At 31.9% G+C, this 72,089-nt stretch overlaps 1 protein-coding gene across 1 annotated transcript; it reads right to left on the bottom strand.

Moving 5' to 3' along the window:
- Positions 1-6,564: 6,564 nt before the first annotated feature.
- Positions 6,565-31,335, bottom strand: LOC148620776 (uncharacterized). Its single transcript, XM_088573932.1, has 3 exons — positions 30,810-31,335; positions 7,416-7,729; positions 6,565-7,040 (listed from the first exon to the last, which is right to left on the bottom strand). The coding sequence occupies exons 2-3, from the start codon at positions 7,443-7,445 to the stop codon at positions 6,633-6,635; spliced, it is 438 nt and encodes a 145-aa protein (XP_088430058.1). The 5' UTR covers positions 7,446-7,729; positions 30,810-31,335; the 3' UTR covers positions 6,565-6,632.
- Positions 31,336-72,089: the final 40,754 nt, after the last annotated feature.

Genomic DNA, 72,089 nt, shown 5'->3' on the forward strand with positions numbered 1-72,089 from the left:
GTAAGCGTCCTCTGTTTTTCTAGAAACACCTAAGAATTATTGGTAAAGTATAATGAAACTGTACAAGTAAGATAACCAAAGTCTGAAGTAAACACCAAGAAAGATGATTTTTTTTTTAAATCGAAATCTATTTCACCATTTGCATCGTACAAACCTATCTATCTATTTGTTTATGTATCACATGTATGCTTTTTAATATTTATCTTAAATTTTGCTTTTACGGTTTTTACACGTTTAAAATTTGTGAAATACTTTGTAAAAATTTCCAGACCATTGTTTCCTTATATAATCACAGAAGACTTGTTTCAGTGCACTATTCGCAGCACTTGTATTTTAGGTATGCTGAATGCATTTTAGTAATAAGAAAATATACCAAAAAATTTCAGTGTTAACTTGCCGATTTTATCATGAAAATGTACTCGATTATGTTAAATTATTTGAGGCAGGTGATTTGGGTAATGTTTCCAAAAGGTTTTTTTGTTGGAGTTTGTTGATCCAAAAAACTATAATAGCAGTCTTCCACTTCAGTGGCGCCAGGTCATTGTCGGTTTTTTACGAGGCGGAAATAGGTTTTATCAAACATTTTACAGATTTCCTTTTGGTCTATAGTTAACCAGAGCATTAGTATACAATTTTTTTTATCATTTTTGGGTTTCTCTTTTTGAGTAATTTGGAACATAGGAAAGAAGATCTGAAATAATTTCTAATTAAAAACAAAGATATACATACACATTTTACAATCATCATATAAATGTGTTTGTTGAGTCATTAACCCTCAAATAGGTTTTATAATACTGTATAATAAACAAATTACCGATCTGACAAGAAGGCAAACTCTGTACAATAGTCAAAAGGGATAGTAAAAAGAAGTAATATATCACAAATGGCAATATCAAGGCATTATACTTACTGCAGGCTTAATTGCAATACAAAAATATCAATAATGACATACACCTAGTATAATATACAGTATAAGCCTGTCAAAACAGTTTTTCCAGACTCCACATCATCCAATCATAAGCCATCAAGTTATTTTAGGTAGGTGGAAAATCACCATTAATTATTTAATGAGTTATCAAATGTATAAATATACACATTGATAATCCTTGTGCAGTTTGACTTGGTGACGGGAGGCCATATATAGTTACATTAAGTGAAATTTGATAATGATATGAAACGAGCGTATTTTTTTATCCAAACTTTCACCTTTCAGTTTCAAGAGAACGTCAAACACAGTAGAAATGTATGATCGTAATTATCAATTACGTACTTATTCTATTACCTTAAAGATTACGAGCATCTGTACTCAACAATGCATAACAACTTTATGCGCGACATCACGTCTGTGACTGTAAACACGCACTACCTTAAAATTTAGGGACGATTATAAAGATTAAATCCTTACAATTCTACTTACAACATATTATCGGATATGTATGCTTTGTTTTTTTTTAAATTTTAATTACTAAACTGATAATGTAACTGGAGCATACATTTTCAAACTCATCATTTCAATGGAAATTACAGCATCGCTAAACCTTTTCAGTAAATCATATGAAGAAAAATACCATTGATCTCAATAGACTAAGGCATACGTGCCTCAAAGTTTATCTTGGGAATATCTGGGTATTCATTTAAGCCCTTCTTTAATGATTTCGGTAGGGGGGAATCTTTTATTATACGACAAAGTTATTTTTTTTTAGGTATGATAAAATCGTTTTTCAAAATATTTTTGAACACCTGGTCCATGCTCCCAGTTTTTAGTGTAGTCCTCTATATATTCAGATTACTAAATGTTTTTGAGTATGCTTGAACCTGGATGTTCAATTACCCTTTCCAATATTTAAACATACAAACAAGCATTATAATATATGAAATGAATTACATATGTTGCAGAGGACGCTTACCCTACCGGTGCATCTGCAAAAATCAAAAGATTGTAATCCAGGGACAGGACCAGACTGTGAAAATAGACATACACAACAAAGAACATAAAATAATCAAAATAATACATACAAAGTAACAAAAGTAAATGTTCAACTCGAACTCTACTAGACATTCCCCAATATTTTAATTACAGCCCTCGTAAATTAGATATCTGTTTGACCCAGCTACGATATTCTGCGTCTTTCCTTAACTACGATTTACACAGAGTCCATATTGTAGCTGATCCTGCGTGTAGTTGCGGTGCGCCAATTGAAAGTGTCTACCATTTTTTTCCGAATGCAAAAAATATACAGAAAACCGTATTACATTATTCGAGAGTTTACGCGTAATTAATAATTTTTTCTTTGTATTGGTGTTTTTTAAATTATTTTTATTTTTCATTGTACTGTTGTTTTTCCTTTTTCTTTTCTTTTTTCTTCATTGTCTTGTAAAATCTAATTCAGAATTGTCTTTATTAATATTCATAATGATTTTAGGTGTGCCCTCAATGTTCTAATGTTCTTGTATATGCATTGTATATTATTGATGGGAGAAGACTTCATAAGTTGGTAAAACTTGTGTCCTATCCCTTTTGTAGAGTTAAAAATAAAATTGTTGTAAACTAAACTATACTAAAAACTTGCATCATGGACCAGGTGCACTGGTAGGATAAGCATCCTCTGCTTTTCTAGAAACACCCATCGAGTTCCTCATAAAAGTAAAGTCTAGGGTAGACGAAAGAAGAAAGGAAAGTCGTTGCACGCGCTATTCATACTTTACTGAATAATGGACGTATATGGCTAGAACCAATTATCTCAATTTTCATGCGAAAGAACCACTTTTTTCTGTATTAATTTCGGAATATAAGGACATTTAAGAAAAAGAACAAAAATGTCAGTAAAAAATATTCGTTTTTAATTCAACTTCGGCTAGTCCAAGGTAACATTTTACATTAATAATATATACTAAACTACTATTTTCAAGTAAATACCAAAATGATTGTAAAAGATATCACTTCCTTATCATGCAAGGAGGTTCTGGTAGTCATTTTGGTAATATTCTATATGTTCTTGTGCTATCACGGAAAACTAATTCGTCCCATAGAAAGAGGAAATGTGTACCGTACAAGAATGAAAACGGCAAACTAATTTTAGTAGCCAAGAACGAAGATTTGAAATAAAGAAATGGTGATAATTATATTACAAAAAAGTAATTTTGCTGAAAATTATATTTGTTTAGAACTTTTCGCGCGTAATGTCAAAACAATAACACGTGGAACAAATCAGTTTTCATGGTACAGATGTATACACCGTTCAACATTCATACAAAACTCTTCGTAACGTTTTACACCAGTGTTATCCGAATACCTTATATAGGTATATAAGTCTCGTTATGTGACCCCGTGATTTCACGAGATTGGGTCCTAGTCTACCATTCAAAAGCATGGAGACTTGTCATTTAGAGAGCGTTGAGTTCAGTGTTGAGGGCAAAACATCTTTTGTGTAAAAAATATCGATAAAAAATAACAATTATCTATTTCTACGTAATAAGGGTATTAAGAAAAAAACATAAAATAGAAGATTTTGCATTGTTATACAGTGTTTCGAGTACCCGGAAGTATACAATAAAATGCAGATCGGTCCTCGGTTTTCAATACGTCCTACGTCGTAAATTTCGTAAAGAGAATGAAACTAGAACGAAACTGACATACCCTATTCAAGAAATCATCTAAATGCTTATATCAACTTATTTCACACAAAAGAATTCAGCAATCTGAAGTTTATTTTGTTTTAACAGTTTAAATTACTTATAAAACTTTTGTTTTACACTTGTATTCAAATCATTGAAATGCTTCATTAAAGGGGAAAAATTGCAAATAGATAAATAAATAAATTGATTTTATTTTGAGTCGGCATACTATACATACCGGTAATAATAAACATGAGCTTAGATGAGTTTTTACCCGAAATTGTAAGATGAAATGATAAATGATAATTAAGGATCTTGTACATGTAGGCTATGGGAAAACATTCTGCACGATAGTGGAAAGGATTTTCGTCACGTGATTTCCCAGAATCGCGCGAGTCATGACGTCACAATGGAGCATGTGAACAGTCAGGCCACGATTCCACCGGATCAAGAATTTCAGGCTCCAAGACAAATGAACGGTCTGTACTTGTATTTCTCCCAGAGCGTTTCAAGTTTCTCTTTGAGTTATATTAGCTAAAGAATTTTTTTTGTCGTGCCAATGTGAACAATCACTACAATTGAAGGCTTCGGGGTTCATGATATACCGTATAGCGGGTTATTTTGGGTAGTGTAAACTTTGGCGATTTTGAGGCTAAACAGTATGCAAAAAAAATGGCTAAATTGTGAATTAATTACCTTAGCTCAGAGTAAATATTTCGCAGAATTTTTTATTTTGGCGTTTTCAGACCGACCTTAAAATACGCCAAATTAAGCACCAAGCAAAAATTACCGGTTATACGGTATTCTCTTACAAGTAATGAAGAAACGCTAATGAAGAAATAAAAGATGCATTCTACGACCAACTCCAATATGGGCTTGAAAAAAAAAAGAAAAAGATTTCACAGACTAGCTCAAAAAAATTCCAATTGCTACAGAATTTATAAGAATACACACCAGATGATAAATGGGGAATGATACCAGAAGTAATAAAATCATGTATTGAGGGGTACAAGCTAAGTACAAAAAAGAAGTATTGGATGAAAGAAAAGACAAAAAGAAGGCAAACGATACTCAATCGTATAAACCAAAGCGAAGTATCAAGCAGAAGCTAGAAATAGAGCAAGGCACATTATTCAAAATGTAATTTGCGGGTTAAAACAAAGCTTCACTTAACATCCCAATGAAGGATAAAAGGAAATCCATTAACATCTTAGAGTGACCAGCAAAGACGCTAGATGAAACAATTCAGTGGTTTTCAATCTACTATAACCTTTTGAAGAACAAACATCTCTAATCCTGAGCATTAACTCAAAATCAACACTGAACTACCAGATATTCCAGTAATAACATCAACTATAACAAGTTTAAGGAATGGTAGAACACCAGGAATTACCAATCTGAATGCAGGCAGAATTAAAACCAACTTGACTACAAATATTGTATCTTCAAAATTCAAGGATATCTGAAATGAAGCTTTTATAACAAAGTTTGTGAAAAAAAAGCCTTAATAGAAAGAAAAACTCGACTTTTTACAAAAAAGAACTAAAGGATGGCTCTTAACTTATTTTGACCAAATAAACCGGTAACACGGACCCCCTCAGTGGATGTATTCAATAAGACATGAGCAACATCATCAACATCATCAAAAGATGGAGATGAACTGGGTATATCTCAATAAATGATCGACAAGACCACAAAAAAAAAAAAAAAAAAAAAAAAAATAAGCCAAAAACCAGTCCTTTTCTAGACACCTGAAGGAAAGCGGCGTAGAGGTAGACTCACAATAACGTAGCAACGTACCACTGAGTGGTCAATAAACGAACTATATCACCCATGGGAAAGAAGATAGACGGATGCAGGCAGAAGAATACAGTATTCAACATGCTATTTTGGCGTAATTTGAAGTAAACACAGATGTAATTAATTAATTCTTTTGTGTGTTGACTTGTTTTTTTTTTTGTTTTTTTTGGTTTTGTTTTTGTTTTTGTTTTTTATTTTCAGTTGTACTAACTGTAGATGGAAAGGCAGGGTAATGAAAAAATTACGCAAAGGTAAAATTTTAGATCAACTGATGCTACAAGATAAGAAATTGACCTTCACTTTTTACCCTATCGAAAACACCTTCGACCACCATATGTATACTTTTACTCAGTTTAATACAACGAATATAGATTGTTTCTTTTTACTATTGTTATTGCATCTTGGATATGGAAACTGGTGGCTCTGAATTGTGTTGTCTTTCTGTTACGATGAATCTGTATGTTTGCAATATTAAGCTACGTGGTGTGTTTATCTCCACCGAATCGACCATTGACCAATCATGAAATGACCATTTCGGCATCACATTACTGATGCATCACGGATGTGCTATAAAGTTTTGTATGGAATCGTGTAATGTTGTTTCTTGTTTTAATTAATGTTTTTTTTTCTGACCTTTGAGCTTTGACGACTTCTATTTTGCTTGACAACAATGGCGGTGTCCGCGGTGTATAGTTTCACTTAATATTCTTTGGAGATGGATCCTAGATAATTCCAAGATAATTTAAGTACTATATCCCGTCCAAATAATAAGATATTAGCTTTAAAAAAACAAGATACAATTTGTATTTTTATTATAAAACTTGATAAGAAAATATTTAAAAGTTTCATAAATATCGTAAATTATACATGTACTTGTAGAAATATAAAAAAGCGAGTTAAACAAAAGTGTAATATATAACATGCATGTACATATACAAATTAAAAATTTAACCTTTACAATAGTAACGATATTTTGAACAAGTAACAATCTTTCAAAATACAAAACAAAAAAAACAAAAAAAAAAAAAAAAACAAAACAAAACAAAAACCAAAAATAAAAATAAAAAAACCAAACAAACAAACATAAAAAAAAAAAAAACAAAACAAAACAAAAAAACAAAACAAAACAAGACAAAACAAATGAGATCCTGATAGTTACTTCAATATGAATTACACAATAACAATTCCTTCACATGGAATTAGTTGATCTCAGATATTCACTGTATAACGTCTCTTAATCCAAGTAAATATGTCCGCATGGAGAGTAAAAGTTTTTTGGCAAAGGCTTGTTCTTTTCCTTGATTTGTTACCATGGTTACCACAGAACCAATCGGTGATTTCTCCGTCGATGTAATAGTTACCGTTTGATAACAGTCGGTTGATTGGACTATTGTACAAAGTAGAACAATGAAATTTTGTTTTAACTGTCGCACTTTCCCGCTGAGAGACTTGTCCCTTATTGAGCCCCAGAAGGTGTCTTCGTCAGAAATGAGGCTATTAAGATATAATATGAATGCTCTTGCATCGTTCTGTAATATATTCCTGTAGCCAGTTGGATTAAATTTAGGCAACACCAGATCCCGTGAAATGCTATTATCTGGGTAGGCAAGAGAATTTCTAGCATCCTGAAAATAGCACAATTTTTAAAAATTCAATCGATCAAAAATTATTGTTTCGATGAAACTGAAAGCATTTCTGTTGTATGATTTTTTGCATTCGGTGATGAATGCATTTGAAAAAACAGAGTGTCATTAAAATGAAGAAAAAAAAATCTTAAGATTACATAGTTTGTGGAAAATTTACTTCAGCTGCAAAAGACTTTTTTGTTGATGGAATGAACATTTTTTTAAAACTAGCAATAACTAACAATTAATCCCCACGAAGCAAAGAAACAAAGCATTCATAAAATGAGTTAAGACAGTTTTGTCGTAACAAAATATTTGGTTGCAAGTGATCTGAATTCGAAATTTAAGAAAAAAAATTGAAACTTTGATACTTACAATTAAGCGTATAATTTCTTCTAAGAGCATTAAAAGCAATTTAAAGAATTCTTCATTGGTTTTTGTCACGTGGTCTGTTGCTGTGGTTGACCGTGGTTCTGTAACGTCGTCAGCATCACTTATGATTGGTTCAATCGTTGTTCTGTGATATCCGATCGATTTCAAAAGTTTACTACGCGTTATAATGAGTTCTTTATCGTGTTTCTGTGTTCTGCTGTTTGGTGATAAATTATCCTCTGTCAGTCTTGGATTCGTTAGGAGAAATGCACTTCCGCCACTGGAGATTAAACCGAGTAGGAAAACATTTACTACTTCTGTAAAAAAATAATTTTTGGAATATTATTCTCTAACTAAGTACCTATAGAATTAAATGTGCAAGCTAACTGAATGATTAAAGATGCATAATTTTTTTTCGTATCGAATAGTAATACAATTTATTTTAAATCATAATTATCGCATTTTTCAATAAATAATTTTTAGAGTTTCTAACAATAAGCTTACTTTCCATCTTGCTGTTTGGTTAGCAATAATAATACTAAATTACTTTAATTGATCTTGGGCAATTTATATTAAAGTTATCATATTTTTTTTTGTAATTTTACTATTAATTGAAATTCTGTAAGTTGCAGAATCCCACATTGCCAACCAATGACAGGCGTTAGTTTTGGGGATCACCAAGAGCTATATATAGGTGTACAAATCTATTTAATGTAATCAAAAGTGCAAATACCAATTTTGATACCCTTTTAGCATCTTTCTAGATAATATCAAGGGATTAGATATAGCAACATATTGAGTGATAATATGAAAACAATATCTCTGTTTTATCATTGTTTCGATTGAGTTAGTTCAGAGGTCAACAAGGAGGTTGAACTTTAAGGATTTTCAGACGTTGAAACAGGACGTTCGTTGATTTTATCATTAGGATTAATCACTATTTTTTCAGAATTCATCGATTTGTAAAATCGGGCCATTCACTTACAAAACAAATAAAAGTCCGAAGAACGGTTTGTAAGGTTTGTAAGTGAATTGTTCGATTTTACACATTCAAAAATTCTGGGAAAATATTGATAATGCGTAGTCATCGACGTAGATACATGATGTAGGTGTCGCTGTTGTAAATATAAAACCATTAGAAATTACACACTTAAGACATTATTTTGTGAAATCCACCTTGATATTTCTATTACATTAATACGTGCAGCTTGCAGTTAACATTAATTTTATTTTTTTTGGTCTCCAAAATATCTACACGTTACATCGTTTTGAAGTTGTTTTTTCTTGAAAAATTTCATTTTTCTTTTTAAATTTTGTTGATGCATACAGACAGTAACAGTGCACTGATTGGACGAAAACTTAAATATATGAGTACGTCTCGAACAGTCGCGCATTTTCTCGCGGTAGTAAGCCTCGTCATATTATGGCCAACATAGAGCCTGTCGTCCACTGCCAGTTCTGTTCTGTGTTACAGTGGCCACTTGATAGTACTTTGGTTGCATGTCTAAGTGAGCAACAAATATAAATTTGGGGGGAGGGGGGATAGGATCAAATTTCCTACCCAACTTTGCGTTTTGAGAAAATATAGGTCCGTATTTCTTTTAATGTGAACAAAAAAAAAAAACATTAGGAAAATGATAAATCCTTCCTTTTCATTTTTTTTCTTATGGGCTGTCCTACCTTTTTTTCAAATTTGATCTTAGCCTCCCCCCATTAGAAATTAAATGTTCAATATCAAATCTTATTAAAAAAATACAAGAACAAAAAAATCCATTTGGATCTGTAAAAAAAAAAAAAACACTTAGTGTTATTTGAAATGCAAATTTGTGAAAGCTCAGATGGTTAAAAAGTACAAAATTAGTGACAAAATCGTTAAAAATGCATTTTCGTCATTTTTGCACTAAATTGGACACTGTTAGTCAGCTCAGGCTTATTTTCTTATGTTGTGTTTTTGGTCAAATCATTATTATAATGACATTTATTAATTTCCGTAACCTCGTCTATGGACAGTTCGCATTTTCGTTTATTTCATGTTATAACAGTCACCTATTGTCCCGGGATTTCCAAATCGGTCAAATATATAATGATTCGTGACGTGGCCCAAGTCCTTTGTTTGTTTTAATTTCAGGCCACAGTTTTTTTGTTTTTGTTTCTCTGACGAACTCCATGCATTTAATTAATGGGTCCTTGTTATACTCAGTTTTATTTCATATGCATCATATGGAGGATTGGAAAAGCACAATTTTTTATCGATCACTTTATAAGTGTTGACTATCAATTTGACAGCTTAAATTGGCAGTTATCTTACCCACATAGCCTAACCGTGCCCACACATCATATCTAGGCGTTTTATACATCATAGTTTCAATAAAAAGTCCATATAGCAGTTGAATGAAAGGATTTTCCCGTTACCAATTACTCATTTTAAAATTGACAAGAGCCTACAAGATGTATACTAAAGTCCAGTCTATTTACACTGTTAACTATTCACTGTATATCCATATACTATATATAAACAGAGATCTCAAAGAACACTTAACAACCATTGCACGGTCCAAAGTTCAGAGAATCGCAACAGGTAAACAGAAACCATAATTTTAAAATAATACTAGACTCAGTTGAAGATTTTGCAAGAGCGTGGATAAAGACAGAAAAGGAACTGGGTCGAGAACTTGACTCGCTGTAAGATTGGGTAAAAGAAAATCAGTTAGGTCTTTGGTACAACATCGCAGTATAACACTGCATAAATGTTCAACTTTAATCAGTGTTCAAAGACGATGAAGCTACAAAATGTCTCTCCTCTCTTCACGAAAAATACATTGTTTTCACTGCGTACAAAGCCTCTAACAAATATGTTTTTGTATGTAAAGATCTTTACTAAGAATGCTTGATAAAAGAACTAGGAATAAAAGATAATTCGGGTAATCCTACATACAAACACAGTAAGTTCAACAAGGATGAAATCCTAACTAATCATGAGTCCTTTATGGCCTCGTTGATTATTGAATTTCCTCCAAATGAGATGACGGAGAGATTACCTTATTTGCATTGGATTCCAACACTACATAAAAAAAATCATCTACATGTTCAACAATAGAGTTGTCTGTACGTTTGACCAAGATTTTGTCTGCAGTTAAGGAGGAACAACAAAAATACTATGAAACTGTTTACTCACGTAGTTATATGTGGATAGTCAAAAAAAGATTTTTCAAATAATCTTAAATCTCGCCCCCTGCTATAAAGTTAACTCTATCAAAACTTTTGACTTTTTAATATTATATACAATCTTTCCCCACGATAAATTTGAAACCTGTCTAAAAGAAATCATTCAAATAGCATTTTAACTGCAAGAATGATATTACTTGCAAATTTGTTGTTTTAGGCTACGATTGTACATATTTTACCACTCAAGAACAAAAAGACAAAAGTTGCTACACTGAGAAATAAGTGATCAGTATGTTCTAGTTTCTCCTTGGTAACAGATTTGTCACTTTTGGGGGAACACTGTTCAACAAATTATTGGCATTCCAGTGGGCACTTATTGTGCCCTTTGGTAGCCGATCTGTTTATTTATTTAAATCATAGTTCTCTTAAAGTCTTGTGAAAACAAGAAGGTTAAAGAAGCAAGATCCTTAAAATTCAAATATCGATATATTGACGATGTTCTCTCCATTTATAGCACCAAATTTGGAGAATGACTTTCTTTTATTTATCCAAGAGAACTAGACATTAACTATTGACACAGCTTCCTTAGCTAGTAGCGAATATTCTGACTTCTTGATGCACCATCATTCAATTTGCCCGAGAGACAGGCTTTTGGACCGATGTAAAAAAGTTTTATTTCCGAAATCAAGATCTATTTGAGAAATATTCTGTTTCAGAAAAAAAAAGATTTATTTATTGTAATTGATGGATTTTCATAATTGTCAACAATTTTTTTTCTGTAGTTTTACTTGCATATCATTATTTTATTTTGAAAATGACGCGTCTTCCCCACATAGTAAGTTTTTGGATTTACCATTCTTCTTATTTTCACTTATCCATTAGTCATATTTTCTGTACTGTTTTGAATATAGACTTGCTACAAGTCCCTCTTTATTATTTATATATGGTACTGGAAAATCTGTCATTAACTTCGCTGATAACACCACTACTAATTTCTGTGAGAGAGGTCTCCTGTAATAATTAGTACATTTGCTATCAGAGGGATACATGCAATCAATAAACTTTTTCATATATTCTTTAATATAAAGAGAGGCACTTGTAGCAAGTCTATTTTGAATACTGATTTGACCGAGGGAATTTTATGCTGCCCGTTTTTGTGCTATATTATAATTAACCGTACCGGAGCGGGAGGTTTAGCGCGCTATTAAACCTGGTTTAACCAAACACTTCCATGCCTGTACCAATCAAGACGTCAACTGCGAAGGTTTCCAACTGTCCTTTCGTTTACCCTGATATTGCTATTTGTGACACGGGCTTTCCTTTTACAGTTGCCTAAAGTTTATCAGTTCGGCAGTTTTGTTATTACCCTTCATATAACCGAGAGACTTGTAGCAAGTCTGTCATATGAAAAAAATCATGCTTACTATTACTTAGTGCCATTTCCCTATATAGGTTACAGACCACCAATTCAACCAATGAGCATTTGGAACGTACGCAAAAATAGTCCTACGCAGAAATTACCCCTGTTCCTCATAGTGCTGTGAAAAAAGTTCTCATCTTATTTAAAAAATTTAAACAGTTTCTGACAGGAAAAACATTTCTGTACATTTTATAGGTGCATTTTGCTTCTTGTGATGTGAAGCCTAATCTCCATAATGATTTTTAAATATACCCCTATCTTGTGAAAACACTGGGATTTCCCATGCTATTTATAGACCCTTCACTTCCGGTGACCAGTACTGCACTGCAAGTCTGCTAACCCCACATGCCATTCTGAGGATTGTGAGCTGACATATGTAGAATCATGCTGATATATAGTCCTCTGCAGGTTAAAGTTAAGGTAAAGTCCAGAGAAGCCATTGAATATTGTGAAATTAGCATAGAAGCCTATGGGAAGTGGAATTAGTGGTTTTTAGCCTTAAGATGAAGCCATGGCAAAATGAAAAGTTTCTTGAAATAGCTTTAAACTACTTGAAGATCTTGTTAACTTTGCCATGAGAGGAATACACAACAAAAATCCTTCAAAATATGCATTTTTTTAAGTTATAGGTCCAAATCATGGAAAATTGGTCTTTTTGGCTGATTTTTATGTCCTATCTTGTAAAAAGTGTAGAAAATTTAGTAAAAATATCAAATATTAAACTTTGAGGGCTATATTTACCTAAATATGGTGGTAATAAGCACTTGAAATCAAGTTTTGTGTAGATTTGAGCAAAAATTAGGTTAGAAATGAGGAAAAACTCACTTTCATTACTGCGGTTAAGGCTATATAAGCATTCCCCTATGGCAACATGGAAAATCCATTATTGAGCACTTTTTTTGCTTTAGGTGCCCTTTACTGGTCATGTTGTAATGTGAAAACACTGTATTTACAAATTTAAAGCCAAATATATCACCTTTTGTGAAAATTTAAAGATTTAGGATTTTTGACATGTGATCCAGAAAAAGGGGGAGGCATGTCAGAAATAAATTTTTAAAAATAGACCAATTTCTCAGAAAATGATTACTTTTAAAACTATTTCTTCATTAATATTGTTAAAAAACAAGTTGTGATTGATATTTTTTATTTGAAAAGTCAGAAAAAGTTCTTTGCAAATATTTAATGCATTTAAGTATGGTAGAATATTGTCACTTTTTTGCTCGCACAACTTGGTTACCCTATATTTAAAAATCAAATATTTAAAAAAGTGCTTATCACATTTCACTGAAACTTTGCAAATGCATTCAGTATGTGTGTAGGAAGATACCTGTATAGTGATTTATTTTTTCTAAGACAAAAAGTGACTCTTTAGGTTACAGACCACCAATTCAACCAATGAGCATTTGGAACGTACGCAAAAATAGTCCTACGCAGAAATTACCCCTGTTCCTCATAGTGCTGTGAAAAAAGTTCTCATCTTATTTAAAAAATTTAAACAGTTTCTGACAGGAAAAACATTTCTGTACATTTTATAGGTGCATTTTGCTTCTTGTGATGTGAAGCCTAATCTCCATAATGATTTTTAAATATACCCCTATCTTGTGAAAACACTGGGATTTCCCATGCTATTTATAGACCCTTCACTTCCGGTGACCAGTACTGCACTGCAAGTCTGCTAACCCCACATGCCATTCTGAGGATTGTGAGCTGACATATGTAGAATCATGCTGATATATAGTCCTCTGCAGGTTAAAGTTAAGGTAAAGTCCAGAGAAGCCATTGAATATTGTGAAATTAGCATAGAAGCCTATGGGAAGTGGAATTAGTGGTTTTTAGCCTTAAGATGAAGCCATGGCAAAATGAAAAGTTTCTTGAAATAGCTTTAAACTACTTGAAGATCTTGTTAACTTTGCCATGAGAGGAATACACAACAAAAATCCTTCAAAATATGCATTTTTTTAAGTTATAGGTCCAAATCATGGAAAATTGGTCTTTTTGGCTGATTTTTATGTCCTATCTTGTAAAAAGTGTAGAAAATTTAGTAAAAATATCAAATATTAAACTTTGAGGGCTATATTTACCTAAATATGGTGGTAATAAGCACTTGAAATCAAGTTTTGTGTAGATTTGAGCAAAAATTAGGTTAGAAATGAGGAAAAACTCACTTTCATTACTGCGGTTAAGGCTATATAAGCATTCCCCTATGGCAACATGGAAAATCCATTATTGAGCACTTTTTTTGCTTTAGGTGCCCTTTACTGGTCATGTTGTAATGTGAAAACACTGTATTTACAAATTTAAAGCCAAATATATCACCTTTTGTGAAAATTTAAAGATTTAGGATTTTTGACATGTGATCCAGAAAAAGGGGGAGGCATGTCAGAAATAAATTTTTAAAAATAGACCAATTTCTCAGAAAATGATTACTTTTAAAACTATTTCTTCATTAATATTGTTAAAAAACAAGTTGTGATTGATATTTTTTATTTGAAAAGTCAGAAAAAGTTCTTTGCAAATATTTAATGCATTTAAGTATGGTAGAATATTGTCACTTTTTTGCTCGCACAACTTGGTTACCCTATATTTAAAAATCAAATATTTAAAAAAGTGCTTATCACATTTCACTGAAACTTTGCAAATGCATTCAGTATGTGTGTAGGAAGATACCTGTATAGTGATTTATTTTTTCTAAGACAAAAAGTGACTCTTTAGGTTACAGACCACCAATTCAACCAATGAGCATTTGGAACGTACGCAAAAATAGTCCTACGCAGAAATTACCCCTGTTCCTCATAGTGCTGTGAAAAAAGTTCTCATCTTATTTAAAAAATTTAAACAGTTTCTGACAGGAAAAACATTTCTGTACATTTTATAGGTGCATTTTGCTTCTTGTGATGTGAAGCCTAATCTCCATAATGATTTTTAAATATACCCCTATCTTGTGAAAACACTGGGATTTCCCATGCTATTTATAGACCCTTCACTTCCGGTGACCAGTACTGCACTGCAAGTCTGCTAACCCCACATGCCATTCTGAGGATTGTGAGCTGACATATGTAGAATCATGCTGATATATAGTCCTCTGCAGGTTAAAGTTAAGGTAAAGTCCAGAGAAGCCATTGAATATTGTGAAATTAGCATAGAAGCCTATGGGAAGTGGAATTAGTGGTTTTTAGCCTTAAGATGAAGCCATGGCAAAATGAAAAGTTTCTTGAAATAGCTTTAAACTACTTGAAGATCTTGTTAACTTTGCCATGAGAGGAATACACAACAAAAATCCTTCAAAATATGCATTTTTTTAAGTTATAGGTCCAAATCATGGAAAATTGGTCTTTTTGGCTGATTTTTATGTCCTATCTTGTAAAAAGTGTAGAAAATTTAGTAAAAATATCAAATATTAAACTTTGAGGGCTATATTTACCTAAATATGGTGGTAATAAGCACTTGAAATCAAGTTTTGTGTAGATTTGAGCAAAAATTAGGTTAGAAATGAGGAAAAACTCACTTTCATTACTGCGGTTAAGGCTATATAAGCATTCCCCTATGGCAACATGGAAAATCCATTATTGAGCACTTTTTTTGCTTTAGGTGCCCTTTACTGGTCATGTTGTAATGTGAAAACACTGTATTTACAAATTTAAAGCCAAATATATCACCTTTTGTGAAAATTTAAAGATTTAGGATTTTTGACATGTGATCCAGAAAAAGGGGGAGGCATGTCAGAAATAAATTTTTAAAAATAGACCAATTTCTCAGAAAATGATTACTTTTAAAACTATTTCTTCATTAATATTGTTAAAAAACAAGTTGTGATTGATATTTTTTATTTGAAAAGTCAGAAAAAGTTCTTTGCAAATATTTAATGCATTTAAGTATGGTAGAATATTGTCACTTTTTTGCTCGCACAACTTGGTTACCCTATATTTAAAAATCAAATATTTAAAAAAGTGCTTATCACATTTCACTGAAACTTTGCAAATGCATTCAGTATGTGTGTAGGAAGATACCTGTATAGTGATTTATTTTTTCTAAGACAAAAAGTGACTCTTTAGGTTACAGACCACCAATTCAACCAATGAGCATTTGGAACGTACGCAAAAATAGTCCTACGCAGAAATTACCCCTGTTCCTCATAGTGCTGTGAAAAAAGTTCTCATCTTATTTAAAAAATTTAAACAGTTTCTGACAGGAAAAACATTTCTGTACATTTTATAGGTGCATTTTGCTTCTTGTGATGTGAAGCCTAATCTCCATAATGATTTTTAAATATACCCCTATCTTGTGAAAACACTGGGATTTCCCATGCTATTTATAGACCCTTCACTTCCGGTGACCAGTACTGCACTGCAAGTCTGCTAACCCCACATGCCATTCTGAGGATTGTGAGCTGACATATGTAGAATCATGCTGATATATAGTCCTCTGCAGGTTAAAGTTAAGGTAAAGTCCAGAGAAGCCATTGAATATTGTGAAATTAGCATAGAAGCCTATGGGAAGTGGAATTAGTGGTTTTTAGCCTTAAGATGAAGCCATGGCAAAATGAAAAGTTTCTTGAAATAGCTTTAAACTACTTGAAGATCTTGTTAACTTTGCCATGAGAGGAATACACAACAAAAATCCTTCAAAATATGCATTTTTTTAAGTTATAGGTCCAAATCATGGAAAATTGGTCTTTTTGGCTGATTTTTATGTCCTATCTTGTAAAAAGTGTAGAAAATTTAGTAAAAATATCAAATATTAAACTTTGAGGGCTATATTTACCTAAATATGGTGGTAATAAGCACTTGAAATCAAGTTTTGTGTAGATTTGAGCAAAAATTAGGTTAGAAATGAGGAAAAACTCACTTTCATTACTGCGGTTAAGGCTATATAAGCATTCCCCTATGGCAACATGGAAAATCTATTATTGAGCACTTTTTTTGCTTTAGGTGCCCTTTACTGGTCATGTTGTAATGTGAAAACACTGTATTTACAAATTTAAAGCCAAATATATCACCTTTTGTGAAAATTTAAAGATTTAGGATTTTTGACATGTGATCCAGAAAAAGGGGGAGGCATGTCAGAAATAAATTTTTAAAAATAGACCAATTTCTCAGAAAATGATTACTTTTAAAACTATTTCTTCATTAATATTGTTAAAAAACAAGTTGTGATTGATATTTTTTATTTGAAAAGTCAGAAAAAGTTCTTTGCAAATATTTAATGCATTTAAGTATGGTAGAATATTGTCACTTTTTTGCTCGCACAACTTGGTTACCCTATATTTAAAAATCAAATATTTAAAAAAGTGCTTATCACATTTCACTGAAACTTTGCAAATGCATTCAGTATGTGTGTAGGAAGATACCTGTATAGTGATTTATTTTTTCTAAGACAAAAAGTGACTCTTTAGGTTACAGACCACCAATTCAACCAATGAGCATTTGGAACGTACGCAAAAATAGTCCTACGCAGAAATTACCCCTGTTCCTCATAGTGCTGTGAAAAAAGTTCTCATCTTATTTAAAAAATTTAAACAGTTTCTGACAGGAAAAACATTTCTGTACATTTTATAGGTGCATTTTGCTTCTTGTGATGTGAAGCCTAATCTCCATAATGATTTTTAAATATACCCCTATCTTGTGAAAACACTGGGATTTCCCATGCTATTTATAGACCCTTCACTTCCGGTGACCAGTACTGCACTGCAAGTCTGCTAACCCCACATGCCATTCTGAGGATTGTGAGCTGACATATGTAGAATCATGCTGATATATAGTCCTCTGCAGGTTAAAGTTAAGGTAAAGTCCAGAGAAGCCATTGAATATTGTGAAATTAGCATAGAAGCCTATGGGAAGTGGAATTAGTGGTTTTTAGCCTTAAGATGAAGCCATGGCAAAATGAAAAGTTTCTTGAAATAGCTTTAAACTACTTGAAGATCTTGTTAACTTTGCCATGAGAGGAATACACAACAAAAATCCTTCAAAATATGCATTTTTTTAAGTTATAGGTCCAAATCATGGAAAATTGGTCTTTTTGGCTGATTTTTATGTCCTATCTTGTAAAAAGTGTAGAAAATTTAGTAAAAATATCAAATATTAAACTTTGAGGGCTATATTTACCTAAATATGGTGGTAATAAGCACTTGAAATCAAGTTTTGTGTAGATTTGAGCAAAAATTAGGTTAGAAATGAGGAAAAACTCACTTTCATTACTGCGGTTAAGGCTATATAAGCATTCCCCTATGGCAACATGGAAAATCCATTATTGAGCACTTTTTTTGCTTTAGGTGCCCTTTACTGGTCATGTTGTAATGTGAAAACACTGTATTTACAAATTTAAAGCCAAATATATCACCTTTTGTGAAAATTTAAAGATTTAGGATTTTTGACATGTGATCCAGAAAAAGGGGGAGGCATGTCAGAAATAAATTTTTAAAAATAGACCAATTTCTCAGAAAATGATTACTTTTAAAACTATTTCTTCATTAATATTGTTAAAAAACAAGTTGTGATTGATATTTTTTATTTGAAAAGTCAGAAAAAGTTCTTTGCAAATATTTAATGCATTTAAGTATGGTAGAATATTGTCACTTTTTTGCTCGCACAACTTGGTTACCCTATATTTAAAAATCAAATATTTAAAAAAGTGCTTATCACATTTCACTGAAACTTTGCAAATGCATTCAGTATGTGTGTAGGAAGATACCTGTATAGTGATTTATTTTTTCTAAGACAAAAAGTGACTCTTTAGGTTACAGACCACCAATTCAACCAATGAGCATTTGGAACGTACACAAAAATAGTCCTACGCAGAAATTACCCCTGTTCCTCATAGTGCTGTGAAAAAAGTTCTCATCTTATTTAAAAAATTTAAACAGTTTCTGACAGGAAAAACATTTCTGTACATTTTATAGGTGCATTTTGCTTCTTGTGATGTGAAGCCTAATCTCCATAATGATTTTTAAATATACCCCTATCTTGTGAAAACACTGGGATTTCCCATGCTATTTATAGACCCTTCACTTCCGGTGACCAGTACTGCACTGCAAGTCTGCTAACCCCACATGCCATTCTGAGGATTGTGAGCTGACATATGTAGAATCATGCTGATATATAGTCCTCTGCAGGTTAAAGTTAAGGTAAAGTCCAGAGAAGCCATTGAATATTGTGAAATTAGCATAGAAGCCTATGGGAAGTGGAATTAGTGGTTTTTAGCCTTAAGATGAAGCCATGGCAAAATGAAAAGTTTCTTGAAATAGCTTTAAACTACTTGAAGATCTTGTTAACTTTGCCATGAGAGGAATACACAACAAAAATCCTTCAAAATATGCATTTTTTTAAGTTATAGGTCCAAATCATGGAAAATTGGTCTTTTTGGCTGATTTTTATGTCCTATCTTGTAAAAAGTGTAGAAAATTTAGTAAAAATATCAAATATTAAACTTTGAGGGCTATATTTACCTAAATATGGTGGTAATAAGCACTTGAAATCAAGTTTTGTGTAGATTTGAGCAAAAATTAGGTTAGAAATGAGGAAAAACTCACTTTCATTACTGTGGTTAAGGCTATATAAGCATTCCCCTATGGCAACATGGAAAATCCATTATTGAGCACTTTTTTTGCTTTAGGTGCCCTTTACTGGTCATGTTGTAATGTGAAAACACTGTATTTACAAATTTAAAGCCAAATATATCACCTTTTGTGAAAATTTAAAGATTTAGGATTTTTGACATGTGATCCAGAAAAAGGGGGAGGCATGTCAGAAATAAATTTTTAAAAATAGACCAATTTCTCAGAAAATGATTACTTTTAAAACTATTTCTTCATTAATATTGTTAAAAAACAAGTTGTGATTGATATTTTTTATTTGAAAAGTCAGAAAAAGTTCTTTGCAAATATTTAATGCATTTAAGTATGGTAGAATATTGTCACTTTTTTGCTCGCACAACTTGGTTACCCTATATTTAAAAATCAAATATTTAAAAAAGTGCTTATCACATTTCACTGAAACTTTGCAAATGCATTCAGTATGTGTGTAGGAAGATACCTGTATAGTGATTTATTTTTTCTAAGACAAAAAGTGACTCTTTAGGTTACAGACCACCAATTCAACCAATGAGCATTTGGAACGTACGCAAAAATAGTCCTACGCAGAAATTACCCCTGTTCCTCATAGTGCTGTGAAAAAAGTTCTCATCTTATTTAAAAAATTTAAACAGTTTCTGACAGGAAAAACATTTCTGTACATTTTATAGGTGCATTTTGCTTCTTGTGATGTGAAGCCTAATCTCCATAATGATTTTTAAATATACCCCTATCTTGTGAAAACACTGGGATTTCCCATGCTATTTATAGACCCTTCACTTCCGGTGACCAGTACTGCACTGCAAGTCTGCTAACCCCACATGCCATTCTGAGGATTGTGAGCTGACATATGTAGAATCATGCTGATATATAGTCCTCTGCAGGTTAAAGTTAAGGTAAAGTCCAGAGAAGCCATTGAATATTGTGAAATTAGCATAGAAGCCTATGGGAAGTGGAATTAGTGGTTTTTAGCCTTAAGATGAAGCCATGGCAAAATGAAAAGTTTCTTGAAATAGCTTTAAACTACTTGAAGATCTTGTTAACTTTGCCATGAGAGGAATACACAACAAAAATCCTTCAAAATATGCATTTTTTTAAGTTATAGGTCCAAATCATGGAAAATTGGTCTTTTTGGCTGATTTTTATGTCCTATCTTGTAAAAAGTGTAGAAAATTTAGTAAAAATATCAAATATTAAACTTTGAGGGCTATATTTACCTAAATATGGTGGTAATAAGCACTTGAAATCAAGTTTTGTGTAGATTTGAGCAAAAATTAGGTTAGAAATGAGGAAAAACTCACTTTCATTACTGCGGTTAAGGCTATATAAGCATTCCCCTATGGCAACATGGAAAATCCATTATTGAGCACTTTTTTTGCTTTAGGTGCCCTTTACTGGTCATGTTGTAATGTGAAAACACTGTATTTACAAATTTAAAGCCAAATATATCACCTTTTGTGAAAATTTAAAGATTTAGGATTTTTGACATGTGATCCAGAAAAAGGGGGAGGCATGTCAGAAATAAATTTTTAAAAATAGACCAATTTCTCAGAAAATGATTACTTTTAAAACTATTTCTTCATTAATATTGTTAAAAAACAAGTTGTGATTGATATTTTTTATTTGAAAAGTCAGAAAAAGTTCTTTGCAAATATTTAATGCATTTAAGTATGGTAGAATATTGTCACTTTTTTGCTCGCACAACTTGGTTACCCTATATTTAAAAATCAAATATTTAAAAAAGTGCTTATCACATTTCACTGAAACTTTGCAAATGCATTCAGTATGTGTGTAGGAAGATACCTGTATAGTGATTTATTTTTTCTAAGACAAAAAGTGACTCTTTAGGTTACAGACCACCAATTCAACCAATGAGCATTTGGAACGTACGCAAAAATAGTCCTACGCAGAAATTACCCCTGTTCCTCATAGTGCTGTGAAAAAAGTTCTCATCTTATTTAAAAAATTTAAACAGTTTCTGACAGGAAAAACATTTCTGTACATTTTATAGGTGCATTTTGCTTCTTGTGATGTGAAGCCTAATCTCCATAATGATTTTTAAATATACCCCTATCTTGTGAAAACACTGGGATTTCCCATGCTATTTATAGACCCTTCACTTCCGGTGACCAGTACTGCACTGCAAGTCTGCTAACCCCACATGCCATTCTGAGGATTGTGAGCTGACATATGTAGAATCATGCTGATATATAGTCCTCTGCAGGTTAAAGTTAAGGTAAAGTCCAGAGAAGCCATTGAATATTGTGAAATTAGCATAGAAGCCTATGGGAAGTGGAATTAGTGGTTTTTAGCCTTAAGATGAAGCCATGGCAAAATGAAAAGTTTCTTGAAATAGCTTTAAACTACTTGAAGATCTTGTTAACTTTGCCATGAGAGGAATACACAACAAAAATCCTTCAAAATATGCATTTTTTTAAGTTATAGGTCCAAATCATGGAAAATTGGTCTTTTTGGCTGATTTTTATGTCCTATCTTGTAAAAAGTGTAGAAAATTTAGTAAAAATATCAAATATTAAACTTTGAGGGCTATATTTACCTAAATATGGTGGTAATAAGCACTTGAAATCAAGTTTTGTGTAGATTTGAGCAAAAATTAGGTTAGAAATGAGGAAAAACTCACTTTCATTACTGCGGTTAAGGCTATATAAGCATTCCCCTATGGCAACATGGAAAATCCATTATTGAGCACTTTTTTTGCTTTAGGTGCCCTTTACTGGTCATGTTGTAATGTGAAAACACTGTATTTACAAATTTAAAGCCAAATATATCACCTTTTGTGAAAATTTAAAGATTTAGGATTTTTGACATGTGATCCAGAAAAAGGGGGAGGCATGTCAGAAATAAATTTTTAAAAATAGACCAATTTCTCAGAAAATGATTACTTTTAAAACTATTTCTTCATTAATATTGTTAAAAAACAAGTTGTGATTGATATTTTTTATTTGAAAAGTCAGAAAAAGTTCTTTGCAAATATTTAATGCATTTAAGTATGGTAGAATATTGTCACTTTTTTGCTCGCACAACTTGGTTACCCTATATTTAAAAATCAAATATTTAAAAAAGTGCTTATCACATTTCACTGAAACTTTGCAAATGCATTCAGTATGTGTGTAGGAAGATACCTGTATAGTGATTTATTTTTTCTAAGACAAAAAGTGACTCTTTAGGTTACAGACCACCAATTCAACCAATGAGCATTTGGAACGTACGCAAAAATAGTCCTACGCAGAAATTACCCCTGTTCCTCATAGTGCTGTGAAAAAAGTTCTCATCTTATTTAAAAAATTTAAACAGTTTCTGACAGGAAAAACATTTCTGTACATTTTATAGGTGCATTTTGCTTCTTGTGATGTGAAGCCTAATCTCCATAATGATTTTTAAATATACCCCTATCTTGTGAAAACACTGGGATTTCCCATGCTATTTATAGACCCTTCACTTCCGGTGACCAGTACTGCACTGCAAGTCTGCTAACCCCACATGCCATTCTGAGGATTGTGAGCTGACATATGTAGAATCATGCTGATATATAGTCCTCTGCAGGTTAAAGTTAAGGTAAAGTCCAGAGAAGCCATTGAATATTGTGAAATTAGCATAGAAGCCTATGGGAAGTGGAATTAGTGGTTTTTAGCCTTAAGATGAAGCCATGGCAAAATGAAAAGTTTCTTGAAATAGCTTTAAACTACTTGAAGATCTTGTTAACTTTGCCATGAGAGGAATACACAACAAAAATCCTTCAAAATATGCATTTTTTTAAGTTATAGGTCCAAATCATGGAAAATTGGTCTTTTTGGCTGATTTTTATGTCCTATCTTGTAAAAAGTGTAGAAAATTTAGTAAAAATATCAAATATTAAACTTTGAGGGCTATATTTACCTAAATATGGTGGTAATAAGCACTTGAAATCAAGTTTTGTGTAGATTTGAGCAAAAATTAGGTTAGAAATGAGGAAAAACTCACTTTCATTACTGCGGTTAAGGCTATATAAGCATTCCCCTATGGCAACATGGAAAATCCATTATTGAGCACTTTTTTTGCTTTAGGTGCCCTTTACTGGTCATGTTGTAATGTGAAAACACTGTATTTACAAATTTAAAGCCAAATATATCACCTTTTGTGAAAATTTAAAGATTTAGGATTTTTGACATGTGATCCAGAAAAAGGGGGAGGCATGTCAGAAATAAATTTTTAAAAATAGACCAATTTCTCAGAAAATGATTACTTTTAAAACTATTTCTTCATTAATATTGTTAAAAAACAAGTTGTGATTGATATTTTTTATTTGAAAAGTCAGAAAAAGTTCTTTGCAAATATTTAATGCATTTAAGTATGGTAGAATATTGTCACTTTTTTGCTCGCACAACTTGGTTACCCTATATTTAAAAATCAAATATTTAAAAAAGTGCTTATCACATTTCACTGAAACTTTGCAAATGCATTCAGTATGTGTGTAGGAAGATACCTGTATAGTGATTTATTTTTTCTAAGACAAAAAGTGACTCTTTAGGTTACAGACCACCAATTCAACCAATGAGCATTTGGAACGTACGCAAAAATAGTCCTACGCAGAAATTACCCCTGTTCCTCATAGTGCTGTGAAAAAAGTTCTCATCTTATTTAAAAAATTTAAACAGTTTCTGACAGGAAAAACATTTCTGTACATTTTATAGGTGCATTTTGCTTCTTGTGATGTGAAGCCTAATCTCCATAATGATTTTTAAATATACCCCTATCTTGTGAAAACACTGGGATTTCCCATGCTATTTATAGACCCTTCACTTCCGGTGACCAGTACTGCACTGCAAGTCTGCTAACCCCACATGCCATTCTGAGGATTGTGAGCTGACATATGTAGAATCATGCTGATATATAGTCCTCTGCAGGTTAAAGTTAAGGTAAAGTCCAGAGAAGCCATTGAATATTGTGAAATTAGCATAGAAGCCTATGGGAAGTGGAATTAGTGGTTTTTAGCCTTAAGATGAAGCCATGGCAAAATGAAAAGTTTCTTGAAATAGCTTTAAACTACTTGAAGATCTTGTTAACTTTGCCATGAGAGGAATACACAACAAAAATCCTTCAAAATATGCATTTTTTTAAGTTATAGGTCCAAATCATGGAAAATTGGTCTTTTTGGCTGATTTTTATGTCCTATCTTGTAAAAAGTGTAGAAAATTTAGTAAAAATATCAAATATTAAACTTTGAGGGCTATATTTACCTAAATATGGTGGTAATAAGCACTTGAAATCAAGTTTTGTGTAGATTTGAGCAAAAATTAGGTTAGAAATGAGGAAAAACTCACTTTCATTACTGCGGTTAAGGCTATATAAGCATTCCCCTATGGCAACATGGAAAATCCATTATTGAGCACTTTTTTTGCTTTAGGTGCCCTTTACTGGTCATGTTGTAATGTGAAAACACTGTATTTACAAATTTAAAGCCAAATATATCACCTTTTGTGAAAATTTAAAGATTTAGGATTTTTGACATGTGATCCAGAAAAAGGGGGAGGCATGTCAGAAATAAATTTTTAAAAATAGACCAATTTCTCAGAAAATGATTACTTTTAAAACTATTTCTTCATTAATATTGTTAAAAAACAAGTTGTGATTGATATTTTTTATTTGAAAAGTCAGAAAAAGTTCTTTGCAAATATTTAATGCATTTAAGTATGGTAGAATATTGTCACTTTTTTGCTCGCACAACTTGGTTACCCTATATTTAAAAATCAAATATTTAAAAAAGTGCTTATCACATTTCACTGAAACTTTGCAAATGCATTCAGTATGTGTGTAGGAAGATACCTGTATAGTGATTTATTTTTTCTAAGACAAAAAGTGACTCTTTAGGTTACAGACCACCAATTCAACCAATGAGCATTTGGAACGTACGCAAAAATAGTCCTACGCAGAAATTACCCCTGTTCCTCATAGTGCTGTGAAAAAAGTTCTCATCTTATTTAAAAAATTTAAACAGTTTCTGACAGGAAAAACATTTCTGTACATTTTATAGGTGCATTTTGCTTCTTGTGATGTGAAGCCTAATCTCCATAATGATTTTTAAATATACCCCTATCTTGTGAAAACACTGGGATTTCCCATGCTATTTATAGACCCTTCACTTCCGGTGACCAGTACTGCACTGCAAGTCTGCTAACCCCACATGCCATTCTGAGGATTGTGAGCTGACATATGTAGAATCATGCTGATATATAGTCCTCTGCAGGTTAAAGTTAAGGTAAAGTCCAGAGAAGCCATTGAATATTGTGAAATTAGCATAGAAGCCTATGGGAAGTGGAATTAGTGGTTTTTAGCCTTAAGATGAAGCCATGGCAAAATGAAAAGTTTCTTGAAATAGCTTTAAACTACTTGAAGATCTTGTTAACTTTGCCATGAGAGGAATACACAACAAAAATCCTTCAAAATATGCATTTTTTTAAGTTATAGGTCCAAATCATGGAAAATTGGTCTTTTTGGCTGATTTTTATGTCCTATCTTGTAAAAAGTGTAGAAAATTTAGTAAAAATATCAAATATTAAACTTTGAGGGCTATATTTACCTAAATATGGTGGTAATAAGCACTTGAAATCAAGTTTTGTGTAGATTTGAGCAAAAATTAGGTTAGAAATGAGGAAAAACTCACTTTCATTACTGCGGTTAAGGCTATATAAGCATTCCCCTATGGCAACATGGAAAATCCATTATTGAGCACTTTTTTTGCTTTAGGTGCCCTTTACTGGTCATGTTGTAATGTGAAAACACTGTATTTACAAATTTAAAGCCAAATATATCACCTTTTGTGAAAATTTAAAGATTTAGGATTTTTGACATGTGATCCAGAAAAAGGGGGAGGCATGTCAGAAATAAATTTTTAAAAATAGACCAATTTCTCAGAAAATGATTACTTTTAAAACTATTTCTTCATTAATATTGTTAAAAAACAAGTTGTGATTGATATTTTTTATTTGAAAAGTCAGAAAAAGTTCTTTGCAAATATTTAATGCATTTAAGTATGGTAGAATATTGTCACTTTTTTGCTCGCACAACTTGGTTACCCTATATTTAAAAATCAAATATTTAAAAAAGTGCTTATCACATTTCACTGAAACTTTGCAAATGCATTCAGTATGTGTGTAGGAAGATACCTGTATAGTGATTTATTTTTTCTAAGACAAAAAGTGACTCTTTAGGTTACAGACCACCAATTCAACCAATGAGCATTTGGAACGTACGCAAAAATAGTCCTACGCAGAAATTACCCCTGTTCCTCATAGTGCTGTGAAAAAAGTTCTCATCTTATTTAAAAAATTTAAACAGTTTCTGACAGGAAAAACATTTCTGTACATTTTATAGGTGCATTTTGCTTCTTGTGATGTGAAGCCTAATCTCCATAATGATTTTTAAATATACCCCTATCTTGTGAAAACACTGGGATTTCCCATGCTATTTATAGACCCTTCACTTCCGGTGACCAGTACTGCACTGCAAGTCTGCTAACCCCACATGCCATTCTGAGGATTGTGAGCTGACATATGTAGAATCATGCTGATATATAGTCCTCTGCAGGTTAAAGTTAAGGTAAAGTCCAGAGAAGCCATTGAATATTGTGAAATTAGCATAGAAGCCTATGGGAAGTGGAATTAGTGGTTTTTAGCCTTAAGATGAAGCCATGGCAAAATGAAAAGTTTCTTGAAATAGCTTTAAACTACTTGAAGATCTTGTTAACTTTGCCATGAGAGGAATACACAACAAAAATCCTTCAAAATATGCATTTTTTTAAGTTATAGGTCCAAATCATGGAAAATTGGTCTTTTTGGCTGATTTTTATGTCCTATCTTGTAAAAAGTGTAGAAAATTTAGTAAAAATATCAAATATTAAACTTTGAGGGCTATATTTACCTAAATATGGTGGTAATAAGCACTTGAAATCAAGTTTTGTGTAGATTTGAGCAAAAATTAGGTTAGAAATGAGGAAAAACTCACTTTCATTACTGCGGTTAAGGCTATATAAGCATTCCCCTATGGCAACATGGAAAATCCATTATTGAGCACTTTTTTTGCTTTAGGTGCCCTTTACTGGTCATGTTGTAATGTGAAAACACTGTATTTACAAATTTAAAGCCAAATATATCACCTTTTGTGAAAATTTAAAGATTTAGGATTTTTGACATGTGATCCAGAAAAAGGGGGAGGCATGTCAGAAATAAATTTTTAAAAATAGACCAATTTCTCAGAAAATGATTACTTTTAAAACTATTTCTTCATTAATATTGTTAAAAAACAAGTTGTGATTGATATTTTTTATTTGAAAAGTCAGAAAAAGTTCTTTGCAAATATTTAATGCATTTAAGTATGGTAGAATATTGTCACTTTTTTGCTCGCACAACTTGGTTACCCTATATTTAAAAATCAAATATTTAAAAAAGTGCTTATCACATTTCACTGAAACTTTGCAAATGCATTCAGTATGTGTGTAGGAAGATACCTGTATAGTGATTTATTTTTTCTAAGACAAAAAGTGACTCTTTAGGTTACAGACCACCAATTCAACCAATGAGCATTTGGAACGTACGCAAAAATAGTCCTACGCAGAAATTACCCCTGTTCCTCATAGTGCTGTGAAAAAAGTTCTCATCTTATTTAAAAAATTTAAACAGTTTCTGACAGGAAAAACATTTCTGTACATTTTATAGGTGCATTTTGCTTCTTGTGATGTGAAGCCTAATCTCCATAATGATTTTTAAATATACCCCTATCTTGTGAAAACACTGGGATTTCCCATGCTATTTATAGACCCTTCACTTCCGGTGACCAGTACTGCACTGCAAGTCTGCTAACCCCACATGCCATTCTGAGGATTGTGAGCTGACATATGTAGAATCATGCTGATATATAGTCCTCTGCAGGTTAAAGTTAAGGTAAAGTCCAGAGAAGCCATTGAATATTGTGAAATTAGCATAGAAGCCTATGGGAAGTGGAATTAGTGGTTTTTAGCCTTAAGATGAAGCCATGGCAAAATGAAAAGTTTCTTGAAATAGCTTTAAACTACTTGAAGATCTTGTTAACTTTGCCATGAGAGGAATACACAACAAAAATCCTTCAAAATATGCATTTTTTTAAGTTATAGGTCCAAATCATGGAAAATTGGTCTTTTTGGCTGATTTTTATGTCCTATCTTGTAAAAAGTGTAGAAAATTTAGTAAAAATATCAAATATTAAACTTTGAGGGCTATATTTACCTAAATATGGTGGTAATAAGCACTTGAAATCAAGTTTTGTGTAGATTTGAGCAAAAATTAGGTTAGAAATGAGGAAAAACTCACTTTCATTACTGCGGTTAAGGCTATATAAGCATTCCCCTATGGCAACATGGAAAATCCATTATTGAGCACTTTTTTTGCTTTAGGTGCCCTTTACTGGTCATGTTGTAATGTGAAAACACTGTATTTACAAATTTAAAGCCAAATATATCACCTTTTGTGAAAATTTAAAGATTTAGGATTTTTGACATGTGATCCAGAAAAAGGGGGAGGCATGTCAGAAATAAATTTTTAAAAATAGACCAATTTCTCAGAAAATGATTACTTTTAAAACTATTTCTTCATTAATATTGTTAAAAAACAAGTTGTGATTGATATTTTTTATTTGAAAAGTCAGAAAAAGTTCTTTGCAAATATTTAATGCATTTAAGTATGGTAGAATATTGTCACTTTTTTGCTCGCACAACTTGGTTACCCTATATTTAAAAATCAAATATTTAAAAAAGTGCTTATCACATTTCACTGAAACTTTGCAAATGCATTCAGTATGTGTGTAGGAAGATACCTGTATAGTGATTTATTTTTTCTAAGACAAAAAGTGACTCTTTAGGTTACAGACCACCAATTCAACCAATGAGCATTTGGAACGTACGCAAAAATAGTCCTACGCAGAAATTACCCCTGTTCCTCATAGTGCTGTGAAAAAAGTTCTCATCTTATTTAAAAAATTTAAACAGTTTCTGACAGGAAAAACATTTCTGTACATTTTATAGGTGCATTTTGCTTCTTGTGATGTGAAGCCTAATCTCCATAATGATTTTTAAATATACCCCTATCTTGTGAAAACACTGGGATTTCCCATGCTATTTATAGACCCTTCACTTCCGGTGACCAGTACTGCACTGCAAGTCTGCTAACCCCACATGCCATTCTGAGGATTGTGAGCTGACATATGTAGAATCATGCTGATATATAGTCCTCTGCAGGTTAAAGTTAAGGTAAAGTCCAGAGAAGCCATTGAATATTGTGAAATTAGCATAGAAGCCTATGGGAAGTGGAATTAGTGGTTTTTAGCCTTAAGATGAAGCCATGGCAAAATGAAAAGTTTCTTGAAATAGCTTTAAACTACTTGAAGATCTTGTTAACTTTGCCATGAGAGGAATACACAACAAAAATCCTTCAAAATATGCATTTTTTTAAGTTATAGGTCCAAATCATGGAAAATTGGTCTTTTTGGCTGATTTTTATGTCCTATCTTGTAAAAAGTGTAGAAAATTTAGTAAAAATATCAAATATTAAACTTTGAGGGCTATATTTACCTAAATATGGTGGTAATAAGCACTTGAAATCAAGTTTTGTGTAGATTTGAGCAAAAATTAGGTTAGAAATGAGGAAAAACTCACTTTCATTACTGCGGTTAAGGCTATATAAGCATTCCCCTATGGCAACATGGAAAATCCATTATTGAGCACTTTTTTTGCTTTAGGTGCCCTTTACTGGTCATGTTGTAATGTGAAAACACTGTATTTACAAATTTAAAGCCAAATATATCACCTTTTGTGAAAATTTAAAGATTTAGGATTTTTGACATGTGATCCAGAAAAAGGGGGAGGCATGTCAGAAATAAATTTTTAAAAATAGACCAATTTCTCAGAAAATGATTACTTTTAAAACTATTTCTTCATTAATATTGTTAAAAAACAAGTTGTGATTGATATTTTTTATTTGAAAAGTCAGAAAAAGTTCTTTGCAAATATTTAATGCATTTAAGTATGGTAGAATATTGTCACTTTTTTGCTCGCACAACTTGGTTACCCTATATTTAAAAATCAAATATTTAAAAAAGTGCTTATCACATTTCACTGAAACTTTGCAAATGCATTCAGTATGTGTGTATACTCGGCGTCACATAAATAACATACTGTTAAAATTTGAATAAAAATATTTTCTACGACTTTATTGACACCAACCGTCGTTTAAATTGTCTTAAATGACTTGCTCATTCGTTTAGCCAAACATCTTCTCAAAAACAAGTCGCTTATTAGCTTAAATCATGCGTAACAAATCCTTACGGGAAAATCCCATACTAATATCCGCCATGTTGGTTTTTACGGGACGATTTGTTTACAAACGAAGTGCGTAAGTTCCCGTCGAACTCCGGTTACAATCGTCTGCTTGATCAACTTCTCGGTATTATACGTTGTTCGCGTAAAATAAATCCGAGATATCCGAAATAACGCCGAATTGCATTCTGGGTTCTTCGGTTTTTGGACAAACCATTTAAACGTAAACAACATCTCCTAGCAACCTGATCACTGTAAACATGGCCGACTTTTTACAATGTAAATATTGCCACCTTGAATTAAAATCTGACCGGAATTTAACGATTCAATGTTTAGGGAGAAGCCGTTTGGCTAAACGAATGAGCAAGTCATTTAAGACAATTTAAACGACGGTAGGTGTCAATAAAGTCGTAGAAAATATTTTTATTCAAATTTTAACAGTATGTTATTTATGTGACGCCGACTATAGGAAGATACCTGTATAGTGATTTATTTTTTCTAAGACAAAAAGTGACTCTTTAGGTTACAGACCACCAATTCAACCAATGAGCATTTGGAACGTACGCAAAAATAGTCCTACGCAGAAATTACCCCTGTTCCTCATAGTGCTGTGAAAAAAGTTCTCATCTTATTTAAAAAATTTAAACAGTTTCTGACAGGAAAAACATTTCTGTACATTTTATAGGTGCATTTTGCTTCTTGTGATGTGAAGCCTAATCTCCATAATGATTTTTAAATATACCCCTATCTTGTGAAAACACTGGGATTTCCCATGCTATTTATAGACCCTTCACTTCCGGTGACCAGTACTGCACTGCAAGTCTGCTAACCCCACATGCCATTCTGAGGATTGTGAGCTGACATATGTAGAATCATGCTGATATATAGTCCTCTGCAGGTTAAAGTTAAGGTAAAGTCCAGAGAAGCCATTGAATATTGTGAAATTAGCATAGAAGCCTATGGGAAGTGGAATTAGTGGTTTTTAGCCTTAAGATGAAGCCATGGCAAAATGAAAAGTTTCTTGAAATAGCTTTAAACTACTTGAAGATCTTGTTAACTTTGCCATGAGAGGAATACACAACAAAAATCCTTCAAAATATGCATTTTTTTAAGTTATAGGTCCAAATCATGGAAAATTGGTCTTTTTGGCTGATTTTTATGTCCTATCTTGTAAAAAGTGTAGAAAATTTAGTAAAAATATCAAATATTAAACTTTGAGGGCTATATTTACCTAAATATGGTGGTAATAAGCACTTGAAATCAAGTTTTGTGTAGATTTGAGCAAAAATTAGGTTAGAAATGAGGAAAAACTCACTTTCATTACTGCGGTTAAGGCTATATAAGCATTCCCCTATGGCAACATGGAAAATCCATTATTGAGCACTTTTTTTGCTTTAGGTGCCCTTTACTGGTCATGTTGTAATGTGAAAACACTGTATTTACAAATTTAAAGCCAAATATATCACCTTTTGTGAAAATTTAAAGATTTAGGATTTTTGACATGTGATCCAGAAAAAGGGGGAGGCATGTCAGAAATAAATTTTTAAAAATAGACCAATTTCTCAGAAAATGATTACTTTTAAAACTATTTCTTCATTAATATTGTTAAAAAACAAGTTGTGATTGATATTTTTTATTTGAAAAGTCAGAAAAAGTTCTTTGCAAATATTTAATGCATTTAAGTATGGTAGAATATTGTCACTTTTTTGCTCGCACAACTTGGTTACCCTATATTTAAAAATCAAATATTTAAAAAAGTGCTTATCACATTTCACTGAAACTTTGCAAATGCATTCAGTATGTGTGTAGGAAGATACCTGTATAGTGATTTATTTTTTCTAAGACAAAAAGTGACTCTTTAGGTTACAGACCACCAATTCAACCAATGAGCATTTGGAACGTACGCAAAAATAGTCCTACGCAGAAATTACCCCTGTTCCTCATAGTGCTGTGAAAAAAGTTCTCATCTTATTTAAAAAATTTAAACAGTTTCTGACAGGAAAAACATTTCTGTACATTTTATAGGTGCATTTTGCTTCTTGTGATGTGAAGCCTAATCTCCATAATAATTTTTAAATATACCCCTATCTTGTGAAAACACTGGGATTTCCCATGCTATTTATAGACCCTTCACTTCCGGTGACCAGTACTGCACTGCAAGTCTGCTAACCCCACATGCCATTCTGAGGATTGTGAGCTGACATATGTAGAATCATGCTGATATATAGTCCTCTGCAGGTTAAAGTTAAGGTAAAGTCCAGAGAAGCCATTGAATATTGTGAAATTAGCATAGAAGCCTATGGGAAGTGGAATTAGTGGTTTTTAGCCTTAAGATGAAGCCATGGCAAAATGAAAAGTTTCTTGAAATAGCTTTAAACTACTTGAAGATCTTGTTAACTTTGCCATGAGAGGAATACACAACAAAAATCCTTCAAAATATGCATTTTTTTAAGTTATAGGTCCAAATCATGGAAAATTGGTCTTTTTGGCTGATTTTTATGTCCTATCTTGTAAAAAGTGTAGAAAATTTAGTAAAAATATCAAATATTAAACTTTGAGGGCTATATTTACCTAAATATGGTGGTAATAAGCACTTGAAATCAAGTTTTGTGTAGATTTGAGCAAAAATTAGGTTAGAAATGAGGAAAAACTCACTTTCATTACTGCGGTTAAGGCTATATAAGCATTCCCCTATGGCAACATGGAAAATCCATTATTGAGCACTTTTTTTGCTTTAGGTGCCCTTTACTGGTCATGTTGTAATGTGAAAACACTGTATTTACAAATTTAAAGCCAAATATATCACCTTTTGTGAAAATTTAAAGATTTAGGATTTTTGACATGTGATCCAGAAAAAGGGGGAGGCATGTCAGAAATAAATTTTTAAAAATAGACCAATTTCTCAGAAAATGATTACTTTTAAAACTATTTCTTCATTAATATTGTTAAAAAACAAGTTGTGATTGATATTTTTTATTTGAAAAGTCAGAAAAAGTTCTTTGCAAATATTTAATGCATTTAAGTATGGTAGAATATTGTCACTTTTTTGCTCGCACAACTTGGTTACCCTATATTTAAAAATCAAATATTTAAAAAAGTGCTTATCACATTTCACTGAAACTTTGCAAATGCATTCAGTATGTGTGTAGGAAGATACCTGTATAGTGATTTATTTTTTCTAAGACAAAAAGTGACTCTTTAGGTTACAGACCACCAATTCAACCAATGAGCATTTGGAACGTACGCAAAAATAGTCCTACGCAGAAATTACCCCTGTTCCTCATAGTGCTGTGAAAAAAGTTCTCATCTTATTTAAAAAATTTAAACAGTTTCTGACAGGAAAAACATTTCTGTACATTTTATAGGTGCATTTTGCTTCTTGTGATGTGAAGCCTAATCTCCATAATGATTTTTAAATATACCCCTATCTTGTGAAAACACTGGGATTTCCCATGCTATTTATAGACCCTTCACTTCCGGTGACCAGTACTGCACTGCAAGTCTGCTAACCCCACATGCCATTCTGAGGATTGTGAGCTGACATATGTAGAATCATGCTGATATATAGTCCTCTGCAGGTTAAAGTTAAGGTAAAGTCCAGAGAAGCCATTGAATATTGTGAAATTAGCATAGAAGCCTATGGGAAGTGGAATTAGTGGTTTTTAGCCTTAAGATGAAGCCATGGCAAAATGAAAAGTTTCTTGAAATAGCTTTAAACTACTTGAAGATCTTGTTAACTTTGCCATGAGAGGAATACACAACAAAAATCCTTCAAAATATGCATTTTTTTAAGTTATAGGTCCAAATCATGGAAAATTGGTCTTTTTGGCTGATTTTTATGTCCTATCTTGTAAAAAGTGTAGAAAATTTAGTAAAAATATCAAATATTAAACTTTGAGGGCTATATTTACCTAAATATGGTGGTAATAAGCACTTGAAATCAAGTTTTGTGTAGATTTGAGCAAAAATTAGGTTAGAAATGAGGAAAAACTCACTTTCATTACTGCGGTTAAGGCTATATAAGCATTCCCCTATGGCAACATGGAAAATCCATTATTGAGCACTTTTTTTGCTTTAGGTGCCCTTTACTGGTCATGTTGTAATGTGAAAACACTGTATTTACAAATTTAAAGCCAAATATATCACCTTTTGTGAAAATTTAAAGATTTAGGATTTTTGACATGTGATCCAGAAAAAGGGGGAGGCGTGTCAGAAATAAATTTTTAAAAATAGACCAATTTCTCAGAAAATGATTACTTTTAAAACTATTTCTTCATTAATATTGTTAAAAAACAAGTTGTGATTGATATTTTTTATTTGAAAAGTCAGAAAAAGTTCTTTGCAAATATTTAATGCATTTAAGTATGGTAGAATATTGTCACTTTTTTGCTCGCACAACTTGGTTACCCTATATTTAAAAATCAAATATTTAAAAAAGTGCTTATCACATTTCACTGAAACTTTGCAAATGCATTCAGTATGTGTGTAGGAAGATACCTGTATAGTGATTTATTTTTTCTAAGACAAAAAGTGACTCTTTAGGTTACAGACCACCAATTCAACCAATGAGCATTTGGAACGTACGCAAAAATAGTCCTACGCAGAAATTACCCCTGTTCCTCATAGTGCTGTGAAAAAAGTTCTCATCTTATTTAAAAAATTTAAACAGTTTCTGACAGGAAAAACATTTCTGTACATTTTATAGGTGCATTTTGCTTCTTGTGATGTGAAGCCTAATCTCCATAATGATTTTTAAATATACCCCTATCTTGTGAAAACACTGGGATTTCCCATGCTATTTATAGACCCTTCACTTCCGGTGACCAGTACTGCACTGCAAGTCTGCTAACCCCACATGCCATTCTGAGGATTGTGAGCTGACATATGTAGAATCATGCTGATATATAGTCCTCTGCAGGTTAAAGTTAAGGTAAAGTCCAGAGAAGCCATTGAATATTGTGAAATTAGCATAGAAGCCTATGGGAAGTGGAATTAGTGGTTTTTAGCCTTAAGATGAAGCCATGGCAAAATGAAAAGTTTCTTGAAATAGCTTTAAACTACTTGAAGATCTTGTTAACTTTGCCATGAGAGGAATACACAACAAAAATCCTTCAAAATATGCATTTTTTTAAGTTATAGGTCCAAATCATGGAAAATTGGTCTTTTTGGCTGATTTTTATGTCCTATCTTGTAAAAAGTGTAGAAAATTTAGTAAAAATATCAAATATTAAACTTTGAGGGCTATATTTACCTAAATATGGTGGTAATAAGCACTTGAAATCAAGTTTTGTGTAGATTTGAGCAAAAATTAGGTTAGAAATGAGGAAAAACTCACTTTCATTACTGCGGTTAAGGCTATATAAGCATTCCCCTATGGCAACATGGAAAATCCATTATTGAGCACTTTTTTTGCTTTAGGTGCCCTTTACTGGTCATGTTGTAATGTGAAAACACTGTATTTACAAATTTAAAGCCAAATATATCACCTTTTGTGAAAATTTAAAGATTTAGGATTTTTGACATGTGATCCAGAAAAAGGGGGAGGCATGTCAGAAATAAATTTTTAAAAATAGACCAATTTCTCAGAAAATGATTACTTTTAAAACTATTTCTTCATTAATATTGTTAAAAAACAAGTTGTGATTGATATTTTTTATTTGAAAAGTCAGAAAAAGTTCTTTGCAAATATTTAATGCATTTAAGTATGGTAGAATATTGTCACTTTTTTGCTCGCACAACTTGGTTACCCTATATTTAAAAATCAAATATTTAAAAAAGTGCTTATCACATTTCACTGAAACTTTGCAAATGCATTCAGTATGTGTGTAGGAAGATACCTGTATAGTGATTTATTTTTTCTAAGACAAAAAGTGACTCTTTAGGTTACAGACCACCAATTCAACCAATGAGCATTTGGAACGTACGCAAAAATAGTCCTACGCAGAAATTACCCCTGTTCCTCATAGTGCTGTGAAAAAAGTTCTCATCTTATTTAAAAAATTTAAACAGTTTCTGACAGGAAAAACATTTCTGTACATTTTATAGGTGCATTTTGCTTCTTGTGATGTGAAGCCTAATCTCCATAATGATTTTTAAATATACCCCTATCTTGTGAAAACACTGGGATTTCCCATGCTATTTATAGACCCTTCACTTCCGGTGACCAGTACTGCACTGCAAGTCTGCTAACCCCACATGCCATTCTGAGGATTGTGAGCTGACATATGTAGAATCATGCTGATATATAGTCCTCTGCAGGTTAAAGTTAAGGTAAAGTCCAGAGAAGCCATTGAATATTGTGAAATTAGCATAGAAGCCTATGGGAAGTGGAATTAGTGGTTTTTAGCCTTAAGATGAAGCCATGGCAAAATGAAAAGTTTCTTGAAATAGCTTTAAACTACTTGAAGATCTTGTTAACTTTGCCATGAGAGGAATACACAACAAAAATCCTTCAAAATATGCATTTTTTTAAGTTATAGGTCCAAATCATGGAAAATTGGTCTTTTTGGCTGATTTTTATGTCCTATCTTGTAAAAAGTGTAGAAAATTTAGTAAAAATATCAAATATTAAACTTTGAGGGCTATATTTACCTAAATATGGTGGTAATAAGCACTTGAAATCAAGTTTTGTGTAGATTTGAGCAAAAATTAGGTTAGAAATGAGGAAAAACTCACTTTCATTACTGCGGTTAAGGCTATATAAGCATTCCCCTATGGCAACATGGAAAATCCATTATTGAGCACTTTTTTTGCTTTAGGTGCCCTTTACTGGTCATGTTGTAATGTGAAAACACTGTATTTACAAATTTAAAGCCAAATATATCACCTTTTGTGAAAATTTAAAGATTTAGGATTTTTGACATGTGATCCAGAAAAAGGGGGAGGCGTGTCAGAAATAAATTTTTAAAAATAGACCAATTTCTCAGAAAATGATTACTTTTAAAACTATTTCTTCATTAATATTGTTAAAAAACAAGTTGTGATTGATATTTTTTATTTGAAAAGTCAGAAAAAGTTCTTTGCAAATATTTAATGCATTTAAGTATGGTAGAATATTGTCACTTTTTTGCTCGCACAACTTGGTTACCCTATATTTAAAAATCAAATATTTAAAAAAGTGCTTATCACATTTCACTGAAACTTTGCAAATGCATTCAGTATGTGTGTAGGAAGATACCTGTATAGTGATTTATTTTTTCTAAGACAAAAAGTGACTCTTTAGGTTACAGACCACCAATTCAACCAATGAGCATTTGGAACGTACGCAAAAATAGTCCTACGCAGAAATTACCCCTGTTCCTCATAGTGCTGTGAAAAAAGTTCTCATCTTATTTAAAAAATTTAAACAGTTTCTGACAGGAAAAACATTTCTGTACATTTTATAGGTGCATTTTGCTTCTTGTGATGTGAAGCCTAATCTCCATAATGATTTTTAAATATACCCCTATCTTGTGAAAACACTGGGATTTCCCATGCTATTTATAGACCCTTCACTTCCGGTGACCAGTACTGCACTGCAAGTCTGCTAACCCCACATGCCATTCTGAGGATTGTGAGCTGACATATGTAGAATCATGCTGATATATAGTCCTCTGCAGGTTAAAGTTAAGGTAAAGTCCAGAGAAGCCATTGAATATTGTGAAATTAGCATAGAAGCCTATGGGAAGTGGAATTAGTGGTTTTTAGCCTTAAGATGAAGCCATGGCAAAATGAAAAGTTTCTTGAAATAGCTTTAAACTACTTGAAGATCTTGTTAACTTTGCCATGAGAGGAATACACAACAAAAATCCTTCAAAATATGCATTTTTTTAAGTTATAGGTCCAAATCATGGAAAATTGGTCTTTTTGGCTGATTTTTATGTCCTATCTTGTAAAAAGTGTAGAAAATTTAGTAAAAATATCAAATATTAAACTTTGAGGGCTATATTTACCTAAATATGGTGGTAATAAGCACTTGAAATCAAGTTTTGTGTAGATTTGAGCAAAAATTAGGTTAGAAATGAGGAAAAACTCACTTTCATTACTGCGGTTAAGGCTATATAAGCATTCCCCTATGGCAACATGGAAAATCCATTATTGAGCACTTTTTTTGCTTTAGGTGCCCTTTACTGGTCATGTTGTAATGTGAAAACACTGTATTTACAAATTTAAAGCCAAATATATCACCTTTTGTGAAAATTTAAAGATTTAGGATTTTTGACATGTGATCCAGAAAAAGGGGGAGGCATGTCAGAAATAAATTTTTTAAAATAGACCAATTTCTCAGAAAATGATTACTTTTAAAACTATTTCTTCATTAATATTGTTAAAAAACAAGTTGTGATTGATATTTTTTATTTGAAAAGTCAGAAAAAGTTCTTTGCAAATATTTAATGCATTTAAGTATGGTAGAATATTGTCACTTTTTTGCTCGCACAACTTGGTTACCCTATATTTAAAAATCAAATATTTAAAAAAGTGCTTATCACATTTCACTGAAACTTTGCAAATGCATTCAGTATGTGTGTAGGAAGATACCTGTATAGTGATTTATTTTTTCTAAGACAAAAAGTGACTCTTTAGGTTACAGACCACCAATTCAACCAATGAGCATTTGGAACGTACGCAAAAATAGTCCTACGCAGAAATTACCCCTGTTCCTCATAGTGCTGTGAAAAAAGTTCTCATCTTATTTAAAAAATTTAAACAGTTTCTGACAGGAAAAACATTTCTGTACATTTTATAGGTGCATTTTGCTTCTTGTGATGTGAAGCCTAATCTCCATAATGATTTTTAAATATACCCCTATCTTGTGAAAACACTGGGATTTCCCATGCTATTTATAGACCCTTCACTTCCGGTGACCAGTACTGCACTGCAAGTCTGCTAACCCCACATGCCATTCTGAGGATTGTGAGCTGACATATGTAGAATCATGCTGATATATAGTCCTCTGCAGGTTAAAGTTAAGGTAAAGTCCAGAGAAGCCATTGAATATTGTGAAATTAGCATAGAAGCCTATGGGAAGTGGAATTAGTGGTTTTTAGCCTTAAGATGAAGCCATGGCAAAATGAAAAGTTTCTTGAAATAGCTTTAAACTACTTGAAGATCTTGTTAACTTTGCCATGAGAGGAATACACAACAAAAATCCTTCAAAATATGCATTTTTTTAAGTTATAGGTCCAAATCATGGAAAATTGGTCTTTTTGGCTGATTTTTATGTCCTATCTTGTAAAAAGTGTAGAAAATTTAGTAAAAATATCAAATATTAAACTTTGAGGGCTATATTTACCTAAATATGGTGGTAATAAGCACTTGAAATCAAGTTTTGTGTAGATTTGAGCAAAAATTAGGTTAGAAATGAGGAAAAACTCACTTTCATTACTGCGGTTAAGGCTATATAAGCATTCCCCTATGGCAACATGGAAAATCCATTATTGAGCACTTTTTTTGCTTTAGGTGCCCTTTACTGGTCATGTTGTAATGTGAAAACACTGTATTTACAAATTTAAAGCCAAATATATCACCTTTTGTGAAAATTTAAAGATTTAGGATTTTTGACATGTGATCCAGAAAAAGGGGGAGGCATGTCAGAAATAAATTTTTAAAAATAGACCAATTTCTCAGAAAATGATTACTTTTAAAACTATTTCTTCATTAATATTGTTAAAAAACAAGTTGTGATTGATATTTTTTATTTGAAAAGTCAGAAAAAGTTCTTTGCAAATATTTAATGCATTTAAGTATGGTAGAATATTGTCACTTTTTTGCTCGCACAACTTGGTTACCCTATATTTAAAAATCAAATATTTAAAAAAGTGCTTATCACATTTCACTGAAACTTTGCAAATGCATTCAGTATGTGTGTAGGAAGATACCTGTATAGTGATTTATTTTTTCTAAGACAAAAAGTGACTCTTTAGGTTACAGACCACCAATTCAACCAATGAGCATTTGGAACGTACGCAGAAATTACCCCTGTTCCTCATAGTGCTGTGAAAAAAGTTCTCATCTTATTTAAAAAATTTAAACAGTTTCTGACAGGAAAAACATTTCTGTACATTTTATAGGTGCATTTTGCTTCTTGTGATGTGAAGCCTAATCTCCATAATGATTTTTAAATATACCCCTATCTTGTGAAAACACTGGGATTTCCCATGCTATTTATAGACCCTTCACTTCCGGTGACCAGTACTGCACTGCAAGTCTGCTAACCCCACATGCCATTCTGAGGATTGTGAGCTGACATATGTAGAATCATGCTGATATATAGTCCTCTGCAGGTTAAAGTTAAGGTAAAGTCCAGAGAAGCCATTGAATATTGTGAAATTAGCATAGAAGCCTATGGGAAGTGGAATTAGTGGTTTTTAGCCTTAAGATGAAGCCATGGCAAAATGAAAAGTTTCTTGAAATAGCTTTAAACTACTTGAAGATCTTGTTAACTTTGCCATGAGAGGAATACACAACAAAAATCCTTCAAAATATGCATTTTTTTAAGTTATAGGTCCAAATTATGGAAAATTGGTCTTTTTGGCTGATTTTTATGTCCTATCTTGTAAAAAGTGTAGAAAATTTAGTAAAAATATCAAATATTAAACTTTGAGGGCTATATTTACCTAAATATGGTGGTAATAAGCACTTGAAATCAAGTTTTGTGTAGATTTGAGCAAAAATTAGGTTAGAAATGAGGAAAAACTCACTTTCATTACTGCGGTTAAGGCTATATAAGCATTCCCCTATGGCAACATGGAAAATCCATTATTGAGCACTTTTTTTGCTTTAGGTGCCCTTTACTGGTCATGTTGTAATGTGAAAACACTGTATTTACAAATTTAAAGCCAAATATATCACCTTTTGTGAAAATTTAAAGATTTAGGATTTTTGACATGTGATCCAGAAAAAGGGGGAGGCATGTCAGAAATAAATTTTTAAAAATAGACCAATTTCTCAGAAAATGATTACTTTTAAAACTATTTCTTCATTAATATTGTTAAAAAACAAGTTGTGATTGATATTTTTTATTTGAAAAGTCAGAAAAAGTTCTTTGCAAATATTTAATGCATTTAAGTATGGTAGAATATTGTCACTTTTTTGCTCGCACAACTTGGTTACCCTATATTTAAAAATCAAATATTTAAAAAAGTGCTTATCACATTTCACTGAAACTTTGCAAATGCATTCAGTATGTGTGTAGGAAGATACCTGTATAGTGATTTATTTTTTCTAAGACAAAAAGTGACTCTTTAGGTTACAGACCACCAATTCAACCAATGAGCATTTGGAACGTACGCAAAAATAGTCCTACGCAGAAATTACCCCTGTTCCTCATAGTGCTGTGAAAAAAGTTCTCATCTTATTTAAAAAATTTAAACAGTTTCTGACAGGAAAAACATTTCTGTACATTTTATAGGTGCATTTTGCTTCTTGTGATGTGAAGCCTAATCTCCATAATGATTTTTAAATATACCCCTATCTTGTGAAAACACTGGGATTTCCCATGCTATTTATAGACCCTTCACTTCCGGTGACCAGTACTGCACTGCAAGTCTGCTAACCCCACATGCCATTCTGAGGATTGTGAGCTGACATATGTAGAATCATGCTGATATATAGTCCTCTGCAGGTTAAAGTTAAGGTAAAGTCCAGAGAAGCCATTGAATATTGTGAAATTAGCATAGAAGCCTATGGGAAGTGGAATTAGTGGTTTTTAGCCTTAAGATGAAGCCATGGCAAAATGAAAAGTTTCTTGAAATAGCTTTAAACTACTTGAAGATCTTGTTAACTTTGCCATGAGAGGAATACACAACAAAAATCCTTCAAAATATGCATTTTTTTAAGTTATAGGTCCAAATCATGGAAAATTGGTCTTTTTGGCTGATTTTTATGTCCTATCTTGTAAAAAGTGTAGAAAATTTAGTAAAAATATCAAATATTAAACTTTGAGGGCTATATTTACCTAAATATGGTGGTAATAAGCACTTGAAATCAAGTTTTGTGTAGATTTGAGCAAAAATTAGGTTAGAAATGAGGAAAAACTCACTTTCATTACTGCGGTTAAGGCTATATAAGCATTCCCCTATGGCAACATGGAAAATCCATTATTGAGCACTTTTTTTGCTTTAGGTGCCCTTTACTGGTCATGTTGTAATGTGAAAACACTGTATTTACAAATTTAAAGCCAAATATATCACCTTTTGTGAAAATTTAAAGATTTAGGATTTTTGACATGTGATCCAGAAAAAGGGGGAGGCATGTCAGAAATAAATTTTTTAAAATAGACCAATTTCTCAGAAAATGATTACTTTTAAAACTATTTCTTCATTAATATTGTTAAAAAACAAGTTGTGATTGATATTTTTTATTTGAAAAGTCAGAAAAAGTTCTTTGCAAATATTTAATGCATTTAAGTATGGTAGAATATTGTCACTTTTTTGCTCGCACAACTTGGTTACCCTATATTTAAAAATCAAATATTTAAAAAAGTGCTTATCACATTTCACTGAAACTTTGCAAATGCATTCAGTATGTGTGTAGGAAGATACCTGTATAGTGATTTATTTTTTCTAAGACAAAAAGTGACTCTTTAGGTTACAGACCACCAATTCAACCAATGAGCATTTGGAACGTACGCAAAAATAGTCCTACGCAGAAATTACCCCTGTTCCTCATAGTGCTGTGAAAAAAGTTCTCATCTTATTTAAAAAATTTAAACAGTTTCTGACAGGAAAAACATTTCTGTACATTTTATAGGTGCATTTTGCTTCTTGTGATGTGAAGCCTAATCTCCATAATGATTTTTAAATATACCCCTATCTTGTGAAAACACTGGGATTTCCCATGCTATTTATAGACCCTTCACTTCCGGTGACCAGTACTGCACTGCAAGTCTGCTAACCCCACATGCCATTCTGAGGATTGTGAGCTGACATATGTAGAATCATGCTGATATATAGTCCTCTGCAGGTTAAAGTTAAGGTAAAGTCCAGAGAAGCCATTGAATATTGTGAAATTAGCATAGAAGCCTATGGGAAGTGGAATTAGTGGTTTTTAGCCTTAAGATGAAGCCATGGCAAAATGAAAAGTTTCTTGAAATAGCTTTAAACTACTTGAAGATCTTGTTAACTTTGCCATGAGAGGAATACACAACAAAAATCCTTCAAAATATGCATTTTTTTAAGTTATAGGTCCAAATCATGGAAAATTGGTCTTTTTGGCTGATTTTTATGTCCTATCTTGTAAAAAGTGTAGAAAATTTAGTAAAAATATCAAATATTAAACTTTGAGGGCTATATTTACCTAAATATGGTGGTAATAAGCACTTGAAATCAAGTTTTGTGTAGATTTGAGCAAAAATTAGGTTAGAAATGAGGAAAAACTCACTTTCATTACTGCGGTTAAGGCTATATAAGCATTCCCCTATGGCAACATGGAAAATCCATTATTGAGCACTTTTTTTGCTTTAGGTGCCCTTTACTGGTCATGTTGTAATGTGAAAACACTGTATTTACAAATTTAAAGCCAAATATATCACCTTTTGTGAAAATTTAAAGATTTAGGATTTTTGACATGTGATCCAGAAAAAGGGGGAGGCATGTCAGAAATAAATTTTTAAAAATAGACCAATTTCTCAGAAAATGATTACTTTTAAAACTATTTCTTCATTAATATTGTTAAAAAACAAGTTGTGATTGATATTTTTTATTTGAAAAGTCAGAAAAAGTTCTTTGCAAATATTTAATGCATTTAAGTATGGTAGAATATTGTCACTTTTTTGCTCGCACAACTTGGTTACCCTATATTTAAAAATCAAATATTTAAAAAAGTGCTTATCACATTTCACTGAAACTTTGCAAATGCATTCAGTATGTGTGTAGGAAGATACCTGTATAGTGATTTATTTTTTCTAAGACAAAAAGTGACTCTTAAGATGAAGCCATGGCAAAATGAAAAGTTTCTTGAAATAGCTTTAAACTACTTGAAGATCTTGTTAACTTTGCCATGAGAGGAATACACAACAAAAATCCTTCAAAATATGCATTTTTTTAAGTTATAGGTCCAAATTATGGAAAATTGGTCTTTTTGGCTGATTTTTATGTCCTATCTTGTAAAAAGTGTAGAAAATTTAGTAAAAATATCAAATATTAAACTTTGAGGGCTATATTTACCTAAATATGGTGGTAATAAGCACTTGAAATCAAGTTTTGTGTAGATTTGAGCAAAAATTAGGTTAGAAATGAGGAAAAACTCACTTTCATTACTGCGGTTAAGGCTATATAAGCATTCCCCTATGGCAACATGGAAAATCCATTATTGAGCACTTTTTTTGCTTTAGGTGCCCTTTACTGGTCATGTTGTAATGTGAAAACACTGTATTTACAAATTTAAAGCCAAATATATCACCTTTTGTGAAAATTTAAAGATTTAGGATTTTTGACATGTGATCCAGAAAAAGGGGGAGGCATGTCAGAAATAAATTTTTAAAAATAGACCAATTTCTCAGAAAATGATTACTTTTAAAACTATTTCTTCATTAATATTGTTAAAAAACAAGTTGTGATTGATATTTTTTATTTGAAAAGTCAGAAAAAGTTCTTTGCAAATATTTAATGCATTTAAGTATGGTAGAATATTGTCACTTTTTTGCTCGCACAACTTGGTTACCCTATATTTAAAAATCAAATATTTAAAAAAGTGCTTATCACATTTCACTGAAACTTTGCAAATGCATTCAGTATGTGTGTAGGAAGATACCTGTATAGTGATTTATTTTTTCTAAGACAAAAAGTGACTCTTTAGGTTACAGACCACCAATTCAACCAATGAGCATTTGGAACGTACGCAAAAATAGTCCTACGCAGAAATTACCCCTGTTCCTCATAGTGCTGTGAAAAAAGTTCTCATCTTATTTAAAAAATTTAAACAGTTTCTGACAGGAAAAACATTTCTGTACATTTTATAGGTGCATTTTGCTTCTTGTGATGTGAAGCCTAATCTCCATAATGATTTTTAAATATACCCCTATCTTGTGAAAACACTGGGATTTCCCATGCTATTTATAGACCCTTCACTTCCGGTGACCAGTACTGCACTGCAAGTCTGCTAACCCCACATGCCATTCTGAGGATTGTGAGCTGACATATGTAGAATCATGCTGATATATAGTCCTCTGCAGGTTAAAGTTAAGGTAAAGTCCAGAGAAGCCATTGAATATTGTGAAATTAGCATAGAAGCCTATGGGAAGTGGAATTAGTGGTTTTTAGCCTTAAGATGAAGCCATGGCAAAATGAAAAGTTTCTTGAAATAGCTTTAAACTACTTGAAGATCTTGTTAACTTTGCCATGAGAGGAATACACAACAAAAATCCTTCAAAATATGCATTTTTTTAAGTTATAGGTCCAAATCATGGAAAATTGGTCTTTTTGGCTGATTTTTATGTCCTATCTTGTAAAAAGTGTAGAAAATTTAGTAAAAATATCAAATATTAAACTTTGAGGGCTATATTTACCTAAATATGGTGGTAATAAGCACTTGAAATCAAGTTTTGTGTAGATTTGAGCAAAAATTAGGTTAGAAATGAGGAAAAACTCACTTTCATTACTGCGGTTAAGGCTATATAAGCATTCCCCTATGGCAACATGGAAAATCCATTATTGAGCACTTTTTTTGCTTTAGGTGCCCTTTACTGGTCATGTTGTAATGTGAAAACACTGTATTTACAAATTTAAAGCCAAATATATCACCTTTTGTGAAAATTTAAAGATTTAGGATTTTTGACATGTGATCCAGAAAAAGGGGGAGGCATGTCAGAAATAAATTTTTAAAAATAGACCAATTTCTCAGAAAATGATTACTTTTAAAACTATTTCTTCATTAATATTGTTAAAAAACAAGTTGTGATTGATATTTTTTATTTGAAAAGTCAGAAAAAGTTCTTTGCAAATATTTAATGCATTTAAGTATGGTAGAATATTGTCACTTTTTTGCTCGCACAACTTGGTTACCCTATATTTAAAAATCAAATATTTAAAAAAGTGCTTATCACATTTCACTGAAACTTTGCAAATGCATTCAGTATGTGTGTAGGAAGATACCTGTATAGTGATTTATTTTTTCTAAGACAAAAAGTGACTCTTTAGGTTACAGACCACCAATTCAACCAATGAGCATTTGGAACGTACGCAAAAATAGTCCTACGCAGAAATTACCCCTGTTCCTCATAGTGCTGTGAAAAAAGTTCTCATCTTATTTAAAAAATTTAAACAGTTTCTGACAGGAAAAACATTTCTGTACATTTTATAGGTGCATTTTGCTTCTTGTGATGTGAAGCCTAATCTCCATAATGATTTTTAAATATACCCCTATCTTGTGAAAACACTGGGATTTCCCATGCTATTTATAGACCCTTCACTTCCGGTGACCAGTACTGCACTGCAAGTCTGCTAACCCCACATGCCATTCTGAGGATTGTGAGCTGACATATGTAGAATCATGCTGATATATAGTCCTCTGCAGGTTAAAGTTAAGGTAAAGTCCAGAGAAGCCATTGAATATTGTGAAATTAGCATAGAAGCCTATGGGAAGTGGAATTAGTGGTTTTTAGCCTTAAGATGAAGCCATGGCAAAATGAAAAGTTTCTTGAAATAGCTTTAAACTACTTGAAGATCTTGTTAACTTTGCCATGAGAGGAATACACAACAAAAATCCTTCAAAATATGCATTTTTTTAAGTTATAGGTCCAAATCATGGAAAATTGGTCTTTTTGGCTGATTTTTATGTCCTATCTTGTAAAAAGTGTAGAAAATTTAGTAAAAATATCAAATATTAAACTTTGAGGGCTATATTTACCTAAATATGGTGGTAATAAGCACTTGAAATCAAGTTTTGTGTAGATTTGAGCAAAAATTAGGTTAGAAATGAGGAAAAACTCACTTTCATTACTGCGGTTAAGGCTATATAAGCATTCCCCTATGGCAACATGGAAAATCCATTATTGAGCACTTTTTTTGCTTTAGGTGCCCTTTACTGGTCATGTTGTAATGTGAAAACACTGTATTTACAAATTTAAAGCCAAATATATCACCTTTTGTGAAAATTTAAAGATTTAGGATTTTTGACATGTGATCCAGAAAAAGGGGGAGGCATGTCAGAAATAAATTTTTAAAAATAGACCAATTTCTCAGAAAATGATTACTTTTAAAACTATTTCTTCATTAATATTGTTAAAAAACAAGTTGTGATTGATATTTTTTATTTGAAAAGTCAGAAAAAGTTCTTTGCAAATATTTAATGCATTTAAGTATGGTAGAATATTGTCACTTTTTTGCTCGCACAACTTGGTTACCCTATATTTAAAAATCAAATATTTAAAAAAGTGCTTATCACATTTCACTGAAACTTTGCAAATGCATTCAGTATGTGTGTAGGAAGATACCTGTATAGTGATTTATTTTTTCTAAGACAAAAAGTGACTCTTTAGGTTACAGACCACCAATTCAACCAATGAGCATTTGGAACGTACGCAAAAATAGTCCTACGCAGAAATTACCCCTGTTCCTCATAGTGCTGTGAAAAAAGTTCTCATCTTATTTAAAAAACTTAAACAGTTTCTGACAGGAAAAACATTTCTGTACATTTTATAGGTGCATTTTGCTTCTTGTGATGTGAAGCCTAATCTCCATAATGATTTTTAAATATACCCCTATCTTGTGAAAACACTGGGATTTCCCATGCTATTTATAGACCCTTCACTTCCGGTGACCAGTACTGCACTGCAAGTCTGCTAACCCCACATGCCATTCTGAGGATTGTGAGCTGACATATGTAGAATCATGCTGATATATAGTCCTCTGCAGGTTAAAGTTAAGGTAAAGTCCAGAGAAGCCATTGAATATTGTGAAATTAGCATAGAAGCCTATGGGAAGTGGAATTAGTGGTTTTTAGCCTTAAGATGAAGCCATGGCAAAATGAAAAGTTTCTTGAAATAGCTTTAAACTACTTGAAGATCTTGTTAACTTTGCCATGAGAGGAATACACAACAAAAATCCTTCAAAATATGCATTTTTTTAAGTTATAGGTCCAAATCATGGAAAATTGGTCTTTTTGGCTGATTTTTATGTCCTATCTTGTAAAAAGTGTAGAAAATTTAGTAAAAATATCAAATATTAAACTTTGAGGGCTATATTTACCTAAATATGGTGGTAATAAGCACTTGAAATCAAGTTTTGTGTAGATTTGAGCAAAAATTAGGTTAGAAATGAGGAAAAACTCACTTTCATTACTGCGGTTAAGGCTATATAAGCATTCCCCTATGGCAACATGGAAAATCCATTATTGAGCACTTTTTTTGCTTTAGGTGCCCTTTACTGGTCATGTTGTAATGTGAAAACACTGTATTTACAAATTTAAAGCCAAATATATCACCTTTTGTGAAAATTTAAAGATTTAGGATTTTTGACATGTGATCCAGAAAAAGGGGGAGGCATGTCAGAAATAAATTTTTAAAAATAGACCAATTTCTCAGAAAATGATTACTTTTAAAACTATTTCTTCATTAATATTGTTAAAAAACAAGTTGTGATTGATATTTTTTATTTGAAAAGTCAGAAAAAGTTCTTTGCAAATATTTAATGCATTTAAGTATGGTAGAATATTGTCACTTTTTTGCTCGCACAACTTGGTTACCCTATATTTAAAAATCAAATATTTAAAAAAGTGCTTATCACATTTCACTGAAACTTTGCAAATGCATTCAGTATGTGTGTAGGAAGATACCTGTATAGTGATTTATTTTTTCTAAGACAAAAAGTGACTCTTTAGGTTACAGACCACCAATTCAACCAATGAGCATTTGGAACGTACGCAAAAATAGTCCTACGCAGAAATTACCCCTGTTCCTCATAGTGCTGTGAAAAAAGTTCTCATCTTATTTAAAAAACTTAAACAGTTTCTGACAGGAAAAACATTTCTGTACATTTTATAGGTGCATTTTGCTTCTTGTGATGTGAAGCCTAATCTCCATAATGATTTTTAAATATACCCCTATCTTGTGAAAACACTGGGATTTCCCATGCTATTTATAGACCCTTCACTTCCGGTGACCAGTACTGCACTGCAAGTCTGCTAACCCCACATGCCATTCTGAGGATTGTGAGCTGACATATGTAGAATCATGCTGATATATAGTCCTCTGCAGGTTAAAGTTAAGGTAAAGTCCAGAGAAGCCATTGAATATTGTGAAATTAGCATAGAAGCCTATGGGAAGTGGAATTAGTGGTTTTTAGCCTTAAGATGAAGCCATGGCAAAATGAAAAGTTTCTTGAAATAGCTTTAAACTACTTGAAGATCTTGTTAACTTTGCCATGAGAGGAATACACAACAAACATCCTTCAAAATATGCATTTTTTTAAGTTATAGGTCCAAATCATGGAAAATTGGTCTTTTTGGCTGATTTTTATGTCCTATCTTGTAAAAAGTGTAGAAAATTTAGTAAAAATATCAAATATTAAACTTTGAGGGCTATATTTACCTAAATATGGTGGTAATAAGCACTTGAAATCAAGTTTTGTGTAGATTTGAGCAAAAATTAGGTTAGAAATGAGGAAAAACTCACTTTCATTACTGCGGTTAAGGCTATATAAGCATTCCCCTATGGCAACATGGAAAATCCATTATTGAGCACTTTTTTTGCTTTAGGTGCCCTTTACTGGTCATGTTGTAATGTGAAAACACTGTATTTACAAATTTAAAGCCAAATATATCACCTTTTGTGAAAATTTAAAGATTTAGGATTTTTGACATGTGATCCAGAAAAAGGGGGAGGCATGTCAGAAATAAATTTTTAAAAATAGACCAATTTCTCAGAAAATGATTACTTTTAAAACTATTTCTTCATTAATATTGTTAAAAAACAAGTTGTGATTGATATTTTTTATTTGAAAAGTCAGAAAAAGTTCTTTGCAAATATTTAATGCATTTAAGTATGGTAGAATATTGTCACTTTTTTGCTCGCACAACTTGGTTACCCTATATTTAAAAATCAAATATTTAAAAAAGTGCTTATCACATTTCACTGAAACTTTGCAAATGCATTCAGTATGTGTGTAGGAAGATACCTGTATAGTGATTTATTTTTTCTAAGACAAAAAGTGACTCTTTAGGTTACAGACCACCAATTCAACCAATGAGCATTTGGAACGTACGCAAAAATAGTCCTACGCAGAAATTACCCCTGTTCCTCATAGTGCTGTGAAAAAAGTTCTCATCTTATTTAAAAAATTTAAACAGTTTCTGACAGGAAAAACATTTCTGTACATTTTATAGGTGCATTTTGCTTCTTGTGATGTGAAGCCTAATCTCCATAATGATTTTTAAATATACCCCTATCTTGTGAAAACACTGGGATTTCCCATGCTATTTATAGACCCTTCACTTCCGGTGACCAGTACTGCACTGCAAGTCTGCTAACCCCACATGCCATTCTGAGGATTGTGAGCTGACATATGTAGAATCATGCTGATATATAGTCCTCTGCAGGTTAAAGTTAAGGTAAAGTCCAGAGAAGCCATTGAATATTGTGAAATTAGCATAGAAGCCTATGGGAAGTGGAATTAGTGGTTTTTAGCCTTAAGATGAAGCCATGGCAAAATGAAAAGTTTCTTGAAATAGCTTTAAACTACTTGAAGATCTTGTTAACTTTGCCATGAGAGGAATACACAACAAAAATCCTTCAAAATATGCATTTTTTTAAGTTATAGGTCCAAATCATGGAAAATTGGTCTTTTTGGCTGATTTTTATGTCCTATCTTGTAAAAAGTGTAGAAAATTTAGTAAAAATATCAAATATTAAACTTTGAGGGCTATATTTACCTAAATATGGTGGTAATAAGCACTTGAAATCAAGTTTTGTGTAGATTTGAGCAAAAATTAGGTTAGAAATGAGGAAAAACTCACTTTCATTACTGCGGTTAAGGCTATATAAGCATTCCCCTATGGCAACATGGAAAATCCATTATTGAGCACTTTTTTTGCTTTAGGTGCCCTTTACTGGTCATGTTGTAATGTGAAAACACTGTATTTACAAATTTAAAGCCAAATATATCACCTTTTGTGAAAATTTAAAGATTTAGGATTTTTGACATGTGATCCAGAAAAAGGGGGAGGCATGTCAGAAATAAATTTTTAAAAATAGACCAATTTCTCAGAAAATGATTACTTTTAAAACTATTTCTTCATTAATATTGTTAAAAAACAAGTTGTGATTGATATTTTTTATTTGAAAAGTCAGAAAAAGTTCTTTGCAAATATTTAATGCATTTAAGTATGGTAGAATATTGTCACTTTTTTGCTCGCACAACTTGGTTACCCTATATTTAAAAATCAAATATTTAAAAAAGTGCTTATCACATTTCACTGAAACTTTGCAAATGCATTCAGTATGTGTGTAGGAAGATACCTGTATAGTGATTTATTTTTTCTAAGACAAAAAGTGACTCTTAAGATGAAGCCATGGCAAAATGAAAAGTTTCTTGAAATAGCTTTAAACTACTTGAAGATCTTGTTAACTTTGCCATGAGAGGAATACACAACAAAAATCCTTCAAAATATGCATTTTTTTAAGTTATAGGTCCAAATCATGGAAAATTGGTCTTTTTGGCTGATTTTTATGTCCTATCTTGTAAAAAGTGTAGAAAATTTAGTAAAAATATCAAATATTAAACTTTGAGGGCTATATTTACCTAAATATGGTGGTAATAAGCACTTGAAATCAAGTTTTGTGTAGATTTGAGCAAAAATTAGGTTAGAAATGAGGAAAAACTCACTTTCATTACTGCGGTTAAGGCTATATAAGCATTCCCCTATGGCAACATGGAAAATCCATTATTGAGCACTTTTTTTGCTTTAGGTGCCCTTTACTGGTCATGTTGTAATGTGAAAACACTGTATTTACAAATTTAAAGCCAAATATATCACCTTTTGTGAAAATTTAAAGATTTAGGATTTTTGACATGTGATCCAGAAAAAGGGGGAGGCATGTCAGAAATAAATTTTTAAAAATAGACCAATTTCTCAGAAAATGATTACTTTTAAAACTATTTCTTCATTAATATTGTTAAAAAACAAGTTGTGATTGATATTTTTTATTTGAAAAGTCAGAAAAAGTTCTTTGCAAATATTTAATGCATTTAAGTATGGTAGAATATTGTCACTTTTTTGCTCGCACAACTTGGTTACCCTATATTTAAAAATCAAATATTTAAAAAAGTGCTTATCACATTTCACTGAAACTTTGCAAATGCATTCAGTATGTGTGTAGGAAGATACCTGTATAGTGATTTATTTTTTCTAAGACAAAAAGTGACTCTTTAGGTTACAGACCACCAATTCAACCAATGAGCATTTGGAACGTACGCAAAAATAGTCCTACGCAGAAATTACCCCTGTTCCTCATAGTGCTGTGAAAAAAGTTCTCATCTTATTTAAAAAATTTAAACAGTTTCTGACAGGAAAAACATTTCTGTACATTTTATAGGTGCATTTTGCTTCTTGTGATGTGAAGCCTAATCTCCATAATGATTTTTAAATATACCCCTATCTTGTGAAAACACTGGGATTTCCCATGCTATTTATAGACCCTTCACTTCCGGTGACCAGTACTGCACTGCAAGTCTGCTAACCCCACATGCCATTCTGAGGATTGTGAGCTGACATATGTAGAATCATGCTGATATATAGTCCTCTGCAGGTTAAAGTTAAGGTAAAGTCCAGAGAAGCCATTGAATATTGTGAAATTAGCATAGAAGCCTATGGGAAGTGGAATTAGTGGTTTTTAGCCTTAAGATGAAGCCATGGCAAAATGAAAAGTTTCTTGAAATAGCTTTAAACTACTTGAAGATCTTGTTAACTTTGCCATGAGAGGAATACACAACAAAAATCCTTCAAAATATGCATTTTTTTAAGTTATAGGTCCAAATTATGGAAAATTGGTCTTTTTGGCTGATTTTTATGTCCTATCTTGTAAAAAGTGTAGAAAATTTAGTAAAAATATCAAATATTAAACTTTGAGGGCTATATTTACCTAAATATGGTGGTAATAAGCACTTGAAATCAAGTTTTGTGTAGATTTGAGCAAAAATTAGGTTAGAAATGAGGAAAAACTCACTTTCATTACTGCGGTTAAGGCTATATAAGCATTCCCCTATGGCAACATGGAAAATCCATTATTGAGCACTTTTTTTGCTTTAGGTGCCCTTTACTGGTCATGTTGTAATGTGAAAACACTGTATTTACAAATTTAAAGCCAAATATATCACCTTTTGTGAAAATTTAAAGATTTAGGATTTTTGACATGTGATCCAGAAAAAGGGGGAGGCATGTCAGAAATAAATTTTTAAAAATAGACCAATTTCTCAGAAAATGATTACTTTTAAAACTATTTCTTCATTAATATTGTTAAAAAACAAGTTGTGATTGATATTTTTTATTTGAAAAGTCAGAAAAAGTTCTTTGCAAATATTTAATGCATTTAAGTATGGTAGAATATTGTCACTTTTTTGCTCGCACAACTTGGTTACCCTATATTTAAAAATCAAATATTTAAAAAAGTGCTTATCACATTTCACTGAAACTTTGCAAATGCATTCAGTATGTGTGTAGGAAGATACCTGTATAGTGATTTATTTTTTCTAAGACAAAAAGTGACTCTTTAGGTTACAGACCACCAATTCAACCAATGAGCATTTGGAACGTACGCAAAAATAGTCCTACGCAGAAATTACCCCTGTTCCTCATAGTGCTGTGAAAAAAGTTCTCATCTTATTTAAAAAATTTAAACAGTTTCTGACAGGAAAAACATTTCTGTACATTTTATAGGTGCATTTTGCTTCTTGTGATGTGAAGCCTAATCTCCATAATGATTTTTAAATATACCCCTATCTTGTGAAAACACTGGGATTTCCCATGCTATTTATAGACCCTTCACTTCCGGTGACCAGTACTGCACTGCAAGTCTGCTAACCCCACATGCCATTCTGAGGATTGTGAGCTGACATATGTAGAATCATGCTGATATATAGTCCTCTGCAGGTTAAAGTTAAGGTAAAGTCCAGAGAAGCCATTGAATATTGTGAAATTAGCATAGAAGCCTATGGGAAGTGGAATTAGTGGTTTTTAGCCTTAAGATGAAGCCATGGCAAAATGAAAAGTTTCTTGAAATAGCTTTAAACTACTTGAAGATCTTGTTAACTTTGCCATGAGAGGAATACACAACAAAAATCCTTCAAAATATGCATTTTTTTAAGTTATAGGTCCAAATTATGGAAAATTGGTCTTTTTGGCTGATTTTTATGTCCTATCTTGTAAAAAGTGTAGAAAATTTAGTAAAAATATCAAATATTAAACTTTGAGGGCTATATTTACCTAAATATGGTGGTAATAAGCACTTGAAATCAAGTTTTGTGTAGATTTGAGCAAAAATTAGGTTAGAAATGAGGAAAAACTCACTTTCATTACTGCGGTTAAGGCTATATAAGCATTCCCCTATGGCAACATGGAAAATCCATTATTGAGCACTTTTTTTGCTTTAGGTGCCCTTTACTGGTCATGTTGTAATGTGAAAACACTGTATTTACAAATTTAAAGCCAAATATATCACCTTTTGTGAAAATTTAAAGATTTAGGATTTTTGACATGTGATCCAGAAAAAGGGGGAGGCATGTCAGAAATAAATTTTTAAAAATAGACCAATTTCTCAGAAAATGATTACTTTTAAAACTATTTCTTCATTAATATTGTTAAAAAACAAGTTGTGATTGATATTTTTTATTTGAAAAGTCAGAAAAAGTTCTTTGCAAATATTTAATGCATTTAAGTATGGTAGAATATTGTCACTTTTTTGCTCGCACAACTTGGTTACCCTATATTTAAAAATCAAATATTTAAAAAAGTGCTTATCACATTTCACTGAAACTTTGCAAATGCATTCAGTATGTGTGTAGGAAGATACCTGTATAGTGATTTATTTTTTCTAAGACAAAAAGTGACTCTTTAGGTTACAGACCACCAATTCAACCAATGAGCATTTGGAACGTACGCAAAAATAGTCCTACGCAGAAATTACCCCTGTTCCTCATAGTGCTGTGAAAAAAGTTCTCATCTTATTTAAAAAATTTAAACAGTTTCTGACAGGAAAAACATTTCTGTACATTTTATAGGTGCATTTTGCTTCTTGTGATGTGAAGCCTAATCTCCATAATGATTTTTAAATATACCCCTATCTTGTGAAAACACTGGGATTTCCCATGCTATTTATAGACCCTTCACTTCCGGTGACCAGTACTGCACTGCAAGTCTGCTAACCCCACATGCCATTCTGAGGATTGTGAGCTGACATATGTAGAATCATGCTGATATATAGTCCTCTGCAGGTTAAAGTTAAGGTAAAGTCCAGAGAAGCCATTGAATATTGTGAAATTAGCATAGAAGCCTATGGGAAGTGGAATTAGTGGTTTTTAGCCTTAAGATGAAGCCATGGCAAAATGAAAAGTTTCTTGAAATAGCTTTAAACTACTTGAAGATCTTGTTAACTTTGCCATGAGAGGAATACACAACAAAAATCCTTCAAAATATGCATTTTTTTAAGTTATAGGTCCAAATTATGGAAAATTGGTCTTTTTGGCTGATTTTTATGTCCTATCTTGTAAAAAGTGTAGAAAATTTAGTAAAAATATCAAATATTAAACTTTGAGGGCTATATTTACCTAAATATGGTGGTAATAAGCACTTGAAATCAAGTTTTGTGTAGATTTGAGCAAAAATTAGGTTAGAAATGAGGAAAAACTCACTTTCATTACTGCGGTTAAGGCTATATAAGCATTCCCCTATGGCAACATGGAAAATCCATTATTGAGCACTTTTTTTGCTTTAGGTGCCCTTTACTGGTCATGTTGTAATGTGAAAACACTGTATTTACAAATTTAAAGCCAAATATATCACCTTTTGTGAAAATTTAAAGATTTAGGATTTTTGACATGTGATCCAGAAAAAGGGGGAGGCATGTCAGAAATAAATTTTTTAAAATAGACCAATTTCTCAGAAAATGATTACTTTTAAAACTATTTCTTCATTAATATTGTTAAAAAACAAGTTGTGATTGATATTTTTTATTTGAAAAGTCAGAAAAAGTTCTTTGCAAATATTTAATGCATTTAAGTATGGTAGAATATTGTCACTTTTTTGCTCGCACAACTTGGTTACCCTATATTTAAAAATCAAATATTTAAAAAAGTGCTTATCACATTTCACTGAAACTTTGCAAATGCATTCAGTATGTGTGTAGGAAGATACCTGTATAGTGATTTATTTTTTCTAAGACAAAAAGTGACTCTTTAGGTTACAGACCACCAATTCAACCAATGAGCATTTGGAACGTACGCAAAAATAGTCCTACGCAGAAATTACCCCTGTTCCTCATAGTGCTGTGAAAAAAGTTCTCATCTTATTTAAAAAATTTAAACAGTTTCTGACAGGAAAAACATTTCTGTACATTTTATAGGTGCATTTTGCTTCTTGTGATGTGAAGCCTAATCTCCATAATGATTTTTAAATATACCCCTATCTTGTGAAAACACTGGGATTTCCCATGCTATTTATAGACCCTTCACTTCCGGTGACCAGTACTGCACTGCAAGTCTGCTAACCCCACATGCCATTCTGAGGATTGTGAGCTGACATATGTAGAATCATGCTGATATATAGTCCTCTGCAGGTTAAAGTTAAGGTAAAGTCCAGAGAAGCCATTGAATATTGTGAAATTAGCATAGAAGCCTATGGGAAGTGGAATTAGTGGTTTTTAGCCTTAAGATGAAGCCATGGCAAAATGAAAAGTTTCTTGAAATAGCTTTAAACTACTTGAAGATCTTGTTAACTTTGCCATGAGAGGAATACACAACAAAAATCCTTCAAAATATGCATTTTTTTAAGTTATAGGTCCAAATCATGGAAAATTGGTCTTTTTGGCTGATTTTTATGTCCTATCTTGTAAAAAGTGTAGAAAATTTAGTAAAAATATCAAATATTAAACTTTGAGGGCTATATTTACCTAAATATGGTGGTAATAAGCACTTGAAATCAAGTTTTGTGTAGATTTGAGCAAAAATTAGGTTAGAAATGAGGAAAAACTCACTTTCATTACTGCGGTTAAGGCTATATAAGCATTCCCCTATGGCAACATGGAAAATCCATTATTGAGCACTTTTTTTGCTTTAGGTGCCCTTTACTGGTCATGTTGTAATGTGAAAACACTGTATTTACAAATTTAAAGCCAAATATATCACCTTTTGTGAAAATTTAAAGATTTAGGATTTTTGACATGTGATCCAGAAAAAGGGGGAGGCATGTCAGAAATAAATTTTTAAAAATAGACCAATTTCTCAGAAAATGATTACTTTTAAAACTATTTCTTCATTAATATTGTTAAAAAACAAGTTGTGATTGATATTTTTTATTTGAAAAGTCAGAAAAAGTTCTTTGCAAATATTTAATGCATTTAAGTATGGTAGAATATTGTCACTTTTTTGCTCGCACAACTTGGTTACCCTATATTTAAAAATCAAATATTTAAAAAAGTGCTTATCACATTTCACTGAAACTTTGCAAATGCATTCAGTATGTGTGTAGGAAGATACCTGTATAGTGATTTATTTTTTCTAAGACAAAAAGTGACTCTTAAGATGAAGCCATGGCAAAATGAAAAGTTTCTTGAAATAGCTTTAAACTACTTGAAGATCTTGTTAACTTTGCCATGAGAGGAATACACAACAAAAATCCTTCAAAATATGCATTTTTTTAAGTTATAGGTCCAAATTATGGAAAATTGGTCTTTTTGGCTGATTTTTATGTCCTATCTTGTAAAAAGTGTAGAAAATTTAGTAAAAATATCAAATATTAAACTTTGAGGGCTATATTTACCTAAATATGGTGGTAATAAGCACTTGAAATCAAGTTTTGTGTAGATTTGAGCAAAAATTAGGTTAGAAATGAGGAAAAACTCACTTTCATTACTGCGGTTAAGGCTATATAAGCATTCCCCTATGGCAACATGGAAAATCCATTATTGAGCACTTTTTTTGCTTTAGGTGCCCTTTACTGGTCATGTTGTAATGTGAAAACACTGTATTTACAAATTTAAAGCCAAATATATCACCTTTTGTGAAAATTTAAAGATTTAGGATTTTTGACATGTGATCCAGAAAAAGGGGGAGGCATGTCAGAAATAAATTTTTAAAAATAGACCAATTTCTCAGAAAATGATTACTTTTAAAACTATTTCTTCATTAATATTGTTAAAAAACAAGTTGTGATTGATATTTTTTATTTGAAAAGTCAGAAAAAGTTCTTTGCAAATATTTAATGCATTTAAGTATGGTAGAATATTGTCACTTTTTTGCTCGCACAACTTGGTTACCCTATATTTAAAAATCAAATATTTAAAAAAGTGCTTATCACATTTCACTGAAACTTTGCAAATGCATTCAGTATGTGTGTAGGAAGATACCTGTATAGTGATTTATTTTTTCTAAGACAAAAAGTGACTCTTTAGGTTACAGACCACCAATTCAACCAATGAGCATTTGGAACGTACGCAAAAATAGTCCTACGCAGAAATTACCCCTGTTCCTCATAGTGCTGTGAAAAAAGTTCTCATCTTATTTAAAAAATTTAAACAGTTTCTGACAGGAAAAACATTTCTGTACATTTTATAGGTGCATTTTGCTTCTTGTGATGTGAAGCCTAATCTCCATAATGATTTTTAAATATACCCCTATCTTGTGAAAACACTGGGATTTCCCATGCTATTTATAGACCCTTCACTTCCGGTGACCAGTACTGCACTGCAAGTCTGCTAACCCCACATGCCATTCTGAGGATTGTGAGCTGACATATGTAGAATCATGCTGATATATAGTCCTCTGCAGGTTAAAGTTAAGGTAAAGTCCAGAGAAGCCATTGAATATTGTGAAATTAGCATAGAAGCCTATGGGAAGTGGAATTAGTGGTTTTTAGCCTTAAGATGAAGCCATGGCAAAATGAAAAGTTTCTTGAAATAGCTTTAAACTACTTGAAGATCTTGTTAACTTTGCCATGAGAGGAATACACAACAAAAATCCTTCAAAATATGCATTTTTTTAAGTTATAGGTCCAAATTATGGAAAATTGGTCTTTTTGGCTGATTTTTATGTCCTATCTTGTAAAAAGTGTAGAAAATTTAGTAAAAATATCAAATATTAAACTTTGAGGGCTATATTTACCTAAATATGGTGGTAATAAGCACTTGAAATCAAGTTTTGTGTAGATTTGAGCAAAAATTAGGTTAGAAATGAGGAAAAACTCACTTTCATTACTGCGGTTAAGGCTATATAAGCATTCCCCTATGGCAACATGGAAAATCCATTATTGAGCACTTTTTTTGCTTTAGGTGCCCTTTACTGGTCATGTTGTAATGTGAAAACACTGTATTTACAAATTTAAAGCCAAATATATCACCTTTTGTGAAAATTTAAAGATTTAGGATTTTTGACATGTGATCCAGAAAAAGGGGGAGGCATGTCAGAAATAAATTTTTTAAAATAGACCAATTTCTCAGAAAATGATTACTTTTAAAACTATTTCTTCATTAATATTGTTAAAAAACAAGTTGTGATTGATATTTTTTATTTGAAAAGTCAGAAAAAGTTCTTTGCAAATATTTAATGCATTTAAGTATGGTAGAATATTGTCACTTTTTTGCTCGCACAACTTGGTTACCCTATATTTAAAAATCAAATATTTAAAAAAGTGCTTATCACATTTCACTGAAACTTTGCAAATGCATTCAGTATGTGTGTAGGAAGATACCTGTATAGTGATTTATTTTTTCTAAGACAAAAAGTGACTCTTTAGGTTACAGACCACCAATTCAACCAATGAGCATTTGGAACGTACGCAAAAATAGTCCTACGCAGAAATTACCCCTGTTCCTCATAGTGCTGTGAAAAAAGTTCTCATCTTATTTAAAAAATTTAAACAGTTTCTGACAGGAAAAACATTTCTGTACATTTTATAGGTGCATTTTGCTTCTTGTGATGTGAAGCCTAATCTCCATAATGATTTTTAAATATACCCCTATCTTGTGAAAACACTGGGATTTCCCATGCTATTTATAGACCCTTCACTTCCGGTGACCAGTACTGCACTGCAAGTCTGCTAACCCCACATGCCATTCTGAGGATTGTGAGCTGACATATGTAGAATCATGCTGATATATAGTCCTCTGCAGGTTAAAGTTAAGGTAAAGTCCAGAGAAGCCATTGAATATTGTGAAATTAGCATAGAAGCCTATGGGAAGTGGAATTAGTGGTTTTTAGCCTTAAGATGAAGCCATGGCAAAATGAAAAGTTTCTTGAAATAGCTTTAAACTACTTGAAGATCTTGTTAACTTTGCCATGAGAGGAATACACAACAAAAATCCTTCAAAATATGCATTTTTTTAAGTTATAGGTCCAAATCATGGAAAATTGGTCTTTTTGGCTGATTTTTATGTCCTATCTTGTAAAAAGTGTAGAAAATTTAGTAAAAATATCAAATATTAAACTTTGAGGGCTATATTTACCTAAATATGGTGGTAATAAGCACTTGAAATCAAGTTTTGTGTAGATTTGAGCAAAAATTAGGTTAGAAATGAGGAAAAACTCACTTTCATTACTGCGGTTAAGGCTATATAAGCATTCCCCTATGGCAACATGGAAAATCCATTATTGAGCACTTTTTTTGCTTTAGGTGCCCTTTACTGGTCATGTTGTAATGTGAAAACACTGTATTTACAAATTTAAAGCCAAATATATCACCTTTTGTGAAAATTTAAAGATTTAGGATTTTTGACATGTGATCCAGAAAAAGGGGGAGGCATGTCAGAAATAAATTTTTAAAAATAGACCAATTTCTCAGAAAATGATTACTTTTAAAACTATTTCTTCATTAATATTGTTAAAAAACAAGTTGTGATTGATATTTTTTATTTGAAAAGTCAGAAAAAGTTCTTTGCAAATATTTAATGCATTTAAGTATGGTAGAATATTGTCACTTTTTTGCTCGCACAACTTGGTTACCCTATATTTAAAAATCAAATATTTAAAAAAGTGCTTATCACATTTCACTGAAACTTTGCAAATGCATTCAGTATGTGTGTAGGAAGATACCTGTATAGTGATTTATTTTTTCTAAGACAAAAAGTGACTCTTAAGATGAAGCCATGGCAAAATGAAAAGTTTCTTGAAATAGCTTTAAACTACTTGAAGATCTTGTTAACTTTGCCATGAGAGGAATACACAACAAAAATCCTTCAAAATATGCATTTTTTTAAGTTATAGGTCCAAATTATGGAAAATTGGTCTTTTTGGCTGATTTTTATGTCCTATCTTGTAAAAAGTGTAGAAAATTTAGTAAAAATATCAAATATTAAACTTTGAGGGCTATATTTACCTAAATATGGTGGTAATAAGCACTTGAAATCAAGTTTTGTGTAGATTTGAGCAAAAATTAGGTTAGAAATGAGGAAAAACTCACTTTCATTACTGCGGTTAAGGCTATATAAGCATTCCCCTATGGCAACATGGAAAATCCATTATTGAGCACTTTTTTTGCTTTAGGTGCCCTTTACTGGTCATGTTGTAATGTGAAAACACTGTATTTACAAATTTAAAGCCAAATATATCACCTTTTGTGAAAATTTAAAGATTTAGGATTTTTGACATGTGATCCAGAAAAAGGGGGAGGCATGTCAGAAATAAATTTTTAAAAATAGACCAATTTCTCAGAAAATGATTACTTTTAAAACTATTTCTTCATTAATATTGTTAAAAAACAAGTTGTGATTGATATTTTTTATTTGAAAAGTCAGAAAAAGTTCTTTGCAAATATTTAATGCATTTAAGTATGGTAGAATATTGTCACTTTTTTGCTCGCACAACTTGGTTACCCTATATTTAAAAATCAAATATTTAAAAAAGTGCTTATCACATTTCACTGAAACTTTGCAAATGCATTCAGTATGTGTGTAGGAAGATACCTGTATAGTGATTTATTTTTTCTAAGACAAAAAGTGACTCTTTAGGTTACAGACCACCAATTCAACCAATGAGCATTTGGAACGTACGCAAAAATAGTCCTACGCAGAAATTACCCCTGTTCCTCATAGTGCTGTGAAAAAAGTTCTCATCTTATTTAAAAAATTTAAACAGTTTCTGACAGGAAAAACATTTCTGTACATTTTATAGGTGCATTTTGCTTCTTGTGATGTGAAGCCTAATCTCCATAATGATTTTTAAATATACCCCTATCTTGTGAAAACACTGGGATTTCCCATGCTATTTATAGACCCTTCACTTCCGGTGACCAGTACTGCACTGCAAGTCTGCTAACCCCACATGCCATTCTGAGGATTGTGAGCTGACATATGTAGAATCATGCTGATATATAGTCCTCTGCAGGTTAAAGTTAAGGTAAAGTCCAGAGAAGCCATTGAATATTGTGAAATTAGCATAGAAGCCTATGGGAAGTGGAATTAGTGGTTTTTAGCCTTAAGATGAAGCCATGGCAAAATGAAAAGTTTCTTGAAATAGCTTTAAACTACTTGAAGATCTTGTTAACTTTGCCATGAGAGGAATACACAACAAAAATCCTTCAAAATATGCATTTTTTTAAGTTATAGGTCCAAATCATGGAAAATTGGTCTTTTTGGCTGATTTTTATGTCCTATCTTGTAAAAAGTGTAGAAAATTTAGTAAAAATATCAAATATTAAACTTTGAGGGCTATATTTACCTAAATATGGTGGTAATAAGCACTTGAAATCAAGTTTTGTGTAGATTTGAGCAAAAATTAGGTTAGAAATGAGGAAAAACTCACTTTCATTACTGCGGTTAAGGCTATATAAGCATTCCCCTATGGCAACATGGAAAATCCATTATTGAGCACTTTTTTTGCTTTAGGTGCCCTTTACTGGTCATGTTGTAATGTGAAAACACTGTATTTACAAATTTAAAGCCAAATATATCACCTTTTGTGAAAATTTAAAGATTTAGGATTTTTGACATGTGATCCAGAAAAAGGGGGAGGCATGTCAGAAATAAATTTTTTAAAATAGACCAATTTCTCAGAAAATGATTACTTTTAAAACTATTTCTTCATTAATATTGTTAAAAAACAAGTTGTGATTGATATTTTTTATTTGAAAAGTCAGAAAAAGTTCTTTGCAAATATTTAATGCATTTAAGTATGGTAGAATATTGTCACTTTTTTGCTCGCACAACTTGGTTACCCTATATTTAAAAATCAAATATTTAAAAAAGTGCTTATCACATTTCACTGAAACTTTGCAAATGCATTCAGTATGTGTGTAGGAAGATACCTGTATAGTGATTTATTTTTTCTAAGACAAAAAGTGACTCTTAAGATGAAGCCATGGCAAAATGAAAAGTTTCTTGAAATAGCTTTAAACTACTTGAAGATCTTGTTAACTTTGCCATGAGAGGAATACACAACAAAAATCCTTCAAAATATGCATTTTTTTAAGTTATAGGTCCAAATTATGGAAAATTGGTCTTTTTGGCTGATTTTTATGTCCTATCTTGTAAAAAGTGTAGAAAATTTAGTAAAAATATCAAATATTAAACTTTGAGGGCTATATTTACCTAAATATGGTGGTAATAAGCACTTGAAATCAAGTTTTGTGTAGATTTGAGCAAAAATTAGGTTAGAAATGAGGAAAAACTCACTTTCATTACTGCGGTTAAGGCTATATAAGCATTCCCCTATGGCAACATGGAAAATCCATTATTGAGCACTTTTTTTGCTTTAGGTGCCCTTTACTGGTCATGTTGTAATGTGAAAACACTGTATTTACAAATTTAAAGCCAAATATATCACCTTTTGTGAAAATTTAAAGATTTAGGATTTTTGACATGTGATCCAGAAAAAGGGGGAGGCATGTCAGAAATAAATTTTTAAAAATAGACCAATTTCTCAGAAAATGATTACTTTTAAAACTATTTCTTCATTAATATTGTTAAAAAACAAGTTGTGATTGATATTTTTTATTTGAAAAGTCAGAAAAAGTTCTTTGCAAATATTTAATGCATTTAAGTATGGTAGAATATTGTCACTTTTTTGCTCGCACAACTTGGTTACCCTATATTTAAAAATCAAATATTTAAAAAAGTGCTTATCACATTTCACTGAAACTTTGCAAATGCATTCAGTATGTGTGTAGGAAGATACCTGTATAGTGATTTATTTTTTCTAAGACAAAAAGTGACTCTTTAGGTTACAGACCACCAATTCAACCAATGAGCATTTGGAACGTACGCAAAAATAGTCCTACGCAGAAATTACCCCTGTTCCTCATAGTGCTGTGAAAAAAGTTCTCATCTTATTTAAAAAATTTAAACAGTTTCTGACAGGAAAAACATTTCTGTACATTTTATAGGTGCATTTTGCTTCTTGTGATGTGAAGCCTAATCTCCATAATGATTTTTAAATATACCCCTATCTTGTGAAAACACTGGGATTTCCCATGCTATTTATAGACCCTTCACTTCCGGTGACCAGTACTGCACTGCAAGTCTGCTAACCCCACATGCCATTCTGAGGATTGTGAGCTGACATATGTAGAATCATGCTGATATATAGTCCTCTGCAGGTTAAAGTTAAGGTAAAGTCCAGAGAAGCCATTGAATATTGTGAAATTAGCATAGAAGCCTATGGGAAGTGGAATTAGTGGTTTTTAGCCTTAAGATGAAGCCATGGCAAAATGAAAAGTTTCTTGAAATAGCTTTAAACTACTTGAAGATCTTGTTAACTTTGCCATGAGAGGAATACACAACAAAAATCCTTCAAAATATGCATTTTTTTAAGTTATAGGTCCAAATCATGGAAAATTGGTCTTTTTGGCTGATTTTTATGTCCTATCTTGTAAAAAGTGTAGAAAATTTAGTAAAAATATCAAATATTAAACTTTGAGGGCTATATTTACCTAAATATGGTGGTAATAAGCACTTGAAATCAAGTTTTGTGTAGATTTGAGCAAAAATTAGGTTAGAAATGAGGAAAAACTCACTTTCATTACTGCGGTTAAGGCTATATAAGCATTCCCCTATGGCAACATGGAAAATCCATTATTGAGCACTTTTTTTGCTTTAGGTGCCCTTTACTGGTCATGTTGTAATGTGAAAACACTGTATTTACAAATTTAAAGCCAAATATATCACCTTTTGTGAAAATTTAAAGATTTAGGATTTTTGACATGTGATCCAGAAAAAGGGGGAGGCATGTCAGAAATAAATTTTTAAAAATAGACCAATTTCTCAGAAAATGATTACTTTTAAAACTATTTCTTCATTAATATTGTTAAAAAACAAGTTGTGATTGATATTTTTTATTTGAAAAGTCAGAAAAAGTTCTTTGCAAATATTTAATGCATTTAAGTATGGTAGAATATTGTCACTTTTTTGCTCGCACAACTTGGTTACCCTATATTTAAAAATCAAATATTTAAAAAAGTGCTTATCACATTTCACTGAAACTTTGCAAATGCATTCAGTATGTGTGTAGGAAGATACCTGTATAGTGATTTATTTTTTCTAAGACAAAAAGTGACTCTTAAGATGAAGCCATGGCAAAATGAAAAGTTTCTTGAAATAGCTTTAAACTACTTGAAGATCTTGTTAACTTTGCCATGAGAGGAATACACAACAAAAATCCTTCAAAATATGCATTTTTTTAAGTTATAGGTCCAAATTATGGAAAATTGGTCTTTTTGGCTGATTTTTATGTCCTATCTTGTAAAAAGTGTAGAAAATTTAGTAAAAATATCAAATATTAAACTTTGAGGGCTATATTTACCTAAATATGGTGGTAATAAGCACTTGAAATCAAGTTTTGTGTAGATTTGAGCAAAAATTAGGTTAGAAATGAGGAAAAACTCACTTTCATTACTGCGGTTAAGGCTATATAAGCATTCCCCTATGGCAACATGGAAAATCCATTATTGAGCACTTTTTTTGCTTTAGGTGCCCTTTACTGGTCATGTTGTAATGTGAAAACACTGTATTTACAAATTTAAAGCCAAATATATCACCTTTTGTGAAAATTTAAAGATTTAGGATTTTTGACATGTGATCCAGAAAAAGGGGGAGGCATGTCAGAAATAAATTTTTAAAAATAGACCAATTTCTCAGAAAATGATTACTTTTAAAACTATTTCTTCATTAATATTGTTAAAAAACAAGTTGTGATTGATATTTTTTATTTGAAAAGTCAGAAAAAGTTCTTTGCAAATATTTAATGCATTTAAGTATGGTAGAATATTGTCACTTTTTTGCTCGCACAACTTGGTTACCCTATATTTAAAAATCAAATATTTAAAAAAGTGCTTATCACATTTCACTGAAACTTTGCAAATGCATTCAGTATGTGTGTAGGAAGATACCTGTATAGTGATTTATTTTTTCTAAGACAAAAAGTGACTCTTAAGATGAAGCCATGGCAAAATGAAAAGTTTCTTGAAATAGCTTTAAACTACTTGAAGATCTTGTTAACTTTGCCATGAGAGGAATACACAACAAAAATCCTTCAAAATATGCATTTTTTTAAGTTATAGGTCCAAATTATGGAAAATTGGTCTTTTTGGCTGATTTTTATGTCCTATCTTGTAAAAAGTGTAGAAAATTTAGTAAAAATATCAAATATTAAACTTTGAGGGCTATATTTACCTAAATATGGTGGTAATAAGCACTTGAAATCAAGTTTTGTGTAGATTTGAGCAAAAATTAGGTTAGAAATGAGGAAAAACTCACTTTCATTACTGCGGTTAAGGCTATATAAGCATTCCCCTATGGCAACATGGAAAATCCATTATTGAGCACTTTTTTTGCTTTAGGTGCCCTTTACTGGTCATGTTGTAATGTGAAAACACTGTATTTACAAATTTAAAGCCAAATATATCACCTTTTGTGAAAATTTAAAGATTTAGGATTTTTGACATGTGATCCAGAAAAAGGGGGAGGCATGTCAGAAATAAATTTTTAAAAATAGACCAATTTCTCAGAAAATGATTACTTTTAAAACTATTTCTTCATTAATATTGTTAAAAAACAAGTTGTGATTGATATTTTTTATTTGAAAAGTCAGAAAAAGTTCTTTGCAAATATTTAATGCATTTAAGTATGGTAGAATATTGTCACTTTTTTGCTCGCACAACTTGGTTACCCTATATTTAAAAATCAAATATTTAAAAAAGTGCTTATCACATTTCACTGAAACTTTGCAAATGCATTCAGTATGTGTGTAGGAAGATACCTGTATAGTGATTTATTTTTTCTAAGACAAAAAGTGACTCTTTAGGTTACAGACCACCAATTCAACCAATGAGCATTTGGAACGTACGCAAAAATAGTCCTACGCAGAAATTACCCCTGTTCCTCATAGTGCTGTGAAAAAAGTTCTCATCTTATTTAAAAAATTTAAACAGTTTCTGACAGGAATAACATTTCTGTACATTTTATAGGTGCATTTTGCTTCTTGTGATGTGAAGCCTAATCTCCATAATGATTTTTAAATATACCCCTATCTTGTGAAAACACTGGGATTTCCCATGCTATTTATAGACCCTTCACTTCCGGTGACCAGTACTGCACTGCAAGTCTGCTAACTCCACATGCCATTCTGAGGATTGTGAGCTGACATATGTAGAATCATGCTGATATATAGTCCTCTGCAGGTTAAAGTTAAGGTAAAGTCCAGAGAAGCCATTGAATATTGTGAAATTAGCATAGAAGCCTATGGGAAGTGGAATTAGTGGTTTTTAGCCTATATAACGCCGGTTTTCTTCTACTTCTCATGAGCGTTTGTGAGTTGCGAGTTACAAAAGTAGAGATTTAAGTTAAAAATGTTAACATGATGGTCACAAAAGAACCGAGTGTTTTAAATATGCGACCCGGTGTGGGATGGGTGTACTGTCAACAATTCGTAGTTGCGTGCCACAACTGTATTTTTCCCATCTTTTTTATTTTTTTTTTGGGGGGGGGGTTTGCTCCCTTCGGAAGCATATCAAGTTAAAGTTGTAATAAATTTGTGGTAGATGAAACATTCACGTATTCAAATCAGAAGTTTATAGAAAGGATTTTGATTTGACCTACTTATACAATGTATAATTTATTTATCACCTCTATACGTTGTTCAAATAATGATTTTATCAGTATCAGGTATGTTACAGTATATAATTAATCTTATTACCCGGAAGTGAATGTTCATACAGTTACTATTCATATAATTTACATAATATTCGCTGAAAGACCAGGAAAAATAAAATCAATTAAATACATAAACAAACAAATAAAAAAAAAAGAAATATAAACAAAAATCATAAAAAAAATAATTAAAAAAAAATAATAATAAAAAGTGATCTTTTTACTTTACTTATATATTATCAATGCAAGTTCCGGATATGATGAATCGCCAGTGTGCCGTGTTAATTGATTCATGTGGTTGTGTAATTAATTAACATTTGAAATGAAAGAAATAAGCGAGTACACTTAGCCACGCTCATCATCGAAGTAGAATGGCTAAATTCAAGATGCTGAAAATGTAGGGAAAAATTGTCAAATTCCCCATAATACTAGGTGGAACACATCTTTAATGTGTATGGACGACCGTACTTAGTACGGCGGCTCCTAGACCTGCTTCAATTATTATGCCTGCAGCGGCGAATCCAGAAAATCATCCCTTCTGGAACCCCCTATGAAAATAGCATTACACCATAGTGGGGACGCGAACCCCATCTTCCTAATCATATATACATTGTAGGTGTACTAGCCGTTATACTACTAGGGTTTTCATTTTAGTGTATAAATACTATGTAAAAGTACATCAGGATTCATACGGTCAAAGGGAGACAATAATTATTCATTTGTATGCAATTGAATTGTTCCCCTTTGTATGTACACATATACTGATGAGTAATGAGTTATTGGTGTTAAAGAAAACTCTTTTTACATGTATATATCATGGCTATATCTCATAGTAATAAATGAGCTAGAATCGAAAAGGAAATTATAAGTCAGTTGGAAAATGATATAGAATCTTTAGAAAATTGTATGAACTCGTGCCCAATTGCCCCTATACAGCCTTTGTTAGATATTAGAAAGTAAGGTATAGAAAATATTAGAGAGTAAAAATAGCGGGACTACTTCTTATGCATGTATGTATATGTACAAGTAGATTTGCTAGAAGATTTATTTATTGAAAGCTTCTTAATTGCCATGAGAGAGATATTAGGGTTCCTGACCAGTATTGAGATGTTTAATAATAAAAGTGCCGACACTTTTAGCTTCAGAATCCAAATTTCAGGGGAAATGGTGAAAATCTGATTATACACATAAAAACCCAATTGATCCGACTGTATTATATTTTCATTCAAGGAAGTTGTCCCTATTTGAAATGACCATTATTGATATCTGCAGCAATGGATAAAGTTTCATTAGCATGTTAAAAAACTGAGTTTCTGCCACTAAAATGTTCATTTGCAGTGCAATTCAACTGATTTTTACCAAAATGATATAGAAAATCTTGTATTTATCCCTCGAGTCTGATAGAACAATACTCAATACACTGTCAAGGCAGTGGGTTTATGCATACCATGTGTCACACCTGCCGCCTGATTGCATGCTAAAACACACTTGTAAAATAAAGAAAAAGTCTCATTATCGATAAATACTGATGTATAGCGAAACCTGTCAAAACCAAACCCAGAAACAATCCGAAAACCTGTTTTGAAAAGCACAAAAACATATTTTGAACTAAAGGTATAAATACTTTTTATATTCATGCATCAATTAAATCCAGAAAATTACACTTGTATACTCTTTAGGAAACAACAAAGAAAGAATTAAATGATCTTTGGATTACATATACATAGTATATATACATTTATACTCTTACAAACTCCAGAAAAGCATTGAATACTTTTCTAAAAAATGCATTTCTTCTGAAGTTTCAGACAGACCAAACTTTTATACAAAGATAGAAAATTTGGAGTTGTTGAAATTGAATAGAAAAGAGGAAGTGTATTTTACCACTCTTTGCTTCTCCCAAAAGGTGGCGCGAACATAATCATAGTTCAGTTTAAAAGGGGGAAACTCCGCATCAATTCCAGGAAAGGTTTCCTATTAACAGTGATTATAAAGGTTACAAACCACTAATGTCACTTCCCATAGGCTCCAATGCTACATGTAATTTCAGTAAGTTCGATACATGTTATGGAGCTTCTATCTTAAGTTTAACCTGAAGAAGACTATACATCACCTAAATGCTGCATGTTTACACTAATATCCCTGAGAACAGTTGTGGGATTTACTACCTTGCAGTGCGATGCCGGCTCCTAGAAGGCAATGAGCTAAAATAGAATGGGAATTCCCTAACATATGATTAAAAAGGGGTCTTCACGCAGAAATCATAAAAAATATTTAATTCTGCAAGTTACAGTGCCCTTTTTATGTAGAAATGAAGAAAATATAATTCCCTGAAAAACATAAACTCACTTGTGTAGATCTGATGTGCATTTTCTTTCACAGCAACATAACACAAGTGCACTAAAACTAGTGTAGGACAATTTGTGCGTACGTTCTAAAAACTCATTGGATGAATTAGTGGTACATGTATGTAACCTATAAACCTAAAATAATTTGTCTACAATGCATCTGTATGTGTAACTCATACATTAATATTCTTGCGTGCATTAGTTAATGCGACCATTTCATCCTGAATAAAATGCTTTGTACTAATGTGCAGCATGCTGATAAGTCAACCTAGGGGTCTAACCATGGACACTTGGGAAAAGCATTATGGGTATCCCATGCAAGCTTGATGTATATTATACGAAGGATCCTGGATTTTGCTTGTAGCCCTAATTTTGTTAATGGGAACTAAGATGAAATATGAAATAAAAAATAAAAAGGCAGGACAGGTCATAAGAAAAAAAAAGGCAGAATCTCTTAGGGTCCTTGTAGTTTCTGTTTATATTCAACCACTCTGCGTAAAGGAAAAATACACAACCTTTATTTTCTCAAAATAAAAATACTAGTACAGGATAGAAAATTTCATCAAAGTCCCTATAAAATTTGAA

The sequence above is a fragment of the Perna viridis genome, chromosome 3, assembly GCF_037379345.1.
Source record: "Perna viridis isolate PV_CMFRI_1.1 ecotype Kerala chromosome 3, ASM3737934v1, whole genome shotgun sequence".
Taxonomy (NCBI): domain Eukaryota; kingdom Metazoa; phylum Mollusca; class Bivalvia; order Mytilida; family Mytilidae; genus Perna; species Perna viridis.

Excerpts from the sequence above, each read along its gene's own strand:
- LOC148620776 (XM_088573932.1), bottom strand. The coding sequence starts at position 7,445 with ATGCTCTTAGAAGAAATTATACGCTTAATT. Across the intron at positions 7,041-7,415 it reads AAGAAATTATACGCTTAATT|GATGCTAGAAATTCTCTTGC; the intron begins GTAAGTATCAAA and ends TGCTATTTTCAG.